At 37.9% G+C, this 71,055-nt stretch overlaps 4 protein-coding genes across 4 annotated transcripts in view; 3 read left to right on the top strand and 1 right to left on the bottom strand.

Annotated features, from left to right (window-relative positions):
• The window catches only part of LOC120635028, a 25,814-nt gene extending 3,856 nt beyond the window's left edge, over nt 1-21,958 (top strand). Inside the window, exons 5-16 of the mRNA XM_039905936.1 lie at nt 1-166; nt 982-1,074; nt 1,433-1,528; nt 3,237-3,387; nt 8,656-8,870; nt 13,077-13,252; nt 15,174-15,279; nt 16,175-16,267; nt 18,834-18,934; nt 19,868-19,996; nt 20,827-20,962; nt 21,280-21,958. The exon at nt 1-166 is cut by the window's left edge and continues 8 nt beyond it. Coding sequence (XP_039761870.1) covers nt 1-166; nt 982-1,074; nt 1,433-1,528; nt 3,237-3,387; nt 8,656-8,870; nt 13,077-13,252; nt 15,174-15,279; nt 16,175-16,267; nt 18,834-18,934; nt 19,868-19,996; nt 20,827-20,962; nt 21,280-21,384 — 1,567 coding nt within the window. The 3' untranslated portion in view covers nt 21,385-21,958. The remainder of the gene's footprint in view (nt 167-981; nt 1,075-1,432; nt 1,529-3,236; nt 3,388-8,655; nt 8,871-13,076; nt 13,253-15,173; nt 15,280-16,174; nt 16,268-18,833; nt 18,935-19,867; nt 19,997-20,826; nt 20,963-21,279) is intronic.
• Nucleotides 21,959-26,776: 4,818 nt separating this feature from the next.
• Nucleotides 26,777-70,140, bottom strand: LOC120635094 (UDP-glucosyltransferase 2-like). The gene is made up of 10 exons (XM_039906007.1): nt 69,987-70,140; nt 43,609-43,753; nt 40,293-40,380; nt 37,979-38,144; nt 36,944-37,138; nt 35,473-35,689; nt 31,897-32,116; nt 29,548-29,770; nt 27,557-27,660; nt 26,777-27,286 (listed from the first exon to the last, which is right to left on the bottom strand). The coding sequence occupies exons 2-10, from the start codon at nt 43,747-43,749 to the stop codon at nt 27,108-27,110; spliced, it is 1,533 nt and encodes a 510-aa protein (XP_039761941.1). The 5' UTR covers nt 43,750-43,753; nt 69,987-70,140; the 3' UTR covers nt 26,777-27,107.
• Nucleotides 56,982-58,446, top strand: LOC120635027. The gene is made up of 2 exons (XM_039905935.1): nt 56,982-57,066; nt 57,110-58,446. Exons 1-2 carry the CDS (start codon nt 56,982-56,984, stop codon nt 58,444-58,446), a joined length of 1,422 nt encoding a protein of 473 aa, XP_039761869.1.
• On the top strand, nt 61,033-61,671 carry LOC120635026. Its single transcript, XM_039905933.1, has one exon. It carries the CDS (start codon nt 61,033-61,035, stop codon nt 61,669-61,671), a length of 639 nt encoding a protein of 212 aa, XP_039761867.1.
• Nucleotides 70,141-71,055: the final 915 nt, after the last annotated feature.

Here is a 71,055-nt window from a genome sequence, read left to right as displayed (position 1 = left end):
GATACCAGTTATGACAGAGGAAGGACTCTGCCAATCCTTCAACTCGGAATACGCCCAGTATCAAAGAGTCAATGATCAGGTCTGGAAGACCCAGGAGTTGATGATGTGCCATTACCACAGCGAGGCGTGCTTTGTCAGGATTGACTCCGAGGAGAATGGTATCAGGGTATGGTACCATTTGTTATACAGCAAGACTTGTTTACTTTGCGTACTTTCATAGTGTGATGTCTTACGGGATCTTATTATGGGGCAAAGCTGCTGATATTAAAACTATATTCATATTGCAGAAAAGAGCTGTACGGTTAATATATAAACTTAAATCACGTAAAAATTTAAAGAAATAAATACTTACATAAATATAAATTAGTGACATCTGCATATCGTCTGCGAAAGGTACAGAAGTCATTTGTGCGATTGAGTATACGCTTTTATAATATGATTCTAAGATAATTTTGGACCTAGATACCAATGAATAAGTTTAAAGAATGTATTAAAACACATTTATTACAGCGAGGTTATTTATTTTATTTTATTTAAACTGTTTATTTGTACACCACTACACAGTTAGGGAAATAAAGGACGAATAGTGAGAAACACAAAAAACTGGAGTAGAATACAAAAGGCGACCTTGTCGCTAAAAAGCGAACTCTGCCAGGCAACCTTAGGATTAGGAGACAACAAGAGTGAGAACAAATAGGGGGTGTAAAATTATTATAAACCTACATACAAATAACATTGTTAATATACAATTGATGAATTTCTTAAAGACAAGGTTGCTTGGAAGCATCCGGCTACGCTTTTACCTCTCACAAGATAGAAAAATGAATTTTAAAATGTAAATTGTTGATATTGGAAAAGAGCAACTGCTGAGTATCTTGCCGGCTTCTTCTCGGTAGAATCTGCCTTCCGAACCGGTGGTAGAGGCACTACACAAAGAACACTATTTTTTCATTTATTCATATACATTAATTTTCTTTGCAGTATTTCGTACATTCGCCTTTCGATATAGCAACGGCGATATCTAACCCCACTGGGGAAGTAATGCCGGGTGAGGAGCTGATCACAGATTATAAGGTAATTGAAGTTATACTTCTTTTGGCGCTTTGGGGAGAAATGATGAGGGTAAATTATTACGACGCGCGCGCACACCGTCACAAAAATCCGACACCCCGAATTTAGCTATAAGGTTTGACAGTGTACACTTTCAATTTTCAAAGTCTGCGGGCTCTTTACAGTGTTTTAATTGATTGGCAAAGCACGTCGTTGTCGGTACAAAACTAAACGTATTGGAGCACTTTATTTTTCGCTGTGAATTTTATAGTCGCTCACTTGGTATCAAATTCGCCCACTCAGTATTTTTATTCGCCCGCTTTAATTTTTAAACATGCGCATGAATTGTTTATTATTATCTGGTAGCATAGCACTTTTGTAGGTGGTGGAGATTGAAGCAGCTGTCAGAATCAAAGGTTTGAGATCTGAACAGCGTCGGTGCAGATACCCGGATGAGTGGCTTGGCGGCTCAATACAGGTACCTATTCTCTTTACTTATTTATTTGCATTTATTTATATGACAAATATTATCTAACAATGCTTTCTATCTGAAGCAGTGATAGCACAGTGAGTGCGAGCTCGACTTCACTTTCGGGGACCCGAGTTTGAATGCCAGTACGCAACTCTAGCTTTTCTAAGTTGCGCTTTAAGTTATTTAAATATCACTTGCTTAAACTTCAACCCTGAAGGAAAACATAGTGATGAAACCTGCATGCCTGAGAGTCAAAATTATGTATAACATACATGTTCACAAATTGTAAGGGGATGGTGATAACTTCGTTCGCCAACTTAAACCTAAAGCTACTGCTGTTTTCATTATGTTTTACGGCATTTTATTATGGGGTAATGCTGCTGATATACATTCTATTTTCGTCCTGCAGAAAAGGGCTGTTCGTGCGATATATAAAATGGGCCCAAGAGAGTCATTAAGGGATAAATTTAAAGAAGTTAAAATACTGACGGTCAGTAGGTACAAATATGAAAATTCAATTTATGTCCATAAAAATATAACAAAATTTAAAAAGAAAATGGACTGTAACAATATAAATATTAGAAGCAAAAATAAACTCGTCGTGCAGTTTACTAGGCTACACAAAATTGCAAATTCATTCAAGGGCAATTGTATATTATTTTATAACAAATTACCAAATGAAATCTTTGAGATGTCTCTCAATAAGTTCAAAGTTTATATAAAACGTAAGCTTACAGAAAAATCATATTATAATATTAAGGATTGCTTAAACGATGAAAAAGCTTGAGTTTGAATTGCTCTAGCTTCATAGCTAAGTAAATTTACTAAGAGATGGTGATAACATAAAAAAAATTACCCGGCTAAGTTTGTTTTGGGCTCTTCTTAGACCAGGGCGCGTTTGGAACCCTCGTAGCTTTAGTTTTAAGTTTACGAATGTAGTTATCGCCATCACTACTCACTAATATGTACACATTTTGTATATAATCAACGCATCCAAAGTATCATCTATGTGCCTATTTGAATAAAGAAATATTTGACTATGGCTTTACATTTTTCTTGGCACAGATTTAAAAATGTTGTAGATAATATTTATTTCTGGCTATTTATTTGTATCACATGGTTTTTTTTTGTCGAAAATTTTTAAATTAAAAATTTGTAGAATAAATGTAAATTTATTTAATATAAAAATGCTATTGATTCCCTTACCCCAGGCGTACAGTTTCGGGCTCTGCCAGATGCACTGTCGTACGAGAATGGCGATTATGTTCTGCGGATGCCGGCCATATTTCCATGTTAAAGGCGGTAAGAATTATATACTTAGATCTGAGTGCCTATACATATGCCAAATTCGATACGGGTTATTTGAAAAACCATTACAATCCCTGCGTACTCTTTGCTTTAACCAAGCGTTTCTTTCTCAATGAGGATACAAACACTTATACGTTCGATTTGCTCTATTGAATTATATAATAAATCTTCCTACAACAGATCCATCTAAAACCCTGGCTGCAAATGTGTCAAATGACATTTGGCATGTAGAGGTTAAAAAAAGTGTATTATAAGTCAATTAAAAAAAACTGTCACTGTGAAACATAAAAAAACCCTCTAGAATAATTTCAATTCCTGTTACAAAACTTATCTATTTCATTTATTGTGTTAAAATAGCTTCTGTTCGTTTTCGTTCGCCAATTTATGTTGTAATTGAAACAACAAGATGGCGATGTATGCGACGCGCACGGCATGGCGTGCATTGGACGGAACGTGGAGATACTCGTCAATCTGCCTAAGAACCTCGCCAACTGCCCCTGCATGCCCCAGTGCGAAGAGCTCAATTATTATTCACACACAAAGAAGATCGCTGTTCGGTAAGCTGTCAAATCAATGAAAGATATCTACACCTAGCATACTAGTAAAATATGGCATTATAATATAATCGAAGCTTAGTTTTACATATTTTATTAAGGTGTGTATAACTTAACATAAGTTTTGGCACACAAATGACACGGCAAATGTAGTGATTCTTTGGCCAGGACATCTACCGTGAAACTATGGAGGGTAGAGGTAAGGAGAGTCATCTGTGTATATGAAAAAGTGTCGTCAAAATGTATTAAATTAGGATGGCGCCACATTTGCATCAGGGTAACTCTTAAAAGAAGCGCCTAATATAAATATTGTTAAGAGTAGGCTTGAAAAATAAACAAGGAAGTATGGAGATACAAGGGAGTAAGGTTATATTTACCACAATATTTTGTACAACGTAAGTTGTTGAAATTCTCAATAATTAACTACTTTAGTCAATAATGACATTACATTTTTTAACTCGGCATACTTCATCTACGATTGCTACATTCATACCATACCCTGTGCATCCACCAGCGCCATTGTGGAGGATTTTTGAACTGTTATTTAGCGCATACACTGGACACTTTTTCAACTTTTCTCCCATATAAGATGACTCTCCTTACCTCTACCCTCCATACATGAAACTGACACAAGCACCGAACTTAGTTTCCAACTGTAACCAGTGTCGGTTTTAGCAACCGGCGATTGTCCAGTTGGCGTACCTTGTTATACCTTGTCTGTAACAAAAACTGCCTACATTTGTACAGCGCCTTTATTCCTACCACAATATGTTATCAGACATTGAGAGGAAACCAGCGGTGACGATTGCTAAAAAGAAAAAAAAAATTATTGACTTAATAAAAAGCTTTTTCTTCTCCTTTTTCTAGACACACACAAAATATCCTAGTGTTGTGCTTGTTTTATCGTATTGTTACCGCTCTGCAAAGAACTATTTAAATCTTTAATCAATCACAGATTAAAGATTTAAATCCACCGCCTTGCAATCTGTCACGTGAATATCCATCTAAATGTAGGACAATTTTGGAGATGCATTGCAATCTAATGCGTTTCCATCTTCAGTCGAGAAAGTAGTGCAGATTTTCTTGCTATACTTGTTATTGGGCGATTCTTTACGTAGCATCTAATTGTAATCTGTGGGCATTCTACTCACACTGAATTAATGCGATGCCATGTCCCATTACAAACGGGTCACTACTACAATATAACAATTTTTTAACGTTCAATCTCTTCATTTAATATGAATGACACGACTGTGGAATCATCCGGGGCAATGGTCAAGTTCTCGCTCATGCCGCCGAAGTTCCGACTGCATCGGGACATCATCTTCAGCCTTGAAGATCTTTTCTGTACGTTTCAGTACGAGTTCTTAACTGTGTGCTGCATCACCTCTCACTGCCTCTCATGTCCCTAATTTGATATCCTTATTCGCACTTGTGATGTAATCGGCGGAGACTTTGTACCACTAGTTACTACTATTTGTACAAAGCTACAACTGATCTCCGTTGATCTGCAACTACTCGACGAGCATCGTGTGCGTTTTGTCTTGTGTTTGCGCTTACTTTTGCTTTTTTGTCGTTCCGTTGTCAAACATAGCTTCATCATGTCCGTCTTTCTGACTGTCCGTGCGTGCGTCAGTCATTATATTGAGAAACTATAAAATGTATATTGTTGTTTTATGTAATTTGTTCTTTTTAACTTTGCATGGAATATAGCACACTGCATTGCATGTGCTTTTTTAATTTTTTTTCTTCATATTGTACATATTTTGTTAGTTGGATTTGAACATTCTCAACTTAACTGTAGCCAAACAAAACCAACAGGGTATGTAAATAATGTATAGCCTGACCATTAAAATAAAAAAATGTTTTGTGACACCGGGTTTGCAATAAAATATATTTGACAGAGTTAGTTAAGAAATAAAATTATTTCATTTTTATTCGTAATATAATGTTGCCTATTTATTTTCCTGGTCAGGTTTGGTTTTGCTTGAGGGAGAAATGGACAGTTAATATCTGTGTATTTCTCTATGGCATGGATATAACGTCTTTATTTGATTGAGGAGTCTAGACACCAAAGCCATAGAACCACTGACACAGTCTGGAGACTTGGTGTCGTGCGTCGGTAATTTGCTAATTTGTGCCGTAATCAAAGTTTTCAAACTTATAAAAAGATGAGATCATCATCATCATCATCACATCAACCGATAGACGTCCACTGGACATAGGTCTTTTGTAGGGTGTTCCAAGTTCCACGATTCTGAGCCGCTTGGATCCAGCGGCTACCTGCGACGCGCTTAATGTCGTCTGTCCACCTCGTTGGGGGTCGACCAACGCTGCGCTTACCAGTACGGGGCTGCCATTCCAGCACCTTGGGACCTGAAAAGATGAGATGTCACCGACTATTACCGGGTTCACACGGAACTATTTTAGTGGATCAACTAATAAATTGCATAAGGTTCGAACCGTCTGACCTTTCAAGGTTCAATAAAATTGAGACAAAAATTAATCCAATTAAAGTTAACACCTTCCGACTTTTGTTAATTCAAGTCTTTTAGACTCATTTGACGTCCACGTTCAAAATATCGCCTTCAATTGTGTATTGTTTTCGCTGAGCAACTGGGATTTGGTTTTTTGGATGCGACTAAAGATGTCATATTGTTGTTTTCAATGTTTTGTTGTGCTTCAAATATTCATCATCGTCATCACTTCAACCGATTAAAGTCCACTGCTGGACATCGGTCCTGGGCCGCTTGTTTCCAGCGGCTCCCAGCGACTCGTTTGATGTCGTCTGTCCACCTCGTTAGGGGCCGACTAACACTGCGTTTACATCTTTGAACACAGCGTTGAACCTTCAAATGTTGGTCAACTAAAATTGAACCGTGTTAACTCGGTATAAACCACCGGCATCAAGACATTGGTCTTTGGTGTGACACCTTTACACCGACCCTTCAGATCCCACTGCGGGATTCCAAAACGCAAGTTGTGTGATCTGAGAGGGAATATTGGTTTGTTATCTCTATTAATTAACCGCAATTTAATTTCTACATTGTCTATTTGTTTATCATCGGCTCACAGCGTCGCTGGGCGGGACTACAGCACTCTTCGTCGGCGCCAGCGTGCTTACGGTGGTGGAGACATTCCTCTTCATAATCAGATACTTCTTTTCTTGTATCGTGATTTGGTATAGCGGATGGCAGTTAAAACATTAGCTTTTATCCATCTATCTCTATTTTCTTTTGACGCAGGTAAAACTCGGGTAGTGTATTGATATAGTTGCAACGACTTGAATTAAAATATCGATGTATTTATTATGCTTATGGTCTTTCCTCCTGTACCTACTATAAAAATAAATTTATTTCAAAAAATCATTTTTTTTTTACTTTTAATTCAAGACAGTTCTACTAACTTACCCATTCCATTCCATCTCTATCCCGCTCGTTTTTTATCAAAATGATCATATTTTCGGAGTATTTAAAAAAAATCTAATAATTTTATTAATCTACTTACTTACTTATTATCATTTCTTACCATAATAAATATTTCCCACTTTTTCCTTTACCTTATACCCTACTTCTAAGCCGTAAATTATACTATGTCATGTCCCCAATTCACTAATCATACTCAATATTGAAAAAGGTTTTAATTTATTTATTAACACACCGCAACACATAGAGGATATAAAGTGATAATGTGGACATGCGATGCAATGCGGTCGGTCTGGGTATATTTTGTAGCATAAGAAAGTTTGCATGGAAAAAATACTTATCGTAAGCTATTTGAGGAATATAATAATCCAATACAAAATGTACTGAATTTTGTAAGGTCTAGTGATGATCTGATCTGAGTGAAGTCAAAATCGATTCGAAGTCGATATCGAATCGAAGTCGATGTCGATTTTATAGTTATTACACCAATCACTATCAACCTATTGTAGTCCACCGGATGGGATAAAGCCTTCTCTCCTGTAGGAGAGGGTTTTCGAGCAAAGGCCAAGCCACTCCAATGCGATTTCATGAGTTTTACTTCAATGTTGAAAGAACAGCGTAGATTTCAAACATTTTTAGAATATGACATGCTATATAGGCGCCGTTTCGATATTATAATATTAACTGTTAAAATGAAAGACTAAGTAATTTTTCAATTAGTTTAATAACATTTTCCTTTTTCTTTCGTATTTAAGGGGGCGTCCATAAATTACGTGAGGTGTTTTTTTTAATTTTCTGTCCCTCCCTTACCCCCTGGTGATATGTCGTGAGATTTTATTCAACCCCCTCTCCCATCCCCCAATCTCACGTGAGATTTTTCAAAATGTGGGTTTCTTACGTAAACGCGTTGTATTGTTAATGTAAAAAGAAAAAAACATATAGATCAGTAGATGTGTAACGTCGAAGAATGAATGAAATTATTTTCTCATGAACGAATTAGTGAATGATCTTAATCGTATTAGGATTGCATTTAAAATTAACTCTTAAGCATGTACAATCTACATTAAATAGACCAAAATAGTATAATTTTTTATTTATTTAAATCAGAAAAAAAATTGCGTGATATTTGCCGAGACCCCCCCTCTCTCCAACGTAAGATTAGATGAGATTTGACTCGACCACCTCCCCCCCTTAAAAATCTCACGTATTTTATGAACACCCATTATTTTTCGGTCAGTTGAGAAGTTTACTAGATTATTAAATTTCATCTCCATACTTTAAATTGAGTGTAACCCGCTGCTCAATTTACTACCTTTTATAATAAGTTCTAACAAATTATGCGTAAAATTCGTAGTTTTCATACAAAACGCATAATTTAATAGCGACAGTTTTAAACTTAGTTCAGCATATGTTTTGGACAAGTGAGTGAATCTGGCAGCTTTCTGTAAAGGTTTTTAATAAGTCCACTTAAAATTATTGTGGGATTTAATAGTAACTAGAAGCGTTTCATACGACGAAATTATAAGAATATGTACCCTTTATCGACTTATCGATTTCAATCTGTTACTTCACTAGTTATCACTAAATCTAATCAATAACCATCTGTCAACCATCTGTCATTGAGACATTAATTTCAAAGCCCCGCCTTGGAATCGAAATCAAATTTAGTCTGTGATCGAAATGCAACAATAACATGTGATTTGTTTTCGAAAATCATAACATAAATAACACGAATAACACAAACGAACGACACGAAATATGTTCTTCGCGATACTTTCTATCGTATACAACAGTTTTTATTATATAATAACTTTTTTATTTACGTTTATTTTCGCTCTTCACACAGTGCTGCCTCTGGGGCTTGATATTGCGATATTAGGTATCGCAGCGTATTATATTACGCGATTGAAGAAGCCGGATCAGGAAAATGTGTCGAATATTTTCGGACCTGTACCTGGGACGAAGGAAAGTTTACTGTACCCCGATAAAATAGTTAAATGCATAGCTCACAGAGGCGCTGGATTAGATGCCCCGGAGAACTCTATGGAAGCTTTTAAATACGTGAGTTTTTGTTTTTAATCCAAGTTATGGGTTCTCACTTCGCAGATGATAACACACATAGACTTTTTGTTATTAAAAAAAAGTTGTAACTCGCGATTTTGGTCGCGGGTTACAACTAAATTTTTGTGTGAATTCGTGACATCATTATCGTCAAAAGAACTGCAACTATGCAAACAAAACATGTCAATCTCTTGCTCTGTGAAAAACAAACCAATTTATCCCACTGTACATTTTTCCATAGGTATATATTTCGTATCTCAGTTCTAAATATCATTCCCTCTCAGATATTCCTGGGCGATTGAGTAACAAACATCCATACAGTTTTTGTATTTCTAATGATAGTAATTGCCATTGATTAGCAATTGCCCTAAAAAAATATATACCTTATAAAACGCCAAGGTAGGGAGTTAAAGGCGTTTATAATGTCCAGAATCACTGCCAACGCAACTTTGCCTTAAAAAAATATATACCTACAAATTTTATATGGGTAATTTTTTTTTTAATAAAAATATTTTTCGGTAAACATTAGTTTTCTCAGTATAAAAGGTCTTCTTTGTCTCAAGAATGCGAACTATCTCTATGGTAAATGATCTCAAGATGGGTAAATCTGTTGAGCCATGCTGGTAACAAAGACAGCTTTTTGAATGCTTATTTGGGATAATAAGTGTTTTATTGTCACTAAGTTAACATCGTTGTGCAAGTGAAATTACTATAGTTTTCAGGATACACAAAAAACTGATTTTTTTGTATGTCCCCCTGCTCAAGCTCTGTCTCCTCTAGGTTAAAGATGTGATAGGTTAAAAAGTGTGTTCCCGATCAGACTTGGGGACAGATGAAACTAAATATTTCCAGTCCCTTTCCCCCCGCTGTTTTCTTAAGGGGATGTAGAAATAATCCCAAAAAACTCTTTTAACATATTATGCGAAAATCAAATAGGTAATAAAGCCCATCAATCATCATCGTCATCATCATCATATCAACCTATTACTGGCCCACTGCAATGCACGGGTCTCTGACCACAATGAGAAGGGTTTTGGCTGTATTCCATCAAGCTGCCCATAAATATACTACAACTACGACAATACAGAATGGGTCCGAGAGAGTCATTGAGAGATAAATTTAAAGATTTTAAAATAATGACAGTGTATAGTCAGTACATATTTGAAAATTTAATGTACGTTCATAAAAACATTTCTAAATTTAAGATAAAATGTGACTGCAATAGTTTAAACATTAGAAGTAAGAATAAACTTACAGTGCAATATACTAGGTTACATAAAATTCATAATTCGTTTAAAGGAAATTGCATACAATTCTACAATAAACTACCAATTGACATCTTGGAGATGTCTCTTAAAAAGTTCAAAGTTTGTATTAAACGTAAGCTTATAGAAAAGTCCTATTATAGTATAAAGGACTATGTAAATGATAAAAAAGCTTGGGTGTAAATTATTGCTCTAACCAGGTTGCTCTTCTAATAATTTAAAATGACATTGTGAGATGGTGATAACAAAAAAAAACACCCGGCTAAGTTTGTTGTGGGCTTCTTCTTAGACCAGGATGCGTTTGGAACCCTTGTAGCTTTAGTTTTAAGTTTACAAATGTGGTTATCGCCATCATCTCACTACCGTGTAATTCTTATGTACGCATCAAAAGTGCCACCTATGGGCCTACTTGAATAAAGATATTTTTGACTTTGACTTTAAATACACACATCGCCATCTAGCACCCAAAGTAAGTGTAGCTTGTGTTATGGGTACTAAGATAGCTGTTGAATATTTTTATTAATATTATTATATTACACATAAATACTTATAATATACAGATAAACACCCAGACACTGAAAAACAATCATGTTCATCACACAAACAGAGTAGAGAAAAGAGTTTTTAGAGTTCAATAGACAAAGGGTAAAACTGGACCCTATGAAATGAAATGAAATTTATTCGCTGAATATGAGCTTACATAGGGTCTTATTATAATATAACATTCCTCCATATTCTACTATTAAGCATGCGAAATTTAAAATGCACAACAAGAACAATCATTACACATGTCTGCATAATCTTGTTGAGCAAGCATTGAAAAGTTATTTATTAAATTATACAGGTAATATCAATGTTATCATAATAATGACAAAATAATATCATTTTTAATTCAGATACTCGGATATTGCATAGAAACATTTTGTACACAGCCATTGCGCCAGATTTTTCTTAAAAAAACGCGTAGGTTGATTTTTAGACCTGCATCTAATTTATTGTATATTTTAACGCACACAGCAAAGGGGGATTTTTGCGGTTTGTTTTAATTTATTTAATCTATTACTAAGACTGGTGGATCTAGCAAACCTCTCTATAGGGGATATTGTAAGGTTCACCAAAGATGGTAGGTTTCAGGTGGGGATGCTGCTGGGACACTAATAAACCTGTACCTCAAACATGGGGAATAGTGTTGAATAGTCCTTCGACTAATTACCCGTCTGACAATGTCAGGTGTCCTCTCATTAAATATATATGACTCTGGTGTTTGTAAAATTATAAAATAAAAAACTATGGTTAGTCTCTAAGACTTGTTTATATTGTTCCATAGCTAAAGATTATTTAATTTTTGTATAGATAACAAAAAAAATTTGCAACTGATTGTTTAAAATCACAAATACACGCAAAGAATTTCGAAATTCAAGCGGTTCAAAACTATGTTTATATGGAAGTGACTTCATCATTTTAAATTCGGCATTTCGCCTGTCATGGCGGATTACGTTAAGACGTAACCATTTTTATAACTAGCTTGGTACCGACGACTTGGGACATGGTAGATATTTGCATATTCATCAGTCTGTCATCAGGCTATTTAGATAGTTGAAATTTTCACAGACAATGTAATTCTTTTATTGCAAATTCAAATCCAAAATTCATTTATTTAAAGTAGGCTTATATAAGCACATTTGAAACGTCAAGTCTGTCTGTTTATAGTGATTCTACCACCGGTTCGGAAGGCAGATTCTACCGAGAATAAGCCGGCAAGAAACTCAGCAGTTGCTCTTTTCCAACATCAACAATTTACATTTTGCATTTTAACATTCATTTTTCTATCTTGTGAGAGCTGAAAGCGGAGCCGGATTCTTCCAAGCATCCTTGTCATTAAAAAATTCATCAATTGTATAGTAACCTCGCTGTAATAAATGTGTTTTAACAAATTCTTTAAACTTGTGCATTGGCAGGTCCAACCATTGGTTGCTATAACCATATAGTCCATGTAGGACTTAATTGTATAGAAAATGCACCAGTATTTATATCAAAATACCTACCAACTCAATGCCATGAAAATAAGTTTAATTATTTACCCACTTTATAAAATCACCGTAACACTCACTAACAGAATGAATTAATGAATGATTTATTTATTTCTCCACATTACTTATATAAGTACTTATAATATAATGTTGCTTACGGGCTATTTTGTTACACAGTTATAATGTGGGGACTGATGCTTGAACTAGGTAAAAACCTGTGTCTCAAGCCACCTGGCCTTTTCCCTAAGAAAAAAAAAATTCAAGAATGAATAAAATATAGTTCAAGTAATATAATTACAGTTAATAAAAGAAAGTATTTAAGTGGGCTCCCATAAAATAGACACGATGCCTTTATATAATAGATAGATAACTAGCTGTTGCCCTTCCTGTTTGCCTTGTTGACTTAGTCTGCGTTTGATTTTGTTTTTTTATGTGTAATGCCTACAATTTAGTTGTAGATCTAAAAAAAATAAAGTATTCAGTATTGCTATGCCTTAAATGAGGGATTTGCTGCTGTCCGCTGAGGAGTTCTGTCCTCTATCTCCAACCACAGTTTGGGCAAAATCAAACACATATTATAACCTATATATATAACATGTGTTTGATTTTGCCCAAACTGTACAAAAACAATTATTTAAATCGGTTATAATTTGTTGGAGTTATGGTGTAAAATCGTCAAACACTCATCCCCTCTCCCAAAGGAACCGAGCGTAATTTCGGGATAAAAAGTATTCTATATTACTCCTAACACTTCCAAGAATATGTGTACAAAGTTTCATGAGGATCGGTTAAGTAGTTTTTGCGTGAATTCGTAACAAACAAACTTACATTCACATTTGTAATATTTGTAGGGATTGCCAGAATCTGACTCACACTTTATAACAGTGTTTTTGATATCTAATTATTTTCAGTGCGTAGAAAGAGAGTGCAATTTCGTAGAACTGGATGTGAGGACGTCAAAGGATGGACAATTGGTTTTGCTGCACGATCCAAACCTGCAGCGACTGTCAGGTGTCAGCACAGATCTGCATGACACTGACTGGGACAGCGTCAGAAATATTGACATAGGCGCTACACATCCTAACAGGTAACTTTCTTAACCTGTTAGACTTTGCCAACATCATCTGAGTGAATTTTCCCCGTAACTTATTTATGCACGCTTCATAAGCGAAGCGTTGAGGTGTGGGTATTACTGTCAGTTTACGCACACAGAGTGATTCTCCAACTTAAAATGACACTTTTGTTACTCTTTATTGCTTTTATAAGTGAATATAAATAGACAAATGTTGAGAAAAAACACTATTTTTAACACTCATGATATTTTTAAATCTCTTTTTATTATTTAAACTAATTAAATTTTTTTTTTAAAAAGTTCTGTTTTGAACGTCCGTGTGTCTGTATGTGCGGATCCCGTATCTTATGGTCACGATAACGAGCGAAATACTTCATTTATCGAGTTGTTTTTTTTTTTTTTTTTTATAGTAATATTAAATTCAAAAATGTTTTATTAATGTAGACCTATTACAGGCAATTATGAAGCGTTCATACATTTAACATGTTACACTAATGTTAGGTGATGGTGATAACTGCATTCGTTAGCTTAAAACTAAAGCTAGGAGGGTTCCAAACGCGCCCTGGTCTAATTAGAGCCCACAACAAACTTAGCCAGGTTTTTTTTGTTATCACCATCTCACAGTCTAGTGATAAACGACTAATACACCGGGAGGTATCTTTGCATCGTTCCAGTCCATGTAGGACTGCGGTGCATCTATAATGCAGTCGTATTTATATCAAAATACCCACCAACTCAATGCCATGAACATAAATATGTGGCAAATATGAAATTATAGTTATAAAAAGTTTAATTATTTACCCACTTTATAAATTTACTGTAACGCCAGTTAACGTTGAGCTATGAAGCAAGAGCAATTCGATTTGTGCGAGTGGGTTCGATTCCCACAACTGGAAAATGTTTGTGTGATGAGCATGAATGTTTTTCAGTGTCTGGGTGTTTATATATATATATTAAAGTATTTATGTATTTTATTCATAAAAATATTCATCAGTCATTTTAGTACCCATAACACAAGCTACGCTTACTTTGGGGCTAGGTGGCGATATGTGTATTGTCGTAGAAAAAAAAAAAAAAAAAAAAAAAAAAAAATTCATACCCAAACTTTTTTATCACACATGTAATCCTTAATATAATAATAGGATTCTTCTATAAGCTTACGTTTTATATAAACTTTGAACTTATTCAAATTCAAAATTCAAATTCATTCATTTCAAGTAGGCCTACTTTATAAGCACTTTTGAAACGTCAAGTATGTACGTTTTTAGTGAGTCTACCACCGGACAAGAGAGACAAACTATACTACTATAACTATTGAGATACATGACAAGGATTTCATCACGATGTTTCCCGCGATGGACTCCTAAACTACTTAACCGATTTTAAATTAAATTTGCACACCGTGAGCAATCTGGTCCAATTTAAGAGATAGTATAGCTTGGATCTTTAATTATAGTCGCAATTTTATTTTATTGCAAATTATTTGTCTATAATTAATTGACAGTCACATGTTATATAAGTCAAATAGTCAAATATTTCTTTATTCAAATAGGCACATAGATGGCACTTATGATGCGTTATTATATACAAAATGTGTACATAGCAGAGAGTAGTGATGGCGATAACTACAATCGTAAACTTAAAACTAAAGCTACGAGGGTTTCAAACGCGCCCTGGTCTAAGAAGAAGCCCACAACAAATTTAGGCGGGTGTTCTTTTTGTTATCACCATCTCACATTGTCATTAGAAAATATTTAAGAAGCAACCTGGTTAGAGCAATTGCTTACACCCAAGGTTTTTTATCGTTTACGTTATATATATATATATATACACTCATTTAAGGCTTAGCGATACTGAATACTTTAAAAACAAAACAGCTAGTTTGTTATACAATTTCCCTTAAATAAATAATCAATAGGTAAAATATATTTTTCAGGCATCTGTACAAGGAAGTGCATCTGTGTCTACTATCGGAGGCGCTTGAATATCTGCTGTCAAAAAACGTCAAGATTATTATTGACGTCAAGGGTGACGAAAAACAGGTGTGACAGATTGACAGATTTTTTTTTTTATTCCTCTACAAGTTAGCCCTTAACAGTCTCGCCTGGTGGTAAGTGTTGATGAAGTCTAAAATGGTAGCGGGCTAACCTGTTAGGGAGTATGGTAGTCATACCCCTAATCGGTTTCTACGGGACGTCGCACCGGAGTACTAAATCGCTTAGCGGCACGTCCTTATCGGTACGTCGGTAACTAGCCACGGCCAAAGCCTCCCACCAGACCAGACCTGAGGAGACAACAAACTTAGCCGGGTGTTTTTTAACTTAGCCGCGTCCTGGTCTATGAATGATTCCCGGGAATCGGGAGTGCTTTTTTCATTGGTGATAACAAAAAAAAAAAACACCCGGCTACATTTGTTGTGGGCTTTTTCTTAGTCCAGGACGCGTTTGAAACTCTCGTAGCTCTAGTTTTAAGTTTACGAATGTGGTTATCGCCATCCTCTCACTACCGTGTAATACTCATGTAATGTACGCATCAGAAGAGCCAACTATGGGCCTACTTGAATAAAGATATTTTTGACTTTGACTTTATTACCTACAATTTGAAATGTAATGAAATGTATTTATTTGTGTAGATACGTGATAAAATGTTGTTAACAAAATAAAAAGTCGCTACATATCCGGTCAGGCAAACCCAACATAGAAACTTTGGTCAGTTATATATAAACAATCTAGTTTTTAGTGAGGCTTAAATTGCTGAAATTCATCAATTGAATAAAATACATGGCTCATTCTTAAATTTTTGATACGGTTGACATTGTTGAGAATAAAAAAAAATGCAAATCAAGAAATGATTGAGAAAATGGTATTAAAAATAAAAGCTGTACCCTCCACCGGCGAGTCCGATTCACGCTTAGCCGATTTTTTTTTTTAATTTCAGGTGATTAGCGGCATCCTCAGGACTTTTTCATCGAATCCAGCTTTATACAAGGAAGCCGTCGTGACAGCTTTCAATCCATTTACACTGTATCAGGTAAGATTGTCATCGTCAAACGTCAATAGTGACGACTGCCGATTGGCGCAGTTTGCAGCGACCCTGCTTTCTGAGTCCAAGGTCGTGGGTTCGATTCCCACAACTGGAAAATGTTTGTGTTATGAGCATGAATTTTTTTCAGTGTCATGGTGTCTATATGTATATTCTAAGTATTTATGTATATTATTCATAAAAATATTCATCAGTCATCTTAGTACCCATAACAAAAGCTACGCTTATTTTGGGACTAGATGGCGATGTGTGTATTGTCGTAGTATATTTATTTATTTTATTATTATAGTTTTTTTTTTTAAGCTATTGCATAGCTTCTACCCTGAGCGTGGAGACTGACTCCAGAAATTCCGTAACGAAAATAACCTCATTTCCCCCCCCACTCCGACCGGCACAGCGGTGATACATTTTAGTTTTGCCATCTATCGATGAATAGCAGAACTTTTAATGACTTTTTTGAAATAACACGCTTGTCTCTTTAGTTCAGCAACTCGCCTCTAGGTGGCGTTGGTTGTATCGGCGTTACTGCGCATGCGTAGTCCCCCTCTTCACCCCGCGATTGTGGTAGCTCACATGCTCATATTTCTTTTAAAGACGTGTGGCATGCGTCACGTCTATAATAAAATATAATAGAATAGGCATCTATATATAGGCGTGATTGCAGTCAGGTGTGTAAATTTTAAAGGTAAGTATATTGCATAAGCATTCTAGCATTCGTTTCATATTTGGGTTGCGGAAATATCATCATATTTCTCAATTTCGGTCTCGTCTCAAGTGGTTACCTATCAGACTTCGCCGGAATTTGCACATTGTTTTTATTCTGTACTGTGTTTTATTTCATCCTTCTACTCCTCTTTACCTGAAAGAGAGGTTTCAATTTGTAGGACTCCCAGACGAACTTCGTTCTACGAGGAAGTTAATCTTGGAGGTGCCTGGTCACAAATCCTCCTTCTTCAATGGATCATTTACGGTTCAGGCTATTAAATTATGGAACGCCTTGCCGTTAGATATCCGTGAGGCACAATCGATTGGGACCTTCAAGAAACTAGTGAAGGATCATTATTTGTCTCTATCAGCCGTACATCGCTGAAGCGGATCATTTTAAGTGTGTAATTTTAATCATTTATGTATTTCATATAAATTGAAGATGTTATATGTTATATAATTATATAGGTATTTATCTTAATATATATAAATCTCCTGTCACGATGTTTGTCCGCGATGGACTCCTAAACTACTTAACCGATTTTAAATTAAATTGGCACACCGTGAGCAGTCTGGTCCAACTTAAGAGATAGGATAGCTTAGATCTTTAATTATAGTCGCAATTTTATTTTATTGCAAATTATTTGTCTTTAATTAATTGACAGTCACATGTTATATATATATATATATATACTACTATACTCATTTAAGGCTTAGCGATACTGAATACTTTAAAAACAAAATCAAACGCAGACGAAGTCGCGGGCAACAGCTAGTGTTATATATATATATATATATATTATAGTTATATTTATATATATATATATATATTATAGTTATATTTATATATATATATATATTTTATTTATGTATTTGTATAATTTTAAATCTTATTTATTGCACAGCCTACGCCATTGGTTGCCTGGAAGACCACCAAATTGTACTCTCTTGATAGAGTACCACCGAATTGTAATCACCCTGTAAAACTTTTAAATCTTAAGAAACATATCTATTTTTCCATACAAACTAGTTCAAAACATTCTAATTGTTAACTTTTGACAACCCTATTGAAGTTAAAAGACCGAAACGCGCATAGTACCTACGCTATGCGACGCGTACCTAATACAGGAGGTGACAGGAGTTAATTGATTTTAATTTTGTGTGTGTAATGTGTTGTTACGGCTGTATCTGATTTATTTCAGTAAAAAACTATGGCAGCGGTTTACTCAAAAACTGTTAGCGTTTCGGTTTCACAGATAAGTCTCAGAGACAGTAAATAATGTACCTCAAAAGCCTCTGAAGTATTCCTTTGGTGTTCATTTACGCGTTGTATAAAAATAATAGAAGTAAGAATAAACTTACAGTGTAAAGTAAGAATAATATACTAGGTTACATAAAATTCATAATTCGTTTAAAGGAAATTGCATACAATTCTACCATAAACTACCAATTGACATCTTGGAGATGTCTCTTAAAAATTTCAAAGTTTGTATTGAACGTAAGCTTATAGAAAAGTCCTATTATAGTATAAAGGACTATGTAAACGATAAAAAAGCTTGGGTGTAAATTATTGCTCTAACCAGGTTGCTCTTCTAATAATTTAAAATGACATTGTGAGATGGTGATAACAAAAAAAAAACACCCGGCTAAGTTTGTTGTGGGCTTCTTCTTAGACCGGGACGCGTTTGGAACCTTCGTACCTTTAGTTTTAAGTTTACGAATGTGGTTATCGCCATCATCTCACTACCGTGTAATTCTTATGTACGCATCAATATGTGCCACCTATGGGCCTACTTGAATAAAGATATTTTTGACTTTGACTTTGACTTTGACACGTATCTTGTTGCAGATTCGTCACAAGGACCCTCAGATAGTCGGCGCCATCAGCTATCGGCCTTACTGTTTCAGCGCACAGAACTACGACGCGGAGAACGGTCCGAGCAACCCGAGGTGAGTGAACTAGTTTTAGTAGAATTATGGCACTTTTATCTGTTATTTTACGCAATGTACCCTGACCCACCGCGTCGCATCGCCCGCCCGCGCTATTACTCCGAGCGTCTTTCTCTGAACCATAGTTATGTTAACATATAACTTTTTATATTAAAATATAATTTTCGCAGCGAAATAATTATATGTTATTGTCTGGCTGTCTGGCTATCTGGCTTTCTGGAATTTCTGTCTGGCTGCTTGTCTGTCTGTCTGCCTGTCTGGCTAGCTGGCTGCATGGCTGTCTGACTAGCCGTTTGGCTTTCTGTCTGTCTGTCTGGCGGACTGGTTGCCTGGCTTTTTGTCTGTCTTTCTGGCTGGCATGCTGGCTGGCTGTCTGGCTGTCTGTCTGGCTGGATGTCTGTCTGTCTGTGTGTCCGTCTGTGCTTATATTAGAGCTACTTGAAATACATGCAATTTGAATTTCTCTGTCTGTCTGTCCGTCTGACACCGGGCTGTATCCCATGAACCGCGATGGTTAGACAGTTGAAATTTTCACAGATATATTTCTTTAGCTAACAATAAATATTAGTATATTTATGTATTATATATAAACACTAGCGGACCCCAGCGCCATCTGTCGGGCTGATTTGTGAATCTAAACCATCCAGGGTGCCACCCAAACGCATACCGAAAAATTCATTCAAATCGGTCCGGCCGTTTAGGAGGCGTTCAGTGACATACACACGCACACAAGAAATATATATATAAAGACTAGAGGACCCCAGCGCCATCTGTCGCTAATTCGTGAATCTAAACAATCCAGGGTGCCACCCAAACGCATACCAAAAAATCCATTCAAATCGGTCCAGCCGTCTAGGAGGAGTTCAGTGACATACACACGCACACAAGAAATATATATATAAAGATATAATAGTTTTTTTTTTTTTTATTCAGGTACGGCGACAGGCTTGCCCTACACGGCCTCCTGCGCACGGCGGACCTCGTGCACTCGCTCCTGTGGCGTTGGTCGGCGAGGTGGTGTTCCGTGAGCGCTGTGCTACTGCACAAGGATATCGTCAGCCCGTGAGTGCGCACACCATACGCGCGTAAAAGCACTGCCTTTAATTCATCATCATCATATCAACCCATTAAAGGTCACAGGTGCCCTCCCTCAATGAGAAAGAGTTAAGGCCATAGTCCACCACGCTGGCCCAGTGCGGATTGGTGGACTCCACATTTTTGAGAACATTATGTAGAACTCTCTAGCATACAGGTTTCCTTACGATGTTTTCCTTCACCGTTGAGGCGAGTGATATTTTAATTGCTTGAAACTCACATAACTTAGAAAAGTTAGAGATGCGTGCTGGGATTCGAACTCAGTTCCCCGAAATGGTTGCGATTGTTTCCCACTTACTTATATTATACATGTGAGAGGGTTTTTGTCTGTCTGTTTGTTTGTCAATTTTCAAATTCAAAATTTCTTTATTCATGTAGACTTATCACAGGCACTCCTGAAGTATTCATGCATATATGTTTACATAATTGTAAGGGGATGGTGATAACTTCGTTCGCCAACTTAAATCTAAAGCTACGAGGGTTCCAAACGCGCCCTGGTCTAAGAAGAGCCCACAACAAACTTAGCGGGGTAATTTCTTTTTTGTTATCACCATCTCACAGTAAATTAATATTCAGCTATGAAGTTAGAGCAATTCACACCCAAGCGTTTTTATCGTTTAAGTAATCCTTAAAATTATAATAGGATTTTTCTGTAAACTTACGTTTTATATCAACTTTGAAGTTATTGAGAGAAACTTTGAACTATTGTACTTAATTTACGCCCTAAATAATACCGCTAGGATATAAGAAAAAATAGTCCATAGGTTAGTAATAGATCTACCACTGGTTATTTCCAGGAGCGAGGTGTCATACTGGAGATCCTTGGGCGTACGTTGCGCAGGCTGGTGTGTGAACAGGCCCTTAGAGAAGCTTTACTGGAGGGCGGTCCTAAAGGCACCCTATCTAGCGAACACCCTGTTGGGAGAGCCTGAGGTAATTATCACGCCCCATTGAAACCCACCACGCTGCTACGGTGTGGGTTGGTGGGCTTTTGGTTTTGCTTTTTGCCTGGCGCAATGGGTGAATACTTTGGTCTTATGGGAGGTACCTCAGATATAAAGGTAGTTATCATGTCTCACTTGATTACACCATTCTGCTTCAGTGTGGGTTGGTGGGCTATTTGACGATCTCCCTAACGCTTTGATCTTATAAGTTCAAGGTACCGTAGACATGACGTGTTTCTATATTTTGTATTTTTATTATTGATGGAAAGTATATTTACAACGGTTTTTTTAAATTAATATTTCCAGGAAAAGAGGGAGCAAGCCAAAAGATCGGATGACTTCGACCGTCCCGGGCCCGTAGTTGAAAGGCTGATAGACACAGAGAAACGAATGACGTCCGGGCAAAATTAACATATTATTCAAAACATGTCCGGGCAAAATTAACACATTTGAATGACGTCCACGCAAAATTAACATATTATGATTCAAGTAAAGTCCGGGCAAAATTAACACATTTGAATGACGTCCGGGCAATATTTACATATTATTCAAAACACGTCCGGATAAAATTAACACATTTGAATGACATCTGGGCAAAATTATCACATTTGAATGACGTCCGGGCAATCTTTATATATATATTTCTTGTATTTACATATTATTCAAAACACGTCCCGATAAATTTAACACATTTAAATGACGCCCGGGCAAAATTAACATATTTGAATGACGTTCGAGCAAAATTAACACATTTTAATGACGCCCGGGCAAAATTAACATATTTGAATGACGTTCGAGCAAAATTAACACATTTGAATGACGTCCGAGCAAAATTAACACATTTGTATTACATCTGGGCAAAATTAACGCACTCCTATAATTTGAATTACATACTACCACAATAACACATTATTTTAATAACGTCTGGAAAAACACACATCTTTTATCAGTCTGACGGCCGACTGGCGCAGTGGGCAGCGACCCTGCTTTCTGAGACCAAGGCCGTGGGTTCGATTCCCACAATTGGATAATGTTTGTGTGATGATCATGAATGCTTTTCAGTGTCTGGGTGTTTATCTGTATATTTTAAGTATTTATGTTTATTGTTTATAAAAATATTCATCAGTCATCATAGTACCCATAACACAAGCTACGCTTACTTTGGGGCTAGATGGCGATGTGGGTATTGTCTTAGTATATTTATATATTTATTATTTTTAATTTCAATTGCGTCCGGGCAAAATTGTCCCATTATCTTAATGCCGTCAGAACAAAACCAGAGAGTATACAAGTTTTCTTTTTAATTTAAATGTCATTGCTCCTCTTCCCCTCTACTTTTAATCGCGAAATTTGAGCTACGATTCATCATAGCATAGGTTGGACATAGGCTAACAATATAGATAATCTTCTAATATCAGTCGTGCTAACGATAGAACTCTCCCTGCCGAATAAAAAAAAAACAAACAAAATCTCGAGAAGATTTAATATTTATATTAAAAGAAGCTTCAACACTGAAGTGGTAAAGAAAAATATTTTATCTCAAACTCAGAAATTGTTAGCATGTTATATATAGCTATATATTACATGCTAACATGTTATACTTGCTTATGGGAAGTATAACATCATCATCATCAATAGCCTTTAACAGTACACCTGGTGGGTTTTTCAATAACCACTATGCCGAGCAGACATATAAAACGTTCGTTCGTTCGTTATAAAGCATTTTATCACCGAGTAAACAGTTTAACGAATGTAACATAGGCTATGCTGTGATATGAAAAAGTAAAAAAATGTTTGTTACATAACATTTCATGACATGATTAATAAATTGTTAGCATGTTATATCGGATCGTTATATAACACATAATATTTTAAGACGAAATTAGTTGAACGAACTTCAACATTTTTCATTTTTTAAATTTTATTTATCACAGTATTATATATATTATTAGTATGTTATATATTATATGAAAGATGCAATAAAATAAAGCATTGGTTTGATGGTTAGAGTGTTATTAAGTTATATAACGTTGCTCACTGTTTGGGGTACCATAAATATACGTTTCTGATTGAGAGCCTCTTTAAAGAAATATCTAATATAATATCTATTCGGTAGGTCGAGAAACGGAGAGATGATCACAGTGAATCGGAAGAGAGAGAGAAAGAGTTGGAATAATTGAGTGAAGAGTACGAGGTTAGTTTTACCTCCTAGCACAAGTTTCACTTTTGAATAGAGGGGAAAGTGGCCATTGTAAATGCAATATTCTATTTACCAAATAGATTCCCCTCTTGCGAGGCACTTTTTATTTATTTATATGCATTTTTATGGCTTGTGATCTAAAATCGAGTAATTGTGTCTGTAAACGAACAATAAAGTTTAGTGATTTTGTATGAGGATATAATGTATTTGTGTATATTTTTATTTATTTTGCCTTAACTTCACCTTGCATATATGATTCTTGAAACGCATATCTAAAGCACATACACAGTCTCTCACCAATGATTCCTCTTTTAATTTTGTATCTATCTCATTACGAAGTTTTATTTCTCTATAGATTCAAATAATAATATATTAAAAAATGCACGCCAATGTTTTTCACTAAAATAAAGACTACAAATTCCAAATTAATCCGTTGGTAAGAATCTGTGTAAAATACCGGATAAATGTTTCGATTCTTTTAGCATTTCTTTCGTAATATCGGGACATAATTTTGTGCCTACCACATTGACGCTTTTGAAATGCAGAACTCATACAGTACTCTGAAATTCGAGTCGGAAAAATAAATAAATAAATTATTTATCATAAAATCACTCTATGAATAATAATTTGACAAAAATAATAAAAATTAATGTTCACTTGTTTGCATTGTTAGACTTATAAATTAAAAAAAAAAAATATGTTGTTTGTCACATCAAAATAGAATCTCTGTAATTCCTAAGATAAAGACAGCATTATCCAATTTATAAATAAGAATTAGTATATTTGGCGGAGTGCAACAAAGATAAATTTACCAAATAGACGCTATTTTTGCAATCTATGTCTCATTAATTGCATAGTTAAAGATATCCTACACAGCTGTTTTATATACATGAACAATTAAATAACATTTTGAATAAAATATATTATAATGGTTACGTACTATATAATGTCCAAGAAATGTTATGTGACGTAGGATCAAGCGTCATGTAAAAAAATTCATTTCTTAGAATATGTTATATAACAACTTTGTGGAACTAATTTTATATCTATACGTTTTTAATAAAAAGATGCAACAGAGATGTTTAAAATATAAAATAATGTTACGTAAATTATAATATTAGTTACATAAACTAATATCAAAATGTTATGTAACATAATATCGCATAAAATGACTGACTAAACGTCTTAACAAATTGTATTACAAAATGTTACCGTGTTATATAATAAAGTGTTATGTATAACAGCTGTCTGGGTGCGATTTATTTTTAGTTTGTTGTTATATTATAATTTTACACCATTAATGTTTACCAAATTGTCATAGTATTAGAAAAAAGTAATCATTTATTTATTTAATTTATTTTTTTAAGTACAGTCATTACCTACTATATTAAACGAAAGGCGATATCCGTCGAAAAGATTTTTGTCGTGTTTTTATCAAATGTTGTCGAATAGATAGATAAAATATTAATTAACCTATACCCGAATACGTACATGTTTATTAAAATTAAGCGCTCACCCTTGTAGGGTACAAGTTTTTATAACTTGTCCGGCCAGATGCGAGATAATTGTCTTAACTTTTTCGTTTTATCTCATAAAAATAGGACGAGTAAATGGTAGACATAATTTCCCTGTTGTCGTGCATTGGAATTCGATTTATAACTAAATTATATTATATTAGTGATATAAGGTAATTAATTATTTCAGAAAAAGAATTATTTATTATTTTAGTACGATCAGTGCCAGCCCTAGTCATTCGCGACTGATTTAGTATTTTGAACCGTCTGTTGTTGTGATTAGGTTGAATTTGGCTCGCAATATCGCAGTGTAGGTGAAAATTGAGTTGAACCACAAGCGCCGCTGCTTGCTAATTTCAACTTAATGTCACAGTGTTAAAGTAGCTATTCCTTTAAACGTGTTTATGTAATGCATCTTTTATACTGTGGTGATTCATACTATGATTTAGTTCAAGTGTAAAAAATGTCGCAGTAGATGGTACGGAAATGTAGTAGTAGCACGAAGGACGCATGCTCTCCGTTACATTCCCGTAGTCGCCACCTACGAGACCCGCGGTTAGAGCAGGGCTGTTAATATTTAACAAACGTGTCAGTATTCGGACGTTAATAAATTACTTTGAAGTATTACTTTTTTTTTACCAAAAATGTATTTATTTATATTTATTTGCACAAACTGTTTGTGCTCGTCGAATAGTAATAAATAATTAATGTACAAAGTGCAATGTGATTTTTTTTTTATGTGTCAATGAATAATTTATAGTTTATTTATTATTTATTTTCAATAAATGAATTGCGTAACTAAGTTTTGTTTTATTTTTAATACTATTATTTACTACCACTTTGTCTCAATGCAATCTTAGCTGGTGGGACCTAATGCAATATCCCTACTAATATTATAAATGTGAATGTAAGTTTGTTTGTTACGCTTTCACGCAAAAACTACTGAACCGATCATCATGAAACTTTGAAACGTATTCTTGGAGGTAATATAAGTAATATAGGATACTTTTTATCCCGAAATTAAGCTCCGCTCCTTTGGGAGAGGTGATGAAAGAGTTTGACGAGTTTTAACAAGGACTATATAAAAAATGTTAGAAATGTTATTCGTTAACCTTAAGCATATAAATCAACTAACAATGTGATTTTGATTCGTAATCGAACGATTACTATTTTTTGTAAGTGATAGGAGGATCTGAGACTGGTCAGACAGTTCTTTTCTAATATTGTTTATGCGAATAGATTTTTTTTATATAAGAATACACAACTTAAAAATTTCAGTACAACTACACCTAAATATTATGTCCACGTGTCTCAAAAAACAAACACAGACGAAGTCGCGGGCAAAAGCTAGTATGACATAAAGCAAACATTTCAATGAATTTGTTTAGAGTGGACCACGCGTTGTCAAACAACAGTTCATGTATCATACAAACCTTGCGTTTGCTTTTGGAAATGCATAATATGTATTCTTTGTTTTTTTTAAGCTATAAGGTTCTCTTATTTATTGAAATAAAACAATATGTTTATACATAAAAAAAAAACTTTTTTATTATCAATAATTTGTACAAAAAATATGTATTCATTCATTATTTTTCCTACCTAATTCCTTTCTTAACAATATTTAAGTCTTATTTCTATGTATTCACTGAAATAGAATGGTGCTCTTACAATTGTTAAATAACATGACATTGGTGCTCCTTCCACGTGTTGATAAATCTCTTCACTAAGTCCATTTACTATAATTTGCCCTAATTGCCCTAAAATTGGCACTTTAAGGAAATTTATTATGGCAAAATAAGTATTTTAAGCTTTAAAGTTTTTCTTTTTTGTTTTAATTTTTTATTATATTATTTTAGCTTGGCAGGTACTTATTTCTAAGCAATTGTGGTTAATGTTATCGTATATGTATAACTAAGTTGTGGAAACTTTATTGGTTTATGTGATGTGAATAAATAAATAAAAAATACGGCATTACTATTATGTGTAATAGTACTGTTTGTTTCCCTTAAAAAGATAATAAATAAATAAATAAATAAAAGTATTAAATGTGTTTTTATACATTTTTCAACTTATGTAAATGTAAATCTAATATTACCTTCGGTATCTTGTTACTTAGCCCCACAAAACTTTTTTGCACTTTTCTAAGACGATATACTGATATCACTAATTTGTGTCAATTTTTAGAAAGTCGTTTGTTTATATCCACTTTTTTTTAATAAAGATTAATGTTTTGTTTTATAAAGATTTAATTTATATTAATATTACGTCACTAGCAAAATTTATATTTATAATACAGTCAAATACCCTAACGTGCTATTTTCTTCGCAAAAACTCTATTTGCCAAACAACCTTGCGAAATTAGCACCAATAGGAGCACCAAACTATAAAACTAACCTAAAAAGCACATCGCACAGTAAATATCAGTTTCTCTTCTCCTTCTTTCCTTTCCCTACGTTCTCCTTCTTTCTGAACAGAGAAACTACTTTCTTTATTACCCTTAGAACAATGTACAGCGCTAGTAGGAGTACAGCCAGCTGATCCAGCATCCACAGTTGATACCACGAGTAGAGTAGGCTTTTGGAGCGCAGGTGATATGCCCCTGGGAGGAGAAAAGTTAGTTATATACCTACGGTTTATCATCATCTTCAATAACAGCCTTCTACAGGGCACCGTTCTCCGTTCAATTCAATTGTTTTATTTGCTTTAAACATTGTAGGTTTATTTGCTTTAAACATGTTTAATCAAAATCTATGTCATGCAAATCTTAATTTACTCAAATTCATTTAATAACTAAAAAATCATCAAAATGTATGGCGACTGAATATAATAAAAGTGTCATGGAAAGTCAATTAAAAATAAGAAAATGTACCTTTGCTCTCTATCGCCAGTTCCACGTAATGCTGAATTAGTTTCTTATTGGAGACGGGGCGGTTGCGGAATATCTTCGAGATGTATTTCGCGCGATTGTAGTATCTGTGAGAGGAATATAATACGAAATTAAATTTTAAAATTTAAACACCCCCTACTTTCCACATAGTGTACATTATTCTACTAGTCAAGCTCTTTCATTTGATCCCCATATTGAGGGAGTTTTGAAAAAATATGTAATCCGCTATTTCGTGACGGCGGCCATCTTGGACTGATTTTCATCAAAAACTCCCGAATAATTCCCACCTTTCAAACTATTAAGCAGAATTTGTAGTTCTAACGCATAATTTAATTTTTTTACGAATGTCGTTACAATTAATTGCTGGTGTGTCATGAATAAATAAATAAATAAAAAAACAAAATCAAAATCGGTATATTCGTTCGGGAGCTATGATGCCACAACACACACACACAGACACGTCAATTTTATGACATCACACCCTCGAATTCCCCAACAAATGAACCGTCTTAGACTTTGTGTTTTTCTATACTTAAACTATATAGGACATTTCTAGTGTCTTGTTATTAAGATCGTATGAAACAAATGAGACTAACAGCCAATCACTATGAGAAAGACACCAACACTACAACAAGTACCTACAATATAAACAACACCAATCCCCCACAAAACAAGTTCACAATAAATCGAAAGAAAAAATCGAAAAATCTGCGTCCGCGATGCACGAAGCCTTCCGCCTTTTTTTTAAGTGAAACTTTTATTTAATCGTCTCAAACTTTTTCGTCTGTGTTGCATGTCGCGTGACGGTCGGCCGCGGAGTAGGGATTGTTTATTGTTATTAGGTACACAAAACAGGTAATAACTAAAAGTAGATCTAAATATAAGTAATAACAAGTTTGAGACTCTATGGCCATGGTCTTCGGACACGAAAAATTTTATTAACATAGTGTCACAAAAATTGGTCCTTACGTCTGGTGACCCAAGAGCTGGCGCTTATTTAGCCCAACGGCTATGTCTAGCTATACAAAGGGGCAATAGCGCCAGCATTTTGGGTATCATGCCCATAAGTGAACAGTTAGACGGATCATATTTATTATATCTAAATATTAATTGTAGTTTGTAATTATTATTTCCATAGATTAATAAAATAAAATAAATTATAACAAGTTTTGTTGTAAGCTACAACCCAAATTATGTGTACACAACTTGGAATTAAATTAAACAAAAAGTAAAGATAAAGATTAGATAAAGTGACAGGCGATTGTCGGAGCAGCCGAGGCCAATATGGCGGCGCCTATAGTTCGCATCAGCTGACCGTGTCGTGTATAGACTATCAATCATTTGTGCCAGCGCTCCATGAAATATTGGTAACATTTATAAACTGTGAAACTCATGATGAACATGGAATTGATAATAGAATTATTGAAAATAATTGAAAAACGAATCAAAATGACTCAACGATTATAAAATATTGTTTTCAGTTTTTTTAATATGTGTGTATAATCTAAATAATTGTAAAGTAATATGTATATCGCACTCTAAGACACAGATTTCAATAAAAATATTAGTTGGAGATCTAATCTACTTTTGTCATATACCGTCTCATTTTCCAAGTATAAAATTGAGTTATATCTAACCTTGAACGCATAAATTTAAAGAATATGTTAAAACACATTTATTACAGCGAGGTTGCTATACAATTGATGAATGTGTTAATGACAAGGTTGCTTGGAAGCACGGCTCCGCTTTCATCTCTCACAAGATAGAAAAATTAATGTTAAAATGTCAAATGTAAATTGTTGATGTTGGTAGAGTCACTACAGACTTGACGTTTCAAAAGTGCTTATTTGAAATGATGAAACGAATTTTGATTTTTTTAAATTTTGAATGGAATATCATTGCGACAATTTTAAGTTATTTTTTTTTTTTTTTTTATGTGTAAAAAATGTATTTTTTAAGTAAATAATACTCACTTATCGTTATTCAGCATTTCGATGAGGGCGATCTTCAGATTTTTGGCCACGTCTGGCCCCTTTAAGTCCACCATAAGAGCGTGTCCCGCTCTGACCGATCGGCGTGCGTTCGTTGGCTGGTCTCCGAACACTGGCATCGCTATGACCGGTACCCCGAAGTTGAGGGACTCCAGGGTACTTAGCAGGCCACCGTGCGTGATGAACACCTTGACGTTGGGGTGGGCTGGAAGAAACAATTTATGGTCCATAAGTAAGTCGATTCGCTTAGATACTTTGTCTTGGCCCGTGCCGCATTTTGTCAAAGGCGCCGCTGCGCTACCAAAGGACAGCGCGTGCGGTGTACACCCGCAGGAGAATTTGTCTTTTGAATTTATTGTATAAAAAGCCTACCCTTAATTATTTATAACTCGTATTACATTGATGTGTTTCTGTGTAGCGTGTACTGTATATGTTGTTTCCTATGTTTTGTTTTTTTTCTCAAATAAAAGATTTATTATTATTATCAAAAAACAAGTACTAACATTAAAATAATGATATATATATATATTTATGATATATATATATATTGATATATATATATATTTATATATATATATATATATAATAAATATACTACGACAATCACACATCGCCATCTAGCCCCAAAGTAAGCTTAGCTTGTGTTATGGGTACTAAGGTAGCTGTTGAATATTTTTATGAATATAATACACATAAATACTTATAATATAGAGATAAACACCCAGACACTGAAAAACAATGGGCGCCGCTGCGCTACCAAAGGACAGCGCGTGCGGTGTACACCCGCAGGAGAATTTGTCATTTAACATCGAAGTGCCATGCAGTGGCGTGGCGCGAGGGTACAGGGTATGCAGGTGATATGAAATGAAGAAAACCTCCAGTACGAGTTATAAAAAACTTGAGTATAGGCATTGTAAGAGTTATTATAGCTTAATATAAATTTACTGGAAGATGGTGATAACAAAAAAAAAAAATTACCCGGCTAAGTTTGTTGTGGGCTCTTCTTAGATCAGGGCGCGTTTGGAAATCTCGTAGCTTTAGATTTAAGTTGGCGAACGAAGTTATCACCATCCCGTTACAATTATGTAAACAAATATGTATGAACGCTTCACATAAGTGCCTGTGACATGAATAAAGAAATTTTGAATTTGAATTTGAATTTCGAATTTATTATATAAAAAGCCTACCCTTTATATCATCTGCATACCCTCTATGCACGCCAATGGTGCCATGCCGTAGTGGAAGGTGATATTTCAGTATGGAAAGGTACGGGACACTATGAACCCTACATTTCGCGATGAAACATAGTGTATATTTTACTTTAGTTTCATCATCATCACACAGAGCGCGGGTCTCCTTCCACAATGAGAAGGGGCTAAGGCCGTAGTCCACCACGCTGGCCCAGTGCGGATTGGTGGACTCCACACACCTTTAAGAACATTATGTAGGACTCTCAGGAATGCAGGTTGCCTCAAGATGTTTTCCTTTACCATTAAAGCAAGTGATATTTTAATTACCTAAAACGCACATAACTTAGGAAAATTAGAAGTAAGTACTGGAATTCTAACTCAAACCTCCTCACAGCTTCCATTTTACTTTATAAGTTTATCCACTCATATTTGTCATTTATATGTTATTTTGTCTTTATTATTTATATTCGTATACCATAAGTGTAATATAGAAAATATAGAAAAACAATTTATTCAACAAACAAAGAATTGGGTGAAACAACACCACAAATATGTTAAAGTTACATTGTATTGTCATTGCCAACATATATGTTTTTAGTTTATTTAATTTTATATAAGAAAAATGTTCTCATTGATATGTTTCTGTGTAGCGTGTACCTACTGTATATGTTGTTTCCTATGTTTTGTTTTTTTTCTCAAATAAAAGATTTATTATTATTATCAAAAAACAAGTACTAACATTAAAATAATAAAATATATATAATAAATATACTACGACAATACACACATCGCCATCTAGCCCCAAAGTAAGCGTAGCTTGTGTTATGGGTACTAAGGTAGCTGTTGAATATTTTTATGAATATAATACACATAAATACTTATAATATACAGATAAACACCCAGACACTGAAAAACAATCATGTTCATCACACAAACATTTTCCAGTTCTGGGGGATCGAATTCACGGCCTAGGACTCAGAGAGCAGGGTCGCTGCCCACTGCGCCAGTCGGCCGTCAAATCAAAATTAACAAAAGAATAAAATAAAAGCATAAATTTAAAACTCCAAATTCTCCTGCCGGTGTACCGACACTATGAATTGAACCGACTATACTTCCGAACATGCCTATTAAAAGTGCTTACATAGTATACTAGACTGCGGCATCCAGGGTCTGATGTGGAGGTTCTTCGGCAGACCTGACATCTCCTCTTCGAACTTCCACAGCACTGTGTAGGGCAGTTCTGCGAACATTTTGATGAGATCCACCCTGGTCTGCTCCGGGAAGGACGCGGACTTGACCACAGAACCCATGCTGAAATACACTACCCCCTGGGGGGACGAGTCCAGGAGGTCTTGGAGATCCTAGAAAGTATACGTACAATATACATAACAAACGTAAGTTTATAAAATCTCCTATTAGGATAGTGTAAAAGTTTAATTTATCCCACTTCCCCCCTGGATCTCGGTAACGAGCTGTCGTGTTTTGTACCCATTTTATCATAGCATTTGGCAATATAGTGGACCCCCGGTAGTCCGACAAACGTTTTGCAGGGCAGTGTCGAACTATCGAATTCGTCGGATTATAGAGTACTGCCTAAGACCCCCTATAGTCCGGATTTTTTTACAGAAGAGTACCTTGTTATCCGACCACAATAGTGATGGTGCGTACAAGTTGTAACTTGTTCAATCATGCTTAGCGAATACGTATTCAATAATAAATAATAGACCATGTCGGATTACAGGGGGCGCCGGATTAGACAGGGGCCGGACTACCGGGGGTCCACTGTATACCCTATATAAAGCATTATTCATGTTACCAAATCGCGGACGATACTTGCATCATCTTTGCTGGTCGGGACACTGACAATATCTGTGAAGCATTGCAGACGGATTTTAACACCCTGACCATGTGGTGTCACGTTGCGGGCTTAGTTAAATTCATTACACAGTGTAAACTATAATTCATGTAAGTGATTGAGCTAGTCGACCGATATACCTATCTCGTCTTACTATTGACTGTAAAATTCAACTGTAGTTTCCTCATGGACTACGTATGTAATAAACTGAGGCAATTTCTCGCGAATATAACTATTTTAAATCGATTCAATAAGAAGATACTCCGGAAAAATTAACACACAGCTGGTTTTATTATTCTAATTAACACCTTAGGTAATCGTTTCAGATAGGGACCGAGGGCAAACCTCTGCGGTTTTTTCTGTGCTTTTATACTAACCAATTTATTGTAATTGTTTTATCTGATAAATAAAAAAAAAAACCCTATATTGCCAAAGATCTGATCTGGTGTGGAGTACAAGGGTTGAAGAAATTATAAATTACACCGTACAGATTCTCCTGCTTTTCGCGGAGTATAGCAAATTAAGCTTAATTTTCTTATCATGGATTTACGCAAAGTAACGCCTGCTTCTATCCAATATAGTGTAAACGGTCCTATTACATATTTATATTACGTCAAATAATTAAATAGTTCAAACAAACTAAAAAACACGCTTAGTATAAAAAACTATAGTCGGAAAAATGTAATAGGCCCGTTTAGACATTTGTGCAAGACCATAGAATGTAACTTGGAACGAAACTGAAAGAAACAAAAAAATAAAAATCAATTACATACAGTGTTTTAAAAAATACATAAATTTTTTTGGGACGTTAAATAATATGAAAGAATATATCGCGAGTATTCTTTTTGCGCTTACTTCATAGTAGCATGCAATTTATAATTGTTGCGAAACGTTCCGAAAACAGTTACGTTCTCAGTCTTTTTTTTTTTTATACTAGAGCTGTAACCATTTTTTTACTGAATATCGAAATTAAATATTGTGTAGTTATCTTTACTGCAAAGAATGAGCTTGGTTCTCAAAATGGGTTCTAAATAATGAGTCTGAGATGATGTATCTGACCAAGCGGCACATGACTGAAGCGTCCCCGCGCGCACTGCGCAGTTTTTCGTTCCTCATCTTGTAAAGTTGACTGTGCGCTCGTTTAAGTTATATATATATTGTTTACTATTACGTTAACTATGGCTCTTCTATTTTGGACAATAATTTAAACATAGTGATTTGACTCGATTTTTGTGTTTGTTGTTATATAGTACTAACTCTGTTTCAACATGTTGAAAAGTGGATGTATAATCAACAGCCAGTTACGCGTATTGCTTGTGAAGTTAAAGGAATACTTTGAACGAACGAACACTTTACAATACATAATAATATCAATCAAGTACTGATACAAACTTGAATTGATTTATCGTGAGTATCGAGTACAGAGTCTTATGGTTCCATAACTAGTTACGTCGCGATGACAAATGTCAAAACGGGCCTATTACATTTTTACGACTATAAACTAATTTCTTTCTTTTAGTTTATTCATAATAGCGATTTTTTTTAGTTTTTCTTGATCTATTATTGTTATTAGAGCAAAATTAATCGGTAACCCATCCACCATTAAAGAGATAAAATATTTTTTTTTTATTCAGTGTGCCCGTCTCTCGAAATGCAAGTTCTAATTATTATTTAAAACAGGCCATTAAAAAGTAATAGCTAACGCCCTCTACCATCTAGTAGCTTAATGTTTTCTGTGGAATTTGTTAGGTACGCGAACGCCATAGGTTTTTTTACATTTGTGTCTAGATGGCGCTGTAGTAATTAGTAAAAAATCTTATTTTTTATAGTGAAAATTGGAATAATCTTTTCAGATTAGTGTATTGTCATCGGTCCTCGATATGTCTACAAAGTTTGAAAGAAATCTGACCGTTTAAAGTGGGTCAAAATCGCGCCCAAAGTCGGTTACAAACAAACATACAAGTGAAGCTAATATAAAGCGTGTAAAAAGTGTATGCGTGTAACCTTTACGCGCGTAAATCTTTTATTATTATTTATTGATGAAAGAGTAAAATGTTCCTGGGACTCCGCTATTTCATTTAATATTCACTGTTTCATTTAATATTCTATTCAAAATTCAATGTTGAATAGAATAATTGAGAGATAAGAATTGAAGGTTAGATCAGCATATCAATATAACCTTGTCCTTGAATATTATAGAATTTTGTATTCGTCAGACAATGTATTATTAATTTATTTATTACAAAAGTAATAAATAAACAAGTATATTAAGAGATTTTTAAAAAACTTTGCAATTTAATTTAATTTTTTAAATTGTTGAATTTTTATTCACTTTGCTTTTCACAATTGATCCGTTTGTTAATATGGGAAATAAATAATTCTTATTGATTATGATATTTGCCACTAGCTGGCGTATGAGTCAAGAAGCGTGGAGTATATGACAGATACTTACGACCAATACAAATTATTATTTTTAAATAGCGGAAACTACACAGACGTCTGACGAAAGCGTTACTTCCGTAACAAAAAAAATCTGAGTTACTCCCTAAAGAAGTCGAGCCTAAAGAAGTTTTACTTCTATATAATTCAGGCCGTAGAACACGCTGGGTCAGTACGGATTGGTAGACCCCACGCGCCTATGACAACTTTATGGTGAACTTCCAAGCAAGAAATAATAATAATAAATATACTACGACAATACACACATCGCCATCTAGCCCCAAAGTAAGCGTAGCTTGTGCTATGGGCACTATGATGACTGATGAAAATATTTTGAGGAAGGTTTCCACATTATATTTTTACTTTAAAAAAAGTAAACCAAGTAACGCCTATTTCTATCCAATAATTAACACAGGTTTTCACCTTGGGCAGTGGCGGCACTGTTTCGTCGATGTGGTAGCCCGCGATGTCGATCACATTGGGCGGGGTGGGCTGAGCCGCCGCGAACGAGGAGTGCTGGTTCACCAGTAACACGGAGATGTTGTGAAGGGCCTCGGAAAACGGGGGCAGGGGGACTCCCCGCGCGGAGGCTATCGGCCCGAAGTAGGTCTCATAGTTGTCCTTGGAAGACTGGTCCGATCTAAAAAATAATTGAATTAATGAGTACACTTTTATTGCACACCAAAAAAAATTACAGAAAAAAATAAATTTTCTTTTTATTCCACTACAAGTTAACCCTTGACTGCAATCTCACCTGGTGGTAAGTTATGATTCAGTCTAAGATGGCAGCGGGCTAACCTGTTAGGGAGTATGGTAGTCATACCCCTAATCGGTTTCTACGCGACATCGCACCGGAACACTAAATCGCTTAGCGGCACGTCATTGTCGGTAGGGTAGTAACTAGCCACGGCCAAAGCCGCCAACCAGACCAGACAAGAAAAAATTCAGAAATTATAAATTGCCTCTGCCGCGAATCGAACCCGGAACCTCCTACTTAAATTCACAGCGCTTTCCGTTGCGCCAGGGGGGTCGTCAAAAGATAATACAAAACACAGCGTATACAATTTGGCGTCCTTATCGCGACGTAGCGACGCGGGCAAGTTTTGCCGGTTGTAAGTTTCTCCTTAAAATAAGTTAGGTTATATAGGTGTCGCGAAGCTGAAGTGGCAATGGGCCGGGCACATAGATCGGAGAAAGGATGGACGTTGGGGTCCCAAAGTGTTGGTCGACCCCCAAACGAGGTGGACAGACGACATTAAGCGCGTCACAGGTAGCCGCTGGATCCAAGCGGCACAGAACCGTGGAATTTGGAACTTCCTACAAAAGAGCTATGTCCAGCAGTGGACGTCTATCGGTTGGTACGACGACATTATCAAAAATAATTTATTTCATACAAAAAAAAAAACTGTAGTGTCATTACACTGTGATACCAAATACATGTGATTGTTCGCAATGTAAAGGTATATTTTATATTGACTCTTATGGACAATTCAAGGGGATTACGAAGAATTTGTTAAATCGAGGAAGTCGTTATATTGAGGTACATTTGTTTGAGAATGGCTAGTGTTTTTTTTATTGGTTGCTGTTCTTATGTTTATGTTTCGTCATGATCTGTTTTGTGTGTTAACTAAATTAAAAAAAAAAAAAAATTGAATATTAAACATTCCACAAAATGTCGAGTTTAGAAAAAAAGTCGTAGAACAAAAGTTGTTAGTTTTAGTGTACACAACTACACGCCGAGAGCTTTCTGGTACATTTTATTTCACCCTGTATATTCGTAGTTAGCAATTTATAATAATATTCTACCCACACTGTGTAATACGTAAAGAAGAGAAATTAAGATTCTACCCACACTGTGTAATACGTAAAGAAGAAAAATTAAGATTCTACCCACACTGTGTAATACGTGAAGAAGAGATAAGAGATGGAGTTCCTAATCCTCTGCCACAAGTTCATGGGGATGTCGAAATCGTTGCCCATCGATGGGATGGCGGGCACCGACCGCACCGTGTCAATCAGGTACTCCAAGTGGAGGTGGAGCACCATGCCGCTTAGCTGGATCCAGGGCACTTGGAGTGTGGCTGCGTAGCTGGAAATAAAACCTCCTTGGATTACTTGTGCCATGTGGTGACGCCAGATTTGAATACCGATGTCACCAACCCTGTTCTTACCGCGGGTGTCGTACGAGGCGACTAAAGGAGTATAACGGAGATCGGACAGCGTCTGCTACTATTACTATCTACTGCGATCACCCACCCAGACTAGTGGGTAGACTTCCAGCCAGGGGCGTGCATATAGGGTGCACGCACAAATGAATAAATACTTTTTGTAACTCTTACGATGCCAATCGTTAAGTTTTTTATAATTAATTTTTCGTTGCTTTTATACCAACTATTTAAATGTGTTAGTTTTATTTGATTAGTAAAATAAAAAAAAAAAAATTACACCATTACAGAATCATTATTTGCACAGAGTAAGCAAATCAAGCTGGACTTTTGTTTGAATAAATATCTCACCCAGCTATACTAACTAACCATTTGTATGTGTTTGTTTTATTTGGTAAATAAATTGTGATTTCTTCCAGGCAACTATTATGAGGAAATGGTTGACATATGAAACCTTAAAGCGGTGCGCATAGCTCTAAGAATATTTATTTCTTTACTAGCTGACCCGCGCAACTACGTATGCACCAAATCGTTTATTATGAAGTATAATTGATAAAAAATTTCATCCTCTTTCCCGGAGGAAACTTATTTTTTATCGGGATAAAAAGTATCCTATATGTCGACCCGGGATATCAGCTACCACTATGCCACAATTTATTTAAATCTGTCCAAGCGGCTCAGAACCGTGGAACTTGGAACTCCCTACAATAGCAGTGGACGTGTATCGGTTGGATGATGATGAAAGATACAATAAAAAACCTCACCCAGCTTCCACGTCAGAGAAGAACCACTCTGTGATGACAGCGTCGAATTTCTCCTTCACCAGTAAATTCCTCACTGCCGGAGTTTCCAGCGCACTGCGGGAGATATTCCAGGCAAACTGCTTCACCATGTGGATTCCATTAAACCTGTTATTATTCATGTCTATATCTGGAAATTAGTAAATAAATGTTAAATACGGTTGTCTGCAGCGGCGTGCATTTCATACATGCACAAAGCACTGCATACCCAAAATGTTTTATATAGCTCGTATTGGAGGGGAATATTTCTATTTTACGCTATACATTTGCTTTATGCATACCCTGGCCGAAGGTAGCCCTGTGGCCCTGCACGCCACTTGTTGTTGAGACCGCTATTTAGCGATAAGGCCGCCTTTTTTATACTACTCGACTGATTTTTTTCTTAATTCATCATAACAATTTATTGGCATACACAATTGTTAATACAAGATTTTAACTAAATGTTTATCAATTTATTTACAATAACAATATGCTGTGCTTATGCTGTACATTGGCAACAATGCTCAACGCTGATTTTCAGTCTGCTCCGGTATCAAACTGAGCAAACAACCGCTTTGCCCGTTGCGTTATTACTATAGCTAAGAGTTAAATTTTAATAAAAAATTGAAATAAATTGTAAAATAGAACAAATAGAACTAACTCAAACAGTACATATTTGACAGTATAAAGTAAACAAAGGTGTATTAAGTAAGAAAAAAAAAATAACAATAAAAAGGTGTAAAAAGAAATCATCATCATATCAACCTATTGCCTGCCCACTATAGGTCACGGGTATCCTCCCACAATGAGAAGGAGTCCACCACGCCGGCCCAGTGCGGATTGGCGGACTCCACACACCTTCGAGAACATTACAACTCTCAATCATACAGATTTCGTCACGATGTTTTCCTTCACAGTTGAAGCATGTGATATTTTAATTGCTTAAAACTCACATAGCTTAGTAAAGTTAGAGGTGGGTGATACAAGTTATAAGTTATAAGTTATACAGCAATTTTTTTTTTAAAATGTGGAGTACTAATTTAAATTGAGATTTAATTAAATAAAATTTGGTTTAGTCAAGTAGTTTTTATGATAAAGACGTCCCCACGTATTACCGCCGTTTCTGCCGACATGCAGCCTGATCGTCTTCCGGACGAGCTCTGTCACAAAAGGCACTACCACTAAGTTGAAGAGTGGAAACCAAAGGGCAGTGACTAATTAATAATAATATTAATAAATATACTACGACAATACACACAACGCCATCTAGCCCCAAAGTAAGAGTAGCTTGTGTTATGGGTACTAAGATGACTGATGGAAATTCTTATGAATAACTAGTTGTACCCGGCCACGCTTCGCTGTGACACATTTTTATGGAATGGTTGACAAATGAGAAACAAAACAAAGAATACATTACATATGTAAGCGAGTGTTTTCTCGCTTTCGGCCGATAGCGCGGCCACTGGTACATCAATCGTTAAAAAAACTGTAGTTTCGCGGTCGCGGTTATGTGACTGATGCAAAAAATAGATAAAAACCTAATCCTTGATGCGGATTATATATCATGCTAAAATTTCAGCTCGATCGGTGCGGAACTTTTTGAGTTTTCGAAGCGTACATAAACCAATATAACATTTATATATACATTTATATATATATAGAACCATTCATGTTCATCACACAAACATTTTCCAGTTGTGGGAATCGAATCGAACCCTTGGAGTCAGAAAGCAGCATCGCTGCCCACTGCGCCAGCGGCCGTCTAAGGGAGTCCATAAATAACGTAAGGTGTTTTTTTTTAATTTTCTGTCCTTCCCTCCCCCCCTGGTGAGATGTCGTGAGATTTCATTTAACCCCCTCCCCCATCCCCCAATCTCACGTGATTTTTCAAAATGTGGGTTTGTTAGGTACACGCGTTGGATTGTTAGTGTAAAAATAACAAACAAATGGTATAAAACCAATATTGTGGTTTGACAGTCAGTAGATATATAACGTCGAAGTATGAATGTAATTATTTTCTTTCGAACGAATTAGCGAATGATCTTAATCGTATTAGCATTGCATTTAAAATTAAATCTTAAGCATGTACAATCTAGATTAAATGGACCAAAATAGTATAATTTTTTTTTTATTTCAATCAGAAAAAAATGCGTGATATTTGCCGAGACCCCCCCCCCCCCTCTCCTACGTAAGATTAAATGAGATTTGACACGACCCCCTCCCCTCCTTAAAGATCTCACGTATTTTATGAACGCCCCCTGACTACTGTAACGAATTGGTGAGCACTGAGCTAACTTACGTTCTACAAGTTTCTCTAGGTGGCTGACATCGACGTATGTCAGATTCTGCACCGGCTTCGTACCGGGATAGGTAGTGATCCATGTTACCTGAAAACACAGATGTATAAACGATGACATATTTTTCGTCATAATTCAAGTTCAGATTCTTCATCTTATATGTTTAAACGAGCAATTCTTGTGTATATATAATTGGTATCTTGGAATCGGCTCCAACGATTTTCATGAAATTTAGTATACAGGGGGGTTTTGGGGGCGATAAATCGATCTAGAATTTTAAAATATGTTATTTTATTCGTGTTTTATCGATCAATATATAGATATATATATAAATATATATATATAATTGGAATCTCGGAATCGCGGAATTCCAATTATATATATAAAAAGCAAGAAATATATTTTTTTTCATTATAGTTATATTGTTTCTTTTATATATAAATATAAGCTAAAATAAACTATTTAAACTAAATAAAATCTAAAACGTCCTCGAAACCACCGCAGCGAGGCATAAATGAGGCATTAATAGGCATTAATCGTTGGAGCCGATTCCGAGATTCCAATTATATATATATATATATATAATTGGAATCTATCTAAAAATATGGAAGGCTACCTACCATATTAATGATTCTGAGATTTAAATTTGAATGAATCCTAGAGCGATTTATCGCCCCCTGTTGAAGCCCCCTGTATATTAAATTTCAAGAAAATCGTTGGGGCCGATTCCGAGATTTAAATATATATATATTTAATTGGAATCTCGGAATTATTAGATTACAATTTTAGTACTATTTTAAAGATCCTATATTGAGTGGTGAGGCGTCTCAATCAAACCTTTTGTGGTTGTTCTTTGCAGCACAGCAAATATTGGTTTATCATCATCTCATCAACCCATTCCCGGCCGAAAAAAGGGCATCGATCGCCTTCCACAGTGAGAAGGGTTGAGGTCGTTGGCTTTTATGCATACCTACCAGCGTCGTTTGTATTCATCGATTCGTTTTCCTGAACTTAAGGTAGTCTGGAGATCGCTATTTAGCGATAAGGCCACCTTTTGACGGCCGATTGGCGCAGTTTGCAGCGACCCTGCTCTCTGAGTCCAAGGTCGTGGGTTCGATTCCCACAACTGGAAAATGTTTGTGTGATGAGCATGAATGTTTTTCAGTGTCTGGGTGTTTATATGTATATTATAAGTATTTATGTGTTATATTCATAAAAATATTCAACAGCTATCTCAGTACCCATAACACAAGCTACGCTTACTTTGGGGCTAGATGGCGATGTGTGTATTGTCGTAGTATTTTATTTATTTTGTACCCTACTACTCGTTTCATGCTTTCTTTTTTCTCACTTTATCATCATTATATAAACCGGCCCACTAAAAGGCACGGGTGTCCTCTCGCAATGAGAAGGGGTTAAGGCAGTAGTCCACCACACTGGCCTAGTGCGGATTGGTGGACTTTACACGCCTTAGAGAGCAATATAGAGTACTCTCAGTCATGCAAGTTTCCCCACGATGTTTTCCATCACCATTGAAGCGAGTGTTATTTTAATTACTAAAACGCACATAACTCAGAAAAGTTGGAGGCGCGGTCCTCAAACTCGGCCCTCCATAATCTTTATTTATATATTTCTTGTGTGCGTGTGTATGTCACTGAACTCCTCCTAGACGGCTGGAGAGATTTGATTAATTTTCAATTAAATCTATGTTTATCACACAATGTATCTATACAGTAATTATTGTTTCGAAATAGTCGCGGAAAACCGCGACTTAGTCGATGTGCACGTGTAAGATTTTCATGTTTTTTTTATAAGCATAAGTTTTTTTATAAGCATAAGTTTTTATATAAACACTAGCGGACCCCAGCGCCATCTGTCGGGCTGATTTGTGAATCTAAACCATCCAGGGTGCCACCCAAACGCATACCGAAAAATTCATTCAAATCGGTCCAGCCGTCTAGGAGGAGTTCAGTGACATACACACGCACATAAGAAATATATATATGAAGATAAGCATATTTCATAAGGAATGTAAAAATATTAAATGCAAAGAAGCATATTTATGTTTGAATGAATTTTTTGGTATACGTTTGGGTGGAACCCTAGATGGGTTTACATTCTCAAATTAATAAATAAATAAAATAATAAATATACTACGACAATACACACATCGCCACCTAGCCCCAAAGTAAGCGTAGCTTGTGCTATGGGTACTAAGATAGCTGTTGAATATTTTTATGAATATAATACATAAATACTTATAATATACATATAAACACCCAGACACTGAAAAACATTCATGCTCATCACACAAACATTTTCCAGTTGTGGGAATCGAACCCACGGCCTTGGACTCAGAAAGCAGGGTCGCTGCAAACTGCGCCAATCGGCCGTCAAATTAGCACGACAGATGGCGCTGGGGACCGCTAGTATAATATAATAATAATATATTATTTGCCGCAATGTTGATATAAGTTATTATAAAACCCTTTTTCTCATTGTGTGAGGAGACCCGTGCTCTGTAGTCGCCCGGTAATGGGTGAATGTGATGACGACGATGATTATATAAATTACACCATACAGATTCTCCTGCTTGCGGAGTAATTATATCAAATTAAGCTTGATTTTCATAATATATCATGGACTTCTGCAAAGAAACGCCTGCTTCTATCCAATATTCAGAAGCAGTTTAATAATTACATTACGGAGAGCTATCAGGCATGCATGTTTCGTTACTATGTTTTCCTTCACCTTTGAAGCACGCTTGCTTATTCATTTAAACAAGGTAAGTTTGGACCTATCCATGCATAAGTTTAAAGAATGTGTTAAAACACATTTATAACACACAGCGAGTTTATTATACAATTGATGAATTTCTTAATGACAAGGTTGCTTCGAAGCATCCGGCTCCGCTTTCATCTCTCAAAAGATAGAAAAATGAATTATAAAATGTAAAATGTAAATTGTTGATATTGGAAAAGAGCAACTGCTGAGTTTCTTGCCGGATTCTTCTCGGTAGAATCTGCCTTCCGAACCGGTGGTAGAGTCACACAGACATACTTGACGTTTCAAAAGCGCTTATATTAGGCCTACTTGAAATAAATGAATTTTGAATTTGAATTGGAATTTGAATTTGAATTATGAATTATGAATTTTGAATTTCAATTTTGAATTTGAATTTTGAATTTGAATTATGAATTTTGAATTTGAATTTTGAATTTGACACGTTGTCAACGTTGCTTAATTACAGTACTTTTACTGCTTTAAACGCACATACATTGTAAAAGTTAGTGGTCAATTGTCAATCAAAACATTTACCTGATGACCAGCTTCCAGTAGAGGATACACCAGCCCCTTCATCAGATGAAAGTGGCTCTTGGAAGGCACATTTTGAACGCACAATATTTTATATCCGTATGCCGCTGATATAAAAGCCAGAAGTATGATTGCAGTCTTCATTTTTCTGTAAGCAAAAAAGATTTTTGAAGTTAGTTTAGTAGAGTTTAGCTAGTAGAGCTCGTCCGACCGCGGTGATTACTTCTGCTGCCAAGCAGCATTGGTTGCCGGTGTGATCACATATACTCATATACTTCATATACTACGACAACGCACACATCGCCATCTAGCCCCAAAGTAAGCGTAGCTTGTGTTATGGGTACTGAGATGACTGATGAATATTTTTATGAATAATGAGCGTACCCAGCCCGCTTCGCCGGGCTAGATTTTCCTTTATTTTATTAAAACAATAAACTTACATTATTAAGTTTTTAATTTAAGTCTCATAATATATTAAATAATTTACTTCTCTCCGTATTCATTCTCTTCTATTCTCTTCTCGAGCGGGTGAAATTCATTATCTTCACCCATGTACACCCAACAATAGAATATCATCGTAGTAAATAAAAGCTGTATTTGACAGTTTGACAGTTAGTTCTGGGAAGCGAACCCACGGCCTTGGGCTCAGAAAGCAGGGTCGCTGCTAACTGCGCCAATCGGCCGTCGTAACTACATTATTTATGGATAACTATCAGTGGCGTGCAAAGAGATCATGCACAGAGTATGTAGATAAATAAATATACTACGACAATACACACATCGCCATCTAGCTTGTGTTATGGGTACTAAGATGACTGATGAATATTTTAATGAATAATATACATAAATACTTATAATGTGCATATAAACACCCAGCACTGAAAAACATTCATGCTCATCACACAAACATTTTCCAATTAAAAAAAAAAATTGCGTGAATATCACGCAATTTTTGGGTTGGCGAACCCCCCTTAAAAATCAGAACGTTGTTAGTCTATAAAAACAGAAACACTCGTGAACAACCATCAGAATTCCGACTCGCGCATCCGTCCCGTACGGATGTCTGTCTCGCAACCGATTGCTCGAGGTGAAAGTGTCAGTGGAAATCAGTGTCCGTTTCTGCGTTGTGGTAGTGCAGTGTAGTTCTAGGGTCTAGGATTCCTGTAAGTACACGTGTTATTATTAGCGTAGTTTAACACCCTCGTCACCTAAAGGCGAGGCCCCATAGGGCCACACCCTTTTTTTAGGCACACACCTCCCTGCATGGCAGGGAGGTCAACCGCTACCCCGGGGGCCGCCATGGCCCTCGCCGACTCCGACCTTAATCTGGAGGCCCTCTTAAAGGACCTCCAGGAGAATAACGCGGGTTACCTAAACCGCTTTAGGACTGTTAGGCCTAGAGTGTTCACGGACAGCCCGCAATCCCCGGCTCCCGCAGAGCCGATTACCGACGACCCGGTCGCTATCCCTGCGATAGCGATCGAAGAATCTACCTCCCCGGCATCATCCGAGACCGACGACGGCTTCACCGTCGTCGGTGCTAAAAAGCGGAAGCTTAAGGCTTCCAAATCCAAGGCGAACCCGCCAAAGAAAGTGGTACCGGACCGCCCGATTAAGACCCAGTCCCAAGCGCCCCGCGCAGCGCCTCGCGCAGCGTCCCAGGCTTCCCCTGCGGACGAAGACGAGCCCGAAGACTCCCCTATGGAGGAGCAACCCCAACCCAGGGATAGAATCCCACCTCTCTTCATCCGCGACAAGCTCGCATGGATGAAAATCATCCCGCTTCTTGAAGCGAACGGCATCGGCTTCACCGGTGCCCGATCCACCGCTATAGGCATTAGAGTACAGTGCCTATCCTCCGACGACCACCGTCGGCTAACTTCAATGCTCAGAGAGCATAATATAGGTTTTCATACCTACGCCCTAAGAGACGAACGCATTCTCCGCGTCGTCATTAAAGGATTACCGAAGGAGATTAGCTCCGAGGTAATAAAAGCCGACCTTTTGTCGCAAAATCTACCTGTCCTGGAGGTACATAGGATGTACAATACCAGGACGAAATATGTCTACGAGATGGTTCTCGTTTTATTAGAACTTTCCCCCGAAGGTAAAGAGATTTACAATCTCGAAAAAGTGTGCCACCTTTCAGGACTCACTATCGAGAAGCCCCATAACAGAGGCAAGGTCGGCCAGTGCCACCGATGCCAACTGTACGGCCATTCCGCAAGGAATTGTTTCGCCCGCCCTAGGTGCGTCAAGTGCCTGGGCGACCACGGCACCGCCGATTGCTCCCGACGGGACCCGACCGTCGACGAACCACCGAGCTGTGTACTCTGCTACACCCAAGGGCACCCCGCGAATTATCGCGGATGCCCAAAGGCGCCGCAGTTTACACGGCGCAGGGGTCCGCCGCCGGCTCGGAGACCCGCAGCACAGCCCGCCCAACGCTTCGTCCCAGCGCCGGTACCCGCTACCAGCGCATGGGCCAAGCCCCTTAACGGAGCGCCTAGCGCCTCCGCCCCCGCCCCCGCACCGGTGCCGGTAGCCCCTCAGGCCACCGCACCGGCAGCGGCCCACCCGGCCTCAGCGCCCTCGCCCATGCACCTATCTCCGGATATGGACCCCCTGGACTTCATCCAGTACCTCGTGTCTGCGGTTGACATGAACGAGGTAAAAGTATTCTTTGCAAAGGCAAAGGTCTCCCTCAACCAGGCTATGCGTGAGCACTCTAGCCTCCTAACAACCATCGGGACTATCCAAAAAGCAATCCGTTAATGGGTAGTACATATAAAGGTAGGGTAAAACCACACTCCCTGGCAGTCAGCTTCTTTAATGCAAACGGCATTATCGATCAAATGCATCAAATCCGTGAATTTATATGTGCACAACAAATCGATATCTTCCTAGTGCAAGAGACCTTCTTAAAACCTAGTAGAAGCGATCCCAAAGTTGGAAATTATAACTTAATTAGAAATGATCGGACCACCAACCGGTTGGGTGGTACCGCGATCTATTACAGAAGGGCTCTTCACTGCACTCCTCTCGATCCTCCACAGCTTACCAACATGGAAGCCTCCGTATGTCAGGTGGGTATGACCGGCCATCCGTCGATCATACTAGCATCCGTTTATCTCTCACCGAACAAAACCTTTTTAGAGAGTGACTTACTCGCTCTCCTCTCCTTAGGTGACTCTGTCATTTTGGCTGGCGACTTCAACGCTAAGCACACCGACTGGTCCCGCTCCACTAACGCGCACGGACGACAACTTAACATACTTGTCAGACGACCCGACCTCAACTTTATCGTAGTTGCCCCAGACTCGCCGACTCGCTTCCCGATGTCGGATAGTTCGATCGACCGACCGGACATACTCGACATAGCGCTCCTCAAGAATATCACCCTTCAGGTGAACTCTGTGGAAGTGCTATCCGAGCTATATTCGGATCACAGACCTGTCAAACTACAGCTAGGCCCCGTAGGCCCCGCGATCCTCCCGACCCGTAAAGTCATCGACTTCAAGAAGCTCTCCGGGCTACTCGAAGCGAAGGACTCTGTGCACCTCTCTAAAATTCCTGACGTCGTAGAGACATTAGAGCAAGCCCAGGCAGCCTCACTGCACCTGACCAACCACGTTTGTGACGCTACGAGCGAATGCTCCCGCGAGATGCCGTGCGGATTTTACCGCATGGTACTCACGGAGGACGCGCGAGAGCTAATCACAAACAAGAATAGGGCCCATAGGGAGCATGACAAATATCCGACACGACAGAATCGGTTAGAACTCTGGAGAGCCCAGAGGAAGGTAGTGTCTATCATTACCGCACTCCGACACGGACAATGGGACAGGTTCTTGGGGGAGCTCTCGCCATCGCGTAGTGCGTTCTACAAACTGGCGAAGGCTCTCAAAATGACCCGCGCTCCCGCCCTCCCACCGTTAGCACGCCCCGACCTTCCGCCCGCCTTTGAAGATATCGATAAGGCTGAATGCATGGCTGACTGCCTCGAATCCCAATGCTCTCCGAGCACCGTATCCATTGATAGGCCCCACGTCTTGCGAGTCGAAAGCGAACTCGCAACAATCCTCTCGACCCCTCCCGATGGTGAACCTCTCGCCCCGACGACCTGCGATGAAGTTCATACTATTATCAAGGGTTTCCACTCTAAGAAAGCCCCAGGCCCCGACGGCATTACCAATAAAACCCTAAAATTACTCCCAGGACAAATTATCAACCTACTTGTGGTAATTTTTAATGTATTCTTGGCAAACTGCTACTTCCCCAACCAGTGGAAGGAAGCAACAGTCATAGGTATCCACAAGTCGGGCAAACCCCGCGACCTTCCCTCCAGTTATCGCCCTATAAGCCTCCTCAACACCTTAGCAAAGGTGTATGAGAGGGTAATATTACACAGACTGAAGGCAGTCGTAGAGGAGAAAAACCTCCTTAACGACGAGCAATTCGGCTTTCGAGCCAAGCACTCTTGCGTCCACCAAGCGCACCGCCTCACGGAGCACATACTGGCAGGATTCAATCGATACAGACACATGAGCCCCACTGGGGCCGTGTTCTTAGACATTGCCAAGGCCTTCGACAGGGTCTGGCACGCCGGCTTGTTGTACAAGCTGCACCATCTGGGCGTGCCAGCTAGTCTCGTTCGTTTGCTGCGAGCGTATCTCACCGATCGCACATTTCGCTATCGTCTAGACGGTACGCTCTCTTCCCCTAGACCCATACGAGCGGGAGTCCCTCAGGGCTCCGCGCTCTCCCCACTTCTATACGCGCTCTTCACGAGCGACATTCCCCGCGACCTACCGGCGACAGTCAAACTGGCCCAATTCGCCGACGATACCGCTCTCTTTGCGACCGATCCCAAAAAGAGCAACATTGCAAGTCGACTCCAAAAGGCGCTCCACCTGCTGGGCAAGTGGTTCCGCCTCTGGAGGATCGAGGTTAACCCCGAGAAGAGCGCAGCGGTGCTCTTCACGGGCAAACCGAGAGGCCGCTTCACGGTAAACCCCGCAGAGGTCACCCTCTACGGGCGTCCCATACCCTGGCAAGACAAGGCCAAATACCTGGGAGTAACGTTCGATCATAGAATGAGCTTCACCGCACACATTCGCAAGGCCCGCAACAAGGCTGCGTATGTGATGGGTCGTCTCTATCCGATGATTTGCCGCAAAAGCAAATTATCCCTCCGTCACAAGGTAACCTTGTATAAAACGTGCATACGTCCCATTATGACATACGCCAGCGTCGTATTCGCCCATCGCCCTCACAGCTCCCACAGGAGCTTTCAAGTCCTGCAGAACAAATTTATGCGTATGACCACGGACAGTCCGTGGTACATGCGCAACGTAGATCTCCACCGAGACCTCGATCTTCCCACCATAGCCCAGTACATGAAAACATTATCAAAGACCTACTTTGAAAATGCAGTCCGACACCCCAACCCCCTAGTGGTCGAGGCGTCCACTTATACCCCCGTCCCCGACGTCGAACCAAAGCGGCGACGTCCGAAGCATGTCCTTGACGACCCTGACGACAAAATAACTACCGACAACGTGTCCCAACCACACACACACACGCAACATTCACAGCGTCTTCGCCGGCGAAGACGAGGGCCCCGATTTCTGACGTCATCCGGACGTGGATCCTTACCACGGTCACGGGGGCGTTCGGACTAAACAATGATTAGTCCAAAAGTCCACCAACAGTCAGATTAACGTCGAACCGAGCCGAGGTCCGAGTCCTCGCAGGAGGCACCCTCGGGTCGACGTCTCCCATACTCCCCCCGATGTCGTCGAGCCCTGGGGCTCTTCTCATGGCGAGCTTTCGCGCTCGCCCCACTCCCCCGGTGACGCCGTAGCAACCCCTTAGGAGGTTATCGGCAAGTGTCCTTCCGAAAAAGCAAGAACAACCATCACTTAAACAAATTACCTTTACGTATGTAAACGTATCTACAATTATGTACGAGTCATACCATTTTAGTATCTACACCCTGCTATTAAGATAAATTTTCAATTAAATCTATGTTTATCACACAATGTATCTATACAGTAATTATTGTTTCGAAATAGTCGCGGAAAACCGCGACTTAGCGATGTGTACGTGTAAGATTTTCATGATTTTTTTATAGCATAAGTTTTTATTATGGAGGGTAGAGGTAAGGAGAGTCATCTGTGTATATGAAAAAGTGTCTTCAAAATGTATTAAATTAGGATGGCGCCACATTTGCATCAGGGTAACTCTTAAAAGAAGCGCCAAATATAAATATTGTTAGAGTAGGCTTGAAAAATAACCAAGGAAGTATGGAGATACAAGGAAGTAAGGTTATATTTACCACAATATTTTGTACAACGTAAGTTATTGAAATTCTCAATAATTAACTACTTTAGTCGATAATGACATTAAATTTTTTAACTCGGCATACTTCAATTCATCTACGATTGCTACATTCATACCATACCCTGTGCATCCACCAGCGCCATTGTGGAGGATTTTTGAACTGTTATTTAGCGCATACACTGGACACTTTTTCAACTTTTCTCCCATATAAGATGACTCTCCTTACCTCTACCCTCCATAGTTTTTATATAAACACTAGCGGACCCCAGCGCCATCTGTCGGGCTGATTTGTGAATCTAAACCATCCAGGGTGCCACCCAAACGCATACCACAAAAATCATTCAAATCGGTCCAGCCGTCTAGGAGGAGTTCAGTGACATACACACGCACATAAGAAATATATATATGAAGATAAGCATATTTCATAAGGAATGTAAAAATATTAAATCCAAAGAATCATATTTATATATTCAAACAAACTAAAAAGTCGAGTGCCAGAAGAAAAAAAGAAATTATGTCAGATGAAAATGACGTTATCGAAATTCAAATTAGAATTACGCGAATCTAAGCTTTATTTGTAGGCAGTCAAGGTTTATCATAAGGATAAAGGTTAGTGTCGCGATTGTTCTGGCATTCTTTTTTTTTTTAATAATTTACGGTAGTTTTAAACTCCGGTAAAAAGACTTTAGACTTTTTAGACACTTTCATAAAGATAAATTATTTAGGAACTCGAGAAATTATTAACGACACAAAATTTACTTCAGTTTTAGATTTACGTTTTCTTTGTGTAAGATAAATAAACTTTTAACATCCTTATCCTTATCAGTAGCTAATTCAAAACTTTCTAAGTGTTTACTTATAACAACCCTATTGAAGATAAAAGACCGACACGCGCATAGTACGCATATGCAGTTAATGGCTAACCTGTATTGGGAAAATAAAAAAATTGAAAGTATGTATGATCGTTTGTCCTTCCTTCACGTACTAACTTAGCAACTTGATTTTAGGCATAAAAAACGGGGACAACCGCGGGCAACGGCTAGTTCCTGTACATTTTTTTTTATTTTGTTATTATAAATTTACTTAGCAAAATTTAAACTTCACATTTTAATTTAGTTTTTTTTTTATTTCTTGGTGGTCTTCGGTGGACAGATGTCATCAGGCGAGTCGCTGGGAGCCGCTGGAGGCAAGCGGCCCAGGACCGTGTATTGTGGAACTCCCTACAAAAGACCTATGTCCAACAGTCGACGTCGATTGGTTGAAATGATGATGATGAGTTAAGATAAACCGACAGACTTGACGTTTCAAAAGGACGGAAGGAAAATTGCTGTACATTTTATATATTTTGAAAATTTTAATCGGGAGATGCTTTATAATCGATACAGAGTCCAATAGACATTTTTATTTAATTTTTGTCTGTCTGTCTATCTCTGTCCGGGCATCACGTGAAAACTACTGATCGGATATAAATAAAATTTGGCATAGTGGTAGCTGGTATTTCGAGTCAACACATAGGATACTTTTTATCCCGATAAACAATAAGTTTCCTCCGGGAAATGGGATGAAAATTTTTATCAATTTTACTTCATAGCTCCGTGAAAATTGAACCGATTTTAATAATTCTTTTTTTATTTGAAAGCGTATACTATCAAACATGTTGTGTCTAATTTTAATGAAGATCTGATAAATGTTGTCGGAGATAAAGCAGATAACTCTTCACAAATAGCAGCAAGTAGCAAGGCATATGGGACAACGATCGAATGCATGCGTACCATACTACTTAATATTATAAATGCGAAAGTTTGTGAGTATGGATGTATGGATGGATGTATGTTTGTATATATCAACTAAAATAATGACATTTTACTTTTTTAGTAGGTACATGGAGCTACGATTGCCACGATGATTATGATGTTAGTTTGTTCATCACATCTATTCTAGCTTCTCGATTGACTCATACACAGTCACGAGGGTCCGCTAGTATAAAATACAATAATTTTGACTTTTTTTTTTTTGCTTTTATATTGGTAAAGATATAACAAATATTTACATGCATCACAATGTATGTACATATTAGTTACATGCGAGTTAATATTACGCAATATTTGATTTGATCGTGGCTCGCTAATTACGATTATTTGTAGTGTCGTACTTGACCATTTACGAGGACCTTGGTAGTGATTAGAATAACAATGTATTAAATATTACAGATAACACGATCACTATAGCTCCGCGAAGTCGGCAGTCGTCCGCTGGGTACTGCCGCCATGTTAATTTCCGCCAAGCATTACTATGTTGCGATTTTTTTTTTTTTTACACTTGAAAATATAATTTTTATTAATACATAACTATAACCTAAAATAAACTATTTATATATTTAGTTATACTTTATTCTAGGTCTTTCCTGACTATTCCCGCGATGGTGTCATCATGTCTATGTATGTGTGTGTGTGTGTGTGTGTAAACCTCTCATAACTTTTGAACGACTTGATCGATTGGATCGCGATTGGCGGAATTTCTCTTTCAAAGCTAAATACCCTCTAAAATTACCAATAATACAGCAGAACCCTCATTCAGCCATTATGCAAGCAGTGCATTGTGTCCAAAACGGTGAAAACACTCCGCGCACATCTCACTTCACAAACGCGGAATGTTGCTAACTCACAAACTTTTTCCCAATTTCCACACATTATGGTAGACATTTAGAACATTAGAGGTAATAAATTGCTGTCATTAGCTATATAGAACGAACGATTGTTCGAGAAACACAACTAAAGAGGATTCGTTTTGATTCCTTTGAAGACAAATTAACAAAAAAATAACATAAAAGAAATTAAGAGAAACTTAATTAAATGTAATCTTTAAAAAAAAATGCCAAAAACTGTTTTGTATCACAAAACAGGGGGAGTCAAACGTTGATCCTGTAATTTTTATAGGTTATATCGGTCTGAGCTATAGCTGTCTCTTTCCCACTCTAAGGGGGAAGACATGAAGAGTTCAGGCGCAGCGGGACGGCAATAGTTTTTGGAAATATTCAACAAATTTGTCCCAGCTGTAACTTCGGCTAAACACCTCAGACACAGCCACAGAGCGAAAAAAATACACCTAGCAAAGTAAATGAATGAATGAATATACTTTAATTGCACACCGCAAAAAGTACATAAAAAAAAAGTATAACAAAACAACGTATACAATTTGGCGGTCTTATCGCTTCAAAGCGATTTCTTCCAGGCAACCAATGGCGAATCAATCAATCTTTTTAGACCAGGACGCATTTGAAACCCTCGTAGCTTTAGTTTTAAGTTGACGAATTTAGTTATCGCCATCAACTCACTTCTATGTTATATTTTACATGTAATGTACGCATCAAAAGTGCCATATATCCATATATGTGTCTATTTGAATAAAGAAATATTTGACTTTGACTTTGACTTTATACTAATATATAAAAATTATATTTTCTTTAAAATAATATAATAAATTAAATAAGAAACACAATAAACAAAATAAATAATTATCCTCAAACATAAATAATAAAGAATGAATAAAAGAGGAGAAGGGAGTAGTGAACTATCACGGGTTATCAGATGATTGAGACAAAAACTGATCATTCACAAGTTTTTTAAAGATTTGGATAGATTTTGCCCCTCTTATAGGCAAAGGTAAGGCATTCCAAAGCCTAACAGCCTGAATAGTAAAGAACTTATGGAAGAATGAAGAATTATGAGATCCTTTACGATCAGTTTCCTTGCAGTGCGGAGAACTTCACCTGGGCGTAGTACAAACTCAAATTTCTCCTTCAAGAAATGCGGAGTGGAAGGATGAAACAACAAAAACAAAAAATTAGCAGTTTAATATCAGTTCTTAATTTTTTTAACTTGTGACGTCATTGCATGCACTTCAATCCAAACAGAGTGTTTTCGCGGCATTTTAATTTTTTTTAATTTTATGACGAATACTGAAAATTGTGGATGGATTACTTAAACGATAAAAAAGCTTTGTAGTTAATTCCTCTAATTCTCAAGAGATCTGTGGGCTCTTCTGACCAGGGCGCGTTTGGAACCCTCGTAGCTTCAGGTTTAAGTTGGCGAACGAAGTTATCACCATCCCTTTACGATCATATAAACATGTGTGTATGAACGCTTCATAAGTGCCTGTGATAGGCCTGCATGAATAAAGAAATTTTGAATTTGGTTACGAAATTAAAATTAATTAAAATTATTAGCTTTATAATAAACCATTTAAAAAAAAAAACAGTTAAGTACATTATTGCTAGCAAATCAGTCTAAAAGTAACTCGGATACAGGTAGAAACGTGTAATGGATTATATACTATCGTTCAGATAATCATATGCCCTAGAAATGAGTTATTCAGGAATCACAGAGATATAAATATAGCTGATATAGATTATATAATCTATATTGGATAAAATACGTTAAATAGATTGGTTATCTAATATTATAAAGAGGAAAGATTTTTGAAGTTACATATATTCCTTTGGCGCGCTAGGAAAAATCGTATCCCAAAAATAGGTCTTGACGTCTGGTGACCCAAGAGCTGGCGCTTATTTAGCTCAACGGCTAAGTCTAGCTGTACAAAGGGGCAATAGTGAGCAGCATAAGTGAGCAGTTAGACCGCTTATATTTTTTGTAAATATTAATGTTAGCTTCTAATTACTATTATGTGTTTACTAATTGGAATTATATTTAAAATGAATAAAGTTAATAAAAAATAAATATAAAAAATGGTTTCTACATATGCGGGCAGCTTTTTACCATCTCCGTGTTCTTTAGGAGGAGGTACTGCCTTTTTTTTTTGAGAAAGACGTGAACCGCCAAATCCAACTCGGACGGGCAGCGTTCGGGAAACTTCGAGACATCTTTTCGTCCAAAATCCCTCAGTGCCTGAAGACCAAAGTCTTCGAACAGTGCGTGTTGCCAGTGATGACTTACGGATCCGAAACGTGGTCGCTTACTATGGGCCTCATAAGCAGGCTCAGAATCACTCGGGCGATGGAAAGAGCAGTGTTGGGAGTATCTTTACGCGATCAAATCAGAAATGAGGAGATCCGTAGAAGAACCATAACGGTTGCATAGATATAGAAATATATCACCGAACGTTAAAATGGTATCTCAAGATAGCGTCATAAAGATTGTCTTGAACCCAAATTGATATGTACATTATGTATATGTACATAATGTACATATCAACATTATACATTGACGTAAGTAGTACTGAGAGACAAGCCACAGACGTGCGATTAGGTACTCTGATAAAGAAATACGCCTAGCATAAATACGTGAGTTTTTTTTAACCCTACCCTCAAAAACAACGGGTTGTTATAAGTTTTGCGTGTATACCTGTCTGGCATAGTAGGTCCGGAACGTGTTGGCAACACGGGAAATAAACAAAGGATAAATTGTGTGTGTGTGTGTGTGTGTGTGTGTGTAAACCTCTCATAACTTTTGAACGACTTGATCTTGTTTTTGAAAATTTTGAACGAAGAAGAGAAGAGAAGAGAAGCTTAACACCTACGCTTGAGGTTGATGGACATAGAGTGGCACTTTTTTAGGTATTCCTTACATGCTCTGCAAAGGCTTGCTCTGCTTACACGCAATGGTCTGATTCTCCTATTACCTACTATGACTAAAAACATCTGAAACTCTATATATCTGCTCTATTAGACAGGTGACCTATACCCAGCTGTGGGATATCAATAAACTGAGCTTGATCAAACGCACCACTTTAATACAGTAGAGTAAATTAAGAACTAATAATAATAAAATAAGATCAGTGAGACAGCAAATATATACTGACAGCTGGCACTGTCACTTTGGTTTTGGGCGAGTAATAAAATTTAAATGTGACAAAGGCGTCTTTCGAGAAAAACTAAGGGAAATTAAGTGGTTTGCAGAGATAGTGTGTTTTATCTTGGTAAACGGATAAACCGATTTTGATTGTATTTATTTGAATGGTGAATTAATCGAGAGTTTTCATAGATATCTTTGATTCTACGCTGCACTTCGAATCCCATGTGTCGGAAGCCGTTCGAAATTGCTTTTTTAGGCTTAGTCAAAGTCAAAGTCAAAGTCAAATATATCTTTATTCAAATAGGCACATAGATGGCACTTTTGATGCGTTATTATATACAAAATGTGTACATAGCAGTGAGTAGTGATGGCGATAACTACAATCGTAAACTTAAAACTAAAGCTACGAGGGTTCCAATCGCGCCCTGGTCTAAGAAGAAGCCCACAACAAACTTAGCCGGGTGTTCTTTTTGTTATCACCATCTCATATTGTCATTAGAAAATATTTAAGAAGCAACCTGGTTAGAGCAAATAACGCGACGAACGTGGCATCACGCGGACGCAGCGCGATCGCTCCGCGGTTTGGAAAAATTAGTAAAAGTGGGAAAAGTTTCATTTATAAATGTGTTCTATATCTTAAAAGTTACGTGATAGTGTCTTGTACCTGTTAGTGACAAAATTAGAAATATTTGATGCATATTTGGAACATCTATGTGCGCTTTTGTAAATAATTTTGTGTGTTTGCGGCATAAACACGCGTGCAATTCTCTTAAAGTCGCGGCGACCCCCCCCTTTTTCTGACGTTTTATGGTGTGCATAAGTGACCGTGGCATTTTGACAAAGTTTTGGATTTTTCTCGGTCAGCATTGTGATGTGAGAGAACATTTGCGGTCACAGGTTTTCTAAAGCTGACTTTTGAGGCCTACTTGTTTCCCTATCGGATGCCACTAGGTACAAAATTATATTTTACAGCATAGCCTATGTACCCCTTAGTTCTCTGGAAAAAAAATCTAAATATTCAGAACGATACTCTTTCAGTAGTAAATATTTACACCAAACGGCGTCGCCCGTACCAACTGCAAATCTATATTTGTAGTACAGATATACCTAAATCAAGTGATCCGACGTAGTCTCCGTACCAACTTAACCGACGTAGTCACTACACAACCTTTTTTTTTTTTTTTTTTCTATATTTTCGCATATTGGTAATATATTATTGACATGGCACCCTCGGATGAGATCCAAGTACAAATTGACCCCCCATCATCAGCTGACGCCACACCTAAGCCAGCGCCTACCTCTAAACGTGCAGTACGCGCTCCGCCGGCTCTCCGGGAGCAAGTGAGCAGGTCACTTGCTCCCTGACCTCCCTGCGACTGCGGATGAAATTGTCGACCTAACCTCACTTTCAAGAGTGGTGACACTACTCGCGAAAATTACTATCGAGGCAATCACTGATGGAAGAAGCGTCACCGCCTCGAAAAAAAGGATAGTAATTCGCGCTGCGGAGGAGACTCAGAAGGCCATTACAAGATACGAGCGGCTCGCATCGCCTATGAGGGTGAATGTTGGCGCACCATTAACCAACGCAACCCACGCTATCAATTCGACCAATTTAGCTAACGCTTCACCCGCTGCCTTGAACCTAATGTGCTCAGCGACCCTGGCCAGCGACCCAAAAGACGACCTCCGACAAGAACTCGTAACGTGCGTCTCCGAGGTTAGGAAGCTGCGTGGCGACCTCGCCACTGCCGCCTACAAAACACTCCGTGCTCCTGCTTCTGCTGCGGCGGCGTCATATGCGCTGATGGCAGGGCGTCCCACCCCAGCGCATTCAACCACCCCTCATCCGACGCCCTACGCATCTCGCACCATGACTTCACCCCCGCCCCCACTGACACCGTCGACAAAGCCAGCACTCGTTATTACTACAAAGACGCCAGTAACAACCCGACAGGAAGCTGTCGAAGCTTTCAGGAAGAGCATCAGCTTCCGGGAGGCCAAGTATGCGCCCTCTAAAGTGTCGCCACTGTCTAACAACAAACTCAGGGTGGAGTTTGACTCTATCCGGGACTGCGAGGACGCCCTGAGGCGCCTGCGCGATTCTCCAACGGCTCGGGTAACAGCAGAACCAGACCGAAAACTAAGGCCCATGATAATTTTAAAAGGTATTTCCGTAGACGTATCGTCGGACGATCTGGTGAATGTTGTTCTCGGACAAAACACAGAGTTAGAAACATATACACACGAAGACATAAAACTTAAATTCAAAAGAAGCAACCACAATAAAAACCTGTATAACGCCGTCCTCGTAGTGAGCCCACAGCTGTTCCGAGCTGCGGTACAAATGGGAAGGGTTCGCGTCGATCACCAAAGGGTACACGCGGAGGAGTTCTCCCCATTCGTACAGTGCCACCATTGCCTACAGTTTGGCCACGTGCGTAAGCACTGCGGCTCGGAGCAGAGGCGCTGTGCTCACTGCGCCGAGGCCACGCACGTAGATACCGACTGCCCAGTGCGGGAGAATCCGCATGCAACCCCCAAGTGCTATAACTGTGCCGCCAGCAACGTTAAATTTGGCAACACCCACGACACCGCACACCGGGCAACATCCAGCTCCTGCACGATACTTGCTAACATGAGACAAAAAATTCTTAATAACATTGACTATGGATACACACACTAAACTCCATATTATACAGTGCAATACCGACCGCTCGCGCCACAGCTTTAACGAATTTATCAATCACTTCATCTCTTCCAGACACACAATCGCTTTGGTTTCTGAGCCATATACGGGGGCTCGGGACGAGGTTAAGTCTATCCGCGGTCTTAACATCCATCAGTTCCCAGCCAAAGGAAGAGTAAAAGCTTGCATTATCGCGAAACCCAATCTATCCATCATTGGTCTATCGCAATACTCGTTCCCGAACCTTTGCGTGGTCCGGGTCCAAACCGGTCATACTCACACACACATAGCATCTGTATACGTTGAGCCTGGCACCGATATCCACAGTACACTTACACACACGGACAACTTCTTACAACAAACCTCTGATACCCGTTGTATCCTGGGTGGCGATTTCAACGGCTGGCACCCACTCTGGGGAAGCGTCCGAGCGAACAACCGTGGGGAGGAGGTTATCGACATGGCCCATGCAAGCGATCTGTATGTGTGCAACGAAGGTAACACGCCCACCTTCGAGACCGTCATCCTCGGCCACGCACGTTCTTCAATAATCGATCTAACCTTCGCATCCGCTTCAATCCATCACCTCATAACTGGCTGGAAGGTAGACATTCACGCATGCCCCTCGTCACATCACAACGCCATCTCTTACACATACACGTACACGCGCTCCCGGAATTACACAGCACGGTTCGACCACACGTCCACCTTCCGCTACAAAAACACGAAGGCTCAGTTGGCCTTTTTAAAAGCTCTCTACATACCCAATTTACCAACGCTGACATTCTCGACACCGACATATACTCACTTAACACACATCAACTTGAAAAATTCATAGACATTGTCACTGAAACCATTCACATCGCCTGCAGGGAGTCCATGCCAACCAGAGCTCCCGGCTCCGCATGCGCACCACCCCCGTGGTGGTCTGACTCACTGGAAGCCCGGAAGACCGAAGTGATCCACACCCATCATCAGCTCCATCTGGCCAAGAAGAGAGGAGAATTAACAGATGGCTTGGCCTGCGAGCTTCAGACACTCAAAGCCGCCTACGCTGATGATCTTAAGGGGGCATCGATTTCCGGGTTTCGAGACTTCTGCCAACTGCAAACACGCGAGAACGTCTGGTCTTTGACCAACCGGATGCTCAGGGACTCTGCACCGCGGCGCCCACCGGCTACCCTTAAGATCGGAGGCACCTACACAACTAACACGCACGACACCGCTAAGTCGCTACTAGATCATTTTTACCCTGACGACTCACCGGTCTCCGAGCCCAGACATGACGATCTCAGAGCCCACCTTGACGATACCCCTGACACCGATGACGATCCACCATTTACCTCAGAGGAGGTGCTGGAGGCCCTACGAAGAATTTGTCCGAAGAAAGCGCCGGGACTCGATGGCCTGTCTTCGGACATATGTCTCCAGTTTGAGGCCTCATATCCCGCGCTGCTAACGGACGTCATTAATCGCTGCCTCACCCTACGCCACTTTCCCCGACAGTGGAAACAGGCATATGTTAAAATCATCCCGAAATCCAATAAGAGCGACTACACCGAGCTTAACTCTTACAGACCCATTGGCCTTCTGCCCGTCTTTGGCAAGTTGCTGGAGAAACTCTTCATCGGGAGAGTGACGCACGCCGCCGACCGGGCCGGTAAGCTAAGCGACCGGCAATACGGCTTCCGCCCTCAGACCAACTCCACGGCCGCCCTCAGTGACGCCGTTCGCACCATCTGCCAGGCAAAAACCGATCGACTTGTGACAGCCGCGATATCACTTGACATAAAGGCCGCTTTTGACAACGCGTGGTGGCCTGCACTCTTCCATCGACTGCGACTCATCGACTGCCCCAGTAATATATACAGCCTCATTCGCAATTACACTCAGAACAGAATAGTAACACTCGATCACGCTGGCTCCCGGGTCTCTAAAGAGATGACCAAGGGATGCATTCAGGGATCCGCTTGCGGGCCTATCTTATGGAATATCATTCTCGACGAGCTCCTAGAGCTGGACTTGCCCCCTGGCTGTCGCCTACAGGCCTTCGCGGATGATGTTTTGCTGATAGTATCCCGCAGGACCGTAGCGCAACTGCAAGACATCACCAATCAGGCACTGCGGGCGGTCTCGGACTGGGGTCGGGGAGTCAAGCTTACCTTCAGCCCAAATAAGACGCAGGCGATTGGTTTCTGCAGTAAGGCCCGCACAGCACACATCATACTGAACTTGCAAACTATTCCCTTTCAGCATGAGATTAAACTTCTCGGTGTCATTCTGGACGACAAGCTTAATTTCAATAAACACATACACCACATAATTTCAAAAGCTAAGCGCATCTTCAACAAACTATCACTTTACTGCCGATCCACGTGGGGAGCACACCCAGAGAACGTACGCACGCTCTACTTACACGTCGTTCAGCCCATCGTCACGTACGCCGCCGGCGTGTGGGGGCATGTTGTTCGTAAGAAAGGCGTTAAAAGCAGACTCCTCAGCATGCAACGTGGCTTTGCTATTAGAGCCCTCAGAAGCTTTTGAACCGTGTCCACCTCCGCCGCGTTGGCCCTCGCCCGTTTTATGCCACTCGACCTCAAGGTGCGAGAGGTGTGCCTTATCGAGAACACTAGATTTACTGGCGCGACAGAGTATCTCCCAGATGACATAAGTCTTGAAAGACCTACCCCTCCCCACCTTATGCTTCACCCTGCTGAACGTCTTACGTTCCCGGCGCAGTTCCTGGTGAGCCAAGATGAGGTGGAGCGGTACCAATCCGAGCTGCCGACGCATGCAAACCATATATTCACGGATGGCAGTAAGCAAGAAGACGGCACAGTCGGGGCAGCCTTCGTCAGCTACTGCCGGGGACGCATAGTCGCCAACAGGAAGTACAAGCTGCACAATTGCTGTTCGGTTTTCCAGGCCGAGCTCTTTGCCTTACTGCGCGCTTGCTCATGGGCTGCCACACTCTGCGACACCCATACTTATATCTACACAGACTCCCGCTCCGCCATAAAAGCCATCCAGGATCGCAGCAATACACACCCTCTGGTCGCGGACATCCATCGAACAGTGCATGCGAGCTCTGGAACCGTACAATTTGCTTGGGTCCGGAGTCACGTGGGCATAGAAGGTAACGAGGCGGCCGATGCCGCAGCCAAAACGCGGCCGGTCTCCACAAGGCCCCGGCTTACTGTCACTACCCGATATCTTTTGTGAGACATAACATAAGAAAGGAAAATCAAAACACTTGGCAGAGCCGATATGAGAGCGAGGCGCAGGGGCAGCACACTAAGCGACAGCTGCCTACTATCATGGACATTCGCGAGCTCTTCAAGCTCACGGATATCTCGTTCACTCTCACGCAGGCTCTCACTGGACACGCATACAACAAACACTACCTACACCGCTTCCACATCACCACTGACGATAAGTGCCCTTGTGACAACTCCACCAGCCAAACCCTTGACCATCTATTTCGGGAATGTCCCCGCTTCGGAAAACTCCGCCTGGATCATGAGTTCCTTTGCGGGCACCTTGGGGTGTCCCCCTATGAGCTGCGCTCTCTGATGCGAAAAAGATCTGCCTTGCAATCTTACACCGACATGGTAAATTCCATCCTGAGTGACCTCAAGAAATTCAACAATACTTAGTAGATTAAAAATTTTTAGTAATAATTATTATAAGTGTGTAAATTTTATAGTTTTAGTTTATCTATGTGTATAGGAAGAACAGCCTAGCCTCGCAGAAGCAGGGCTGTACTTTTCTTTTTCAAAAATTGTATCTTACGAAACTGTTAATTATAAGCATATAAAATAAGATAATGTAAGAAAACTAAATTAATAAAAAAAAAAAAAAAAAAACCTGGTTAGAGCAATTGTTTGTACGTTATTATATAGACAGTAGACTAAGACCGTATATTTGTGTGGACTGTGCGACTCATTGGTCCTATTAAAGCTCAATTATGCTGATACTTCTTTGGAGCACGATTACTGAGTAGAACTAAGAAGCCTATACAGTAGTGTTGCCCAAATTCAGTCTTGGTCTTGCAGTCTTGTTCTTGCGTTTTTGCAAGACCAAGACCAAGAACAAGACCGCGTATTTTTAGCAAGACCAAGACCAAGACTGACCGTGCAAGACTTGAGCAAGAACAAGACATAGCCTGCAAGACTCTTGCGTCTTGCAGCTAGGACTTAGCGCTATTTCACGGAGTAGTTAGGTGTAACAGTTCGGTGTATAGGTAGGTAGGTACGCTTAGGAATTCTATGAGACGCAAAAAACTATATCAAAGAATATGAAAAACTGGACCTATGCGCATTACGACTAATACCATAAACATAGCGAATAAAAAAATATCTATTAAAATCAAACTGAGTGCATGCATAGTTATGTTTTAACCATCGGCACTTTGATAATGCGGCATCAAAGGTTTTGTACTTACTTCTCAAAGAAATTTGCCGCTTTTCGGAAGTACATGGTTATGATACACGCGCCGGCGGCTTCTTTTGAAATCTAAAACAATCGTTGCCGCCGCGCCGAAATCATAACATTTGACACTATTCATGCAAAATAATTTCGAATTTTAAGAGTACCTACAGGTGTTCCAAAGAATAAATAAGTTTCAGAGTGCTTAGAATGAAAATGAATACATTATACTGATCACGCAAGTAGTATTATGATTAGGATAAAATGGTGAGGATAGGTAGTAATTGTCATAATAATTCATTCTAGTAAGTAATTATAATATTGATTACTTATATGGTTTTAAACTAATTACTTAGGTACTATTATTGTACATTTAGTCATTATATTTCTTAAGTTTTTACAAGAAAAAATAGCAAAAAAGTGTTCGAATATCTCTGAGAGAGATGATGAGAGTAAGTATTTACTAGCTGTGCCCGCGACTTCGTCCACGAGGAATAGTAACTTTGGAGGTATAGTGACGTTCAGGATTTATTTATTTATTTTAAAACTTCTGTCATCAAACATACAAACGAACTCTTCAGCTTTATTCAAATAAATGATAAATCGTAAAACTCTTTTATTAAATTTCTTATAAGTTGAGGGTTCAATCTCTTTCTAGACAGATAAGTATTGTTCTTTAAAATACAGTCAAGTTATTGTAATTAATTTGTTTTTTTACATGTTTTAGCAAATGTAAGCTTATAAATCATAAATGTTTATTAAGAAACAGTTACTTCCATGGAAAACGACATATAGGTCAGTTGATTTTTCGAATTTCTTATCAAATCTTCAGTTATTTATTAATCTGCTTGATCTTTACTATGGCTATGTTAATTCAAGCTCACAATGTTCCAATTCTAATACGTTTTTCTAAGATTTAAAGTAAACTTTAATAAATAGTAATAGACTAATAGGTAATTGCAAGACTTGCAAGACTCTTGCTGCAAGACCAAGACCAAGACCAAGACTGGGAGCGCAAGACCAAGACCAAGACCAAGACCAGGTGTATTGGCGCAAGACCAAGACCAAGACTGGCTAAGTCTCGTCTTGTTCTTGCATTTGGGCAACACTACTATACAGTTTGTCCAAAATGAATGCGCCCGTTTCAATTTCAAAATTCATTTATTTCAAGTAGGCCTAATTAATAAGCACTTTTGAAACGTCAAGTCAGTCTGTTCGTAGTGACTCTACAACCGGTTCTGAAGGCAGATTCCACTGAAAAGAGCCGGCAAGAAACTCAGCAGATTGCTCTTTTCCAACATCATTTTAACAATATATAGAATTTTTCTGTTTTGTGAGAGATGAGAGCGGAGTGGCCTGCTTCCAAGCAGCCTTGTCGTTAAGGAATTCATAAATCGTGTAGTAACCACGATTTATTAAATGTGTTATAATATATTGTTTAAACTTAGGTAAAGGTAGATCTTACCTTCGGTATCATGTTATAAAAGCATATACCCATCCCCACAAAGGATTTCTGTACTTTTCTCAGACGATATGCAGATATAATTAATTTATGTCCGTTTCTAGTTAGTCGACTGTTTATATAGCTTCGCTACTTCGTTATTTGGTGTCAAAGTTAAAGACAAAGTCAACTTTTGATGCGTACATTACATAGAAGTGAGTTGATGGCGATAACTTAATTCGTCAAATTAAAACTAAAGCTACGAGGTTTCCAAACGCACCTAGGTCTAAGAAGAAGCCAGCAACAAACTTAGCCGGATGTTTTTTTTTGTTATCACTTAAAAACTATTAAAAAATCAACCTGGTTAGAGCAATAATTTACGCCCAAGCATTTTTATCGTTGATGTAGTCCTTAATACTATAATAGGACTTTTCTATAAGCTTTCGTTTAACACAGACTTTGATCTTTTTCAGAGACATCTCCAAGATATCAGCTGGTAGTTTATTGTAAATTTGTATACAATTTCCTTTAAATTTATGACTTATTTTACGTAGTCTAGTATATTGCACTGCAATGTGTAATAAATAACAGTGTCCCGGAGTACCTACGTAAGAAGTTGAGGTGGATAGAAAATCGCTGCACTGGTCGTTTGAGAAGCTCCTCAATCGTTTTGACGATGCCCCGACATAAAACTGCCGTCGTTCGCGGCAGTTTCAAATTCAATGCTACTCAGTGTTGGAATGACTTGACCCCATACGTGATATACAAACTGTTCGGCTACTTAAAGAAAAACTCAAAGCAGTTTTTTAGTGCAACAAAAAATGAATAGTTCTTAAATCAATAATTATTAGGCTATTCTGTGAAATATTTTTACTATTTTTCCGTATGCTAATGACATAATATGATTCAAGTTTAATGAAATAAGTCTTTTTATTTACATTCGAAATTAAATTGGTATTTATTTTCAATTGTTAGGATTTAAATTAAACTAGCATTATAATTTCCACTTCTTTGTTATTTTTTTTAATTTAATCTTATTTTTGAACGAGACGATCGGTTGTCATTCTCCGATTAGTTAACGCCGGTAGACGCATAACGGCGGGAACCAATCAAATTGCTTGGATTCTACCTGGACGTTTTGAGTTTTGGCGGGAAATGGGGTTTTCTTCTTGGCGGGTTGGATCGTTCTTTAAAGAGTTATGAAGTGAATTGCGAGGTTGTAAAACGATAAGTTCATATTGTCATAGTTTATAAAGTAAATTAATAAAGTGATATTTGTATGGTATGTTTATTTGCATCTTTTCGTGGCCTCATCGCTATCCTACTAAAGTTATAATAATTCAGAAGTGGGATGACAGCGTTACCTTTTCAACGCGTAAGTACACGCCCAATTATATAATTTTATTAGCTGTTTAATTAATTTATAATAATATTTAGCTACGCGAAATGTTACTAACACAATGGAATAAAAATTTACAATCAAAGGAATAGCTCTACACCATCGGAGGGTTATAGATCGTAGACCCACCATGCTACTCCAATGCAGGTTGGTGGGCTAGTAAGTTTAGTTTAGAGGTTTGTACTTACAACGGACGGCCTTATCACTTTATCTACCAGTGATGCGCTAAGTGCATACTTACTTATAATATCCACACTTGAATGTAAGTATTTACACATTATTTACTTACTAATGAGTAAACCATATTTATCTGTGCTAATAATATGAACAGGAAAGATTTGCCAGTTTGTTTGTTATCGATAAACTCTGAAACGTCATAACCGATGTTATTTCATCCTACTAATATTATAAATGCGAAAGTTTTTATGAATGGATGGATGCATGGATGGATGGATGTTTGTTACTCTTTCACGCAAAAACTACTAAACCAAATTGGCTGAATTTTGGAATGGAGATAGATTATACCCTGGATTAACACGTAGGCTGCTTTATATCCCGGTAAAATGTACAGTTCCCGCAGCAGTTCTAGCACGGGCTAGTTAATTAGAGGACACGTTAATTGTATACCTTGACAAGTTGGGATATAATTAACGTGTCCCCTTGCTAAGGTACGGGAACATGGAATAGGAGAAGTTTACCCCCGTTTATTATTACACATATATTATTTGGATATTATTGTGTTCTAGTGCTCTGAGAGTTAATGTAGCTGTGGGAGAAGATACATTTATTTCTTTCTGAGTCCAAGGCCGTGGGTTCGATTCCCACAACTGGAAAATGTTTGTGTGATGAGCGTGAATGTTTTTCAGTGTCTGGGTGTTTATTTGTATATTCTAAGTATTTATGTATATTATTCATAAAAATATTCATTAGTCATCTTAGTACCCATAACACAAGCTATGCTTACTTTGGGGCTAGGTGGCGATGTGTGTATTGTCGTAGTATATTTATTATTTATTTCCCCGGGGATTTAATTATCTCCTGCCCATACTTTCCGTGCAGTATTCTTGAAAAAAAAACCTTGTATGAAGCTGGTACCTATTCTATGAACACAGATTTCGCCAAGGCATATTATATTGTTAGTTTTTCTTATGTCACTGCTGAAAACGAGTATATGCGTTGGTGTCAAATACACGGTGGTGTGTTTAATGTTTTTTTGGAGTAATTTTTTTTTAGTATATACATCTATATTATACTAGCTGTTGCCCGCGACTTCGTCTGCGTTTGAATTTGTTTTTTGATGTGGCATTAAATTTAGTTGTAGATTTTGAAAACAATTCAAGTATTCAGTATCGCTAAGCCTTAAATGAGGGGCTTGCTGCTGGCTGCTGAGGAGTTCTGCCCTCTATCTCCAACCACAGTTTGGGCAAAATTAAGCAACTCTATAATATATATATTATTTAAATCGGTTATAATTTGTCGGAGTTATGGTGTAAAATCGTCAAACACTCATCCCCTCTACCAAAGGAACCGAGCTTAATGTCGGGATAAAAAGTATCCTATATTACTTCTAACAATTCCAAGAATATGTGTACAAATTATATTTATTTATTTATTTTCAGGAGGATCGGTTAATAAGTTTTTGCGTGAAAGCGTAACAAACAAACTTACATTGACATTTATAATATTAGTAGGATAGGATTTTATATATAAAAAATGTCATGTTGGTTTGTGTACGCTTCAAGATCAGCTGTGTACCAGTGACCGCGCCATCTGCCGAGAGCGGGAAAAACACTCGCTGACAACCGCAACAGTAATGGCGCAGTCACCTGAGAAACCATATTAAAAAAACAACTTATGACCATAGAGAATTTTCTATTCATACCAAGATAAATAGTGCGAGAAGAAAAATAAAGAAATTATGTCAGTGTCAGTCACCGCGTTAACGATGTTTACGTTTAGTTCGGATGTCTTTTTATTGATTAAATGTATTTTTATGCATAATTAAAATTTATTGACAGGCAGTCAGAAACGTTGATAGCCCTGTGGATAGGACTTCGACCTCACATTCGGGGAGCAGAGTTCAAATTCCGTACCTCGTACGTACCTCTTATCTCTGCTAACTTTTCAAGAAAAGAGGTAGGTGCACATAAATAAGATTTAAAAGTATACAAATATATACAATAAATAAAATATATATATATAAATATATTACATATAAAAACAAATAAAATATAAACATACATGAAATTACCCATAATTAATGTAAACTACTAACAATCATATACAACATATATAAATATATAACATATAAAATCCTCAATTTGGATGGATGAATGGATGTGTGTTAGTTACGCAAAAACTACTGAACCAATTTGTCTGAAGTTCCCGCAGGATTCGTGAAAAACAAAAAACCGTACGAAGCCGCGGGCAACAGCAAGTAATTATATCGGAGGGACCGGGTTCGACCACGACGCGCAGTTCTTACAGAGTCAGGTGAGTTTTTCATAAAAACAATTGAATAATCACTTGCTTTAACGGCGAAGGAAAACATCGTTAGGAAACCTGAATGTCTGAGAGTTCGCCATGATGCTCACAAAGATGTAACCTCTAGTAACACATAAGACCTTGACTATAAACTAGACTTGAGAATAAACATTTACACGGAGGTCATAATACAACTGGTAAAAAACATAATAGGTATGTAAGGTTTCGCTCAAATTACTTTATTATGAGCATAATAAAACGCTGTGATGGTCATGTGGTTAGGACTTCGGCTTCACTTTCGGGCTGAGTTCGAATACCTTTAACATTTTTTTATTTTTTTTATTTATTTGGGACAGAAAACAATTACATAAATTCAAAAATTCAAATTCAAAATTTATTTCAAGTAGGCCTAATATAAGCACTTTTGAAACGTCAAGTCTGTTTGTAGTGACTCTACCACCGGTTCGGAAGGCAGATTCTACAGAGAAGAAGCCGGCAAGAAACTCAGCAGTTGCTCTTTTCCAACATCAACAATTTACATTTTAACATTCATTTTTCTATCTTGTGAGAGCTGAAAGCGGAGCCGGTTACTTCCAAGCACCCTTGTCATTAAGAAATTCATCAATTGTATAGTAACCTCGCTGTAATAAATGTGTTTCAACAAATTCCTTAAACTTATGCATTGGCAGGTCCAAAATCACCTTAGGAATCATATTATAAAAGCGTATACTCAATACTCAACAATAGCTCTTAAATTTAACAAAAAGAAAAAAATAGGGTTAATATGTAATCCACATCACTATCAACATAATATAGTAAGGAGCAGTAGGGCGATACGATGTAGATACAAGTAACACTTATTATGACAGATAATATTAATTGTAGGTACCTAAAGTACCTAATCAAAAATTGAAATTAGCTGTCAGCTATTAGCATTAACTTAATGCAAAAAATCTCTCGTGCTACTAAAAAAAATACAAAACAAAAAAAAAAACAACAAAGAATATAGGTAGAGAAAAACCAAATTGATTGATTGATATAAAAGAAAGGAAAGAAAGAGAACACACATTTAAATTAGAAGACTGAATGACTGATCAGAGAAAATAATATTAACAAATATTATTAATTAATATTATAATATTAACAAATATTATTATTATTAATTAATATTGAATAAGTACTCGGCAATAGTACGAATATTTCAATTAGCTTAAAGAGCATTTTAATAGTTCTTTTGTAGTAGCTGCCTTCAGACAGAATGAAGATGTAAATGTTTAATAATATTATAAGTTATGTGCCAATCAAAATATCACTAGATTTAACGGTGAAAGAAAACATCGCGAGGATATCTGCATGCCTGAGAGTTCTCCATCTTCTCAAAGGCGTGTGAAGTCTACAAATCCGCACTTGACTAGCGTAAACTACAGCATAAACCTTTCCCATTCTGAGGGGAACCCCGTGGTTCTGAAAGGGCCCTTCTGTGTTCAAAAAGGAAAAAGATAAATGAAAAGAGGTACTACGAAAGTCCGCAGATATATCTGATGATCCGATGGGATGTCATTCACATTATTATCACCATAACCTAAAGATATCGACTGACCGATTTAAAAGATCGCGCAGTAATACGCACATGTAAAAGTATCCATATTTAAATAGTTTCCCTAACTAAAAGTAGATTAAAAAAGTAATATTCAAAAAAGAAAATTAGTTTATATTTTAATCTTTATTTCATAACAATAGTTATTAGTTCTTAGCATAATGATAAAATAACCGTAAAATACTCACAAACAAAACCGGTAACTTAAAATATTGAAACAGCACAACACTATATAATAAAAAAGCACATCCGAAATTAAATTTTTAAAACTTGTAATAAACTTGCGACGCGAACTTCTAACTCATCGGTTTGAATATCGAACATCGAATACCTACGTGAAGAACTTAGGATGCTATCTGTATCTGCCGTTATACAATAAAAACAAATGTAATTAAATATGAAAATAATGCATTCCATTTTGACCCTTATAAATCAAGCAATAAATGTCAGTATAGAGTAGATCGTTGCGAAATACAGATACATAGTAAACTCGTGAAGAACATACAGCGTATTGAAATTTGAAACATATTACTCATGATATTAGGTTGAGTTTTAATTACAGCTTAGAGATTGATTTCATTGTAGTACGCCTTTTGATGGGATTTTAAAATAGTCTCTATGTTAAAGAAGATTGAGTTTATTTTTGTTTGCGTAGATTTCCATGGTATTATATATCAATCATTTCATTAAATATTACGTAATAACGTATAAGTCGGATCACATAATATACGCGGAAACTATTAAATATACTTTTGCTTCGATTATGGAAGCCATAACAACGGCTTCCATATTTAAATAAGTATTTTGTATCTTTGATGAGCCGCTTAGTTAAAAATAAAATTGAAATGAACTTGAGTTTTTTTTTAATTTATTTACTAAAAGTACAATCTCACCTACTTGCAGAGTAAGAGATGATGCAGTCTAAGATGGTAACTGGCTAACCTGTTAGGGAAACGGCAGTTATAATAAACTCTTAGTTATCCAAAATCGGTTACTACATCGTACCGAAACGCTGAATAGCTTAGCGATACGTCTTTGTCGGTAGGGTGGTAACTAGCCACGGCCGAAGCCTCTGAGATCGGAGAACAATCATCAATATGTATATAAGAGAAGATACCTGTGGGTATGTTCTGTATGGCTGGGCCGATTTCAATGAAACTTTCAGGGAATCTCCGGATTGACCTAGCGAGTAATCCTGTAAAGTTTGGTGACGAGGAGCACTCCTATTTTTGAACTGTCAAATACAGCTTTTATTAA

Source organism: Pararge aegeria, chromosome 26 (genome assembly GCF_905163445.1).
Source record: "Pararge aegeria chromosome 26, ilParAegt1.1, whole genome shotgun sequence".
In the NCBI taxonomy this organism is placed as follows: Eukaryota; Metazoa; Arthropoda; class Insecta; order Lepidoptera; family Nymphalidae; genus Pararge; species Pararge aegeria.
The sequence above is the reverse complement of the archived record's forward strand: the minus strand, read 5'-3'. Positions and strand labels throughout refer to the sequence as shown.

Bases quoted from the DNA above. Each gene is read 5' to 3' on its own strand.
- LOC120635094 (XM_039906007.1), bottom strand. From the start codon at position 43,749: ATGAAGACTGCAATCATACTTCTGGCTTTTATATCAGCGGCATACGGA. The intron at 38,145-40,292 runs GTAAGTTAGCTC...ACTAATTTCCAG, and splicing joins CCTAGAGAAACTTGTAGAAC to ATATAGACATGAATAATAAC. The intron at 27,287-27,556 runs GTACATTTTCTT...TTCTCCTCCCAG, and splicing joins ACTGGCGATAGAGAGCAAAG to GGGCATATCACCTGCGCTCC.
- LOC120635027 (XM_039905935.1), top strand. From the start codon at position 56,982: ATGGCACCCTCGGATGAGATCCAAGTACAAATTGACCCCCCATCATCA. The intron at 57,067-57,109 runs GTGCAGTACGCG...GCAAGTGAGCAG, and splicing joins GCCAGCGCCTACCTCTAAAC to GTCACTTGCTCCCTGACCTC.
- LOC120635026 (XM_039905933.1), top strand. From the start codon at position 61,033: ATGCCACTCGACCTCAAGGTGCGAGAGGTGTGCCTTATCGAGAACACT.